This window comes from Bos indicus, chromosome 18 (genome assembly GCF_029378745.1).
Source record: "Bos indicus isolate NIAB-ARS_2022 breed Sahiwal x Tharparkar chromosome 18, NIAB-ARS_B.indTharparkar_mat_pri_1.0, whole genome shotgun sequence".
Taxonomy (NCBI): domain Eukaryota; kingdom Metazoa; phylum Chordata; class Mammalia; order Artiodactyla; family Bovidae; genus Bos; species Bos indicus.
Window position 1 is genome coordinate 60632474 of NC_091777.1, and position 71356 is coordinate 60703829.

A 71356-nucleotide genomic window follows, 5' to 3' on the forward strand; every position below is an offset into this window, starting at 1 on the left:
TAAAGAACATGAAAAATAAAGGGAAAATATGTTAGGGCTCGAGCATGTCAATAGTTTGTTCTTTATCCTGAGAGTATAATATTAAAAGATACATGCTTAATAAACTTAACTGCAGTAATTATTTCAGTCTGTGTAAGAATACCATGCTGTACAACTTAAACTCACAGTCATGTAAGTCGGATATATATCAATAAAACCAGGGGTGAGAGGTGGGAAGTGTAATGTGCTTTTAAAAGGCAAACACTAGGAAGAATGCAATTCATAAGAACTTATTTTTAGTGATATTCATTTTTAAAAGCAATGGTTAGTGACAGAAATTATCACATGATTTAGTGCTCCAGTCTCATGCTAGGTTCTGTACTGAGGCTCTGGAACCAGGAGAGTGTTGAATTTGTCCTCCTGGCTGAAATAAGAATGGAAAAGAAAAGCTATTCTGTAAGGTATCAGTGAGAAATGACCCACTTTATAGTAGGGAAATTTTTCATTACTCATTCTAGTGTGTAAAACAGAGCATGTCCGGCTCTTGTTTCCTTAAACTAGAAACTACTGAAATGATTTCTAACTGCCAGACTGGAGACCCACTTTTCCAACCACTAAATTGCTTGAGCCTTGGGAGCAAACCTATTGCCAGTAGGTTTTATTGAAGCCATTTTCAACTTGTTAGGGAGATACATATTAGCTTCCCACCTAAGTAATCCACACAACGGTAAGCTCTTACTCCAAAAGGTTCAAGACAGTAAGTTAACAGAGCACTTTGAGGATATGAGGAATCATCATCTCCTCTCCACTGCCTCTTTGGGGGCTACATAAAACTACCGCCATTTTCGTCACGCCCCTCACCGGTAGCGCACTGCCAAGGTCCCGCCTCCGGAAGCCGGGCTTGTGAATTTGCGCTTGCGCAGTTTCTTACGGAAACGGAAGAGCGGAGCCCATCGTGAATGTCGGGCGTTGCTGGGTAAGCGTTTCCTTTCTTGAGTAGATTTGCGCTGCGAGGCCCCCCGACTTTAGTCAAACCTCAGTATCTTCGGAGTGACTAGGGATCTGAAATTTCAGCACCAGGTCCTCCGCCCCAAGTAAAACGAGTAGTCCCCTTACTGGTCGGGCATTTTGGGTTTAAATTCGTTTCGAGGTTTGTCCCTAACCTTGCCTTTCTGCCTTCGGTGCACGTGAATGCCTCCCTTCGCTACATTATCCTGCTTAAAACTCTTTACTACCTCAACCCTTATGTAAAGTCCTCTTTTGCGAGGTCCTTTTACACCTCTCACCTCCTAGCTTAGCCCTCTCGCCCCTGGACGGCAGCGCTGGCCACCCCACCCGGGGAGAGGCCAGCTCCTCAACCTCAACCTGGACTTGGTGAAACCGTTTGTGTCTTTTCCCGCGAAGGGGTGCTGAAGAGCTCCGTGCCAGAGTCCTTTATATCTCATCTTTTTCGACAGGCAAAGTGGTAGATAAGTGATACTAGAATAGGACCCCTTGTGAGGCTAACAAGTGGGCGGGCAAGAGGGTGCCATGGCCTGAGGACTTACTGGGCTACAGTTTGAAAAGGGAAAAGTGGGGACGAGAAGACCTTTCTTGTCTTTCTTGAGTAGACCTTTTGCTTCCGTCTTCAGCCCGTCCTCCAGGTTAGGCAATGGAGTTTTCTTGTTCCTGCAAGATCAAGTTAGATCCACAAATTACTGCTTTTTATGTGTGCGAAGAGAGTGTCCTAACGTAATGAGCTCACTGGGCACAATGTGGGTTTCATGCCACCATTGTTTTATTGTTTTGTGGCTCATCTTGTGCTCTGTTGTTTGGGTTTATTGCTATGTAACCCTGCTAGGTTTTGTGGTTAAGCAAATCTGATGTCTTGTGTAATCATTGACTTACAGGCATCTCCCTTAATTTTTTCTACTAGCAATGCCCTTAGTAGGATAAACTTTTCTTTTCTAAGTTTATTTATTTGGCTGTGGTGGGTCTTATTTGTGGCATATGGTATCTAGCTCTCTGCTGCTGCTGCTGCTAAGTCGCTTCAGTCGTGTCCGACTCTGCGACCCCACAGATGGCAGCCCACCAGGCTCCCCCGTCCCTGGGATTCTCCAGGCAAGAACACTGGAGTGGGTTGCCATTTTCTTCTCCAATGCACGAAAGTGAAAAGTGAAAGTGAAGTCGCTCAGTCGTGTCGTACTCTTAGCGACCCCATGGACTACAGCCTACCAGGCTCCTCCGTCCATAGGATTTTCCAGGCAAGAGTACTGGAGTGGGGTGCCATCGCCTTCTCCGCGACCAGGAATCAAATCCAGGTTCCCTACATTGGGAGTGCAGAGCGCTAGCCACTGGAACACCATGGAAGTCCCAGGATTAACCTGCTTTATCCCTTTACTCTGTCTCTATCTCTGGCCTTCTGGAGACCCCACCCCTCTCCTGAGAGCTCCCTCTCTCCCAGCCCCTCTGTCCTCCCTTCTCAGGTTGGTCTGTCAGCCACTCAGGCCTCCCCTTCATTGGGAGCCTTTCCCCACCCAGGCAGAGGTGACCTGGGGCAGCCATGTGACACATAGTGTTCTTCTATGTGTCACAAATTCCACCCAGTGGAAAGCCTTTTCCTGTAGGCCGGCATCCTGTTCTATTGCCATCCCTCTAAATATGTAGGGGACCAGGAAAAGCAGAGAAATGAGCAACTGAGGGAACTAGAAAAACTAGGAACAAGAAAGAATGAGGGAGAATAGCTAGGAATAGAAAGGGTGGCTGAGGGACTTGTTAAAAGAGTAAAAGCGGTTAAGCATTGAAAATACCAAGTGAATAAAATAAGTAAAATTTTAAAAAGATGATTCTCGACTGATAGGATCTGTCAATAAAAAAACAAAAAAGCACAATGTGAGGTTTGCAAGTAAACTTTTATTTGGAGCAAAATGAGGACTGCAGTCCAGGAGACAGCACTTCACACAGCTCTGAGAAACTGCTACAAAGAAGCAGGGGGAAAGGTCAGTATATATGTGATTTTGGTGAAGGGTGAATACATGTAATCAAGCACATATTTTTTCCAGAAGATTTCTGCTTTTGTGAAGCTTTGGTAATCACAAGCAACAGTCATCACCATGAAGGATTTTAGTGCTTTTCTAGATATGGGGAGATATAAGAATTGGGCTCATAAAATTGGCTCCTAAAAATATCTATCTGAAGACCTGGGCTTTCAGTTTTTCCTGAGCACAGAGTGCCTCATTTCTGTTCTCCACCCTAAAGTCCTTTCAGAGGGTACTGAAGATCAACACCTGCAAAAGCACATGATTTAATCCTTGTAGAAGTAGATAGGTAGATTGTTGTTCTTCAGTCCCTAAGTTGTGTATGACTTTTTGAGTCCATGGACTGCAGCACATCAGGCTCCCTGTTGTCCACCATCTTGCCAAACTCATGTCCATTGAGTCAGTGACGCTGTCTAATTGTCTCATCCTCTGCCACCTCCTTATCCTCTTACCTTCAATCTTTCCCAGCATCACAGTCTTTTCCAGTGAGTTGGCTTTCGCATTAGCTGGCCAAAGTAGTGGAGCTTCAGTATCAGTCCTACCAGTGAATATTTAGGGTTGATTTCCCTTTGGATTGACTGATTTGATCTCCTTGCAATTCAGGGGACTGTCAAGAGTCTTCTCCAACATCACAGTTTGGCCCTCAGCCTTCTTTATGATCCAGCTCACACTTCTGTACATGACTACTGGCATGTAGGTAGATGGCAAGTGCCAGTTTGTAGCTGACAGAGAGTAACATAGAGGGGCTTGGATCAGCGGTGGGGCAAGGGCACCAAAGGAGAGGCACTTCACGTAGAGTGGGGTGAGAGGATGAAAGAGCTGGACACTTGGGCTGCAGAGCTGCATGGCGCTGGAGAGAAGGAGGATCAAGTGTGACCACAAGAGAAAGCGAGAGCAGGAAGGATGCATGACCACCTGGGGTGTCAGAGAAGGGGGAAAAGGGGAGTGGAAGAGGGAGAGAAGGGGTGTAACTGGAGGGCAGAGAGGGAGCAGGGAGGGGCAAGAAAGAGGCAGAAACACAGATGGAGGACCATCAGAAAGGATGCAGAGACCAAGCATCTCGAGGGAAACAGTTTACAGAGTGGGCAGGACAGGTGTGAGGGAAGAAACATGAACAGCACAGAGAGCTGAGGGGAAGAAAAGAGACAGATAAACCGACTAAAATGAAAACAGTAGAGCAGGTGGGTAGTGGGAACTGGATGCAGATGGATGGTGAGTTGTTTGGTTGTGGATAAGTTGTGATATATGATTTCTTATTTTAAGAATGTAATAAAATGTCTCTGTACAGATGAGGATGAGAATAGCAGAACTTGTGTCTTGTGCATTCTGTAATTCTTTGTACCAGACGATAACTTCCATTTGCAAATGCTGTTTCTCCAGGACAGTGATTTGACTCACTCAGTTGTGAGTCATCCCCTTCCCTTTTCCTGACATGGGGCAGAGGAGCAGGGAGAGGATAAAGGGGGAAGAAGTGATTGAATCTGTCACTGCATCGTGTCTTAAAAGGAACATTGAGAGTTCTTTTTTGTGATGGGCTTACTTTTTTCTTTTTATATCTTTACATATTATTTGTTTTGTAGCATGGAAAAACAGTTTAGTTCGTTCACTTTCTACTTCCCTAGAAGAGGAACATTAACTTCTGTAACAAGCTTTGGTGATCTTATATAATCAAGTAATTCTTTTCTAAATGTTAATACACTGTGAAATTTGTAAAATGTTGACCCACAATTATTAGGTGATAAAAATTCACAAATTGTTTCTTTTTAAAATATGTTTCAGATATCTTGGAGGCCTGCCTGCTTTCTCCTCTTTGTCTTTTGTATTGGAAAAGCTCTTTGGTATGTAATAAATAATTTTAGACAGTTTTGCTGGGTACTTGGTCAAGTTATCAGTGGTCTTTTATATTAACAGACAAATCCTAGTTTTACCAGTTAGTCTAATATTTTGTTTTCTGCCTTTTTGTGTGTCCTGCTAAGAGGAAGAGGAGGAAACAAAAGGAAGAGAAGTCAGAAATGGCTTTTTCTCAGGTAAGTCATATTCTTAGTTGTTTTTCAGTCTGTCCTTCTTGAAATGACCTTCTTTGGACATGCTGATCTTTGAAGAATCTGAAGTATCCTGCCTGATAACCTGTGTGTTCATCTTCTTTTTCAAGAGTTTTTTGGCTGTTTGCTGGCTCTTGAGATTCCCTATGAATTTATGAATGATTGTTTTTCTATAGGTGCAAAAATTGCCTTTGAAATTTTGATAAGGATTCTTTATATCTGTAGACCACACCCCCTGCAGGGGAAGCGTGGAGTCCTAACCACTGGACCCTAATTTGGGAAGTCCCTAATTTGGTCATTTTTTTATAAAGAAAATTTTGCAATGAAACTTTATTGACTTGATTTTTATAGTTTGCTACTTTTAAGCAAAGGAAGTGTTACCTGTTTTTAATCAGTTTGACTGGCCTCTTAATTTCCATTGAAAAATTTGGGGGGTATTCTAGGTCTTATCTGCTGGGTTGCAAGTGAAGGAATTTCTTTTTTTTTTTCTATTATTTAAATTTTATTTTTAATTGGAGGATATTTGCTTTACAATGTTGTGTTGGTTTTTGCCATACAACAACATGAATCAGCCATGGATATACATATATCCACTACTTCTTGAGCTTCCCTTCCACCCAAATTTGGTCATTTTAAAAACGTAAAGTTCCCACTGCATGATTAGAGGGTGTGTTTCTTTCATATATATCTCCAGGGACTTCTTAAAGAGTTTCCTATTCTTCAGTTTAGAGGTCTTGCACCTAGTTGGCTGATATTTTCCCTAAGGATTCTATGGGATTGGTCTCTGATTTTTTGTTGACATTGTTCATTGTGTATCGAAGTGCAGCTGATTTTGGTGTGCAGATATTTTATGGTGCAACTCTTCTAAGGTTTTTCTAAATTTTTGTTTATGTATTTATTTTGGGCTGTGTTAGTTCTTTGTTGCTGCGAGTGGGCTTTGTCTAGTTGTGACAGTTGGAGGCTACTTGCTAGTTGTGGTACATGCGCTTTTCATTGCAGTTGCTTCTCTTGTTGCAGAGCACAGGCTCTAGGTGGGCAGGTTTCACTAGTTAGTTGCCCCACTGCATATGGGATCTTGCTGGACCGGGGACTAGCAGGCGGATTCTTTACCACTGGACCACTGGGAAAGTCCTTAGTGTTTTTAGAGAAGTCAGTTTTCTTCTACAATCTCTTCTGGGTTCTAAATATAAAATCTTGTCACCTACAAAATAAAAGGTAATTTTGCTTTCTTTTCAGTTTAGATAACTTAGTTTTTTTTTTTTTTTTTTTTTCCTTTTCCAGTTGCTCTGGCTAGGTTGTTCAGTAGTTTCTTGAAGAGTAATGCATAGTGTGCATCTTTCTCTTTGTGGTTGTAAGGATTTAGCAGTGTGGACTTCCCTACTACTGCATCTTTGACTACCTGTTAATAAATTTGATATGCTCTGTTTTTATTTTCATTCACATGCTTTACAATTTTTCCTGTGATTTCTTCTTTGACTCATCCCTTCTTAAACAATAAACTGCTTACTTTCCACTTTTGGAAGCTTTTCCTGTTTTTCTTCTGCTGTTTATTTCTAGTATCATTTTACTGTGGTTAAAGGAGATACTCTTCTCTTTTTTAGAAGATACTTTTTATGATCTCAGCCTTCATATATTGAGCTTTGTTTTATGGTCTAGCATGTGGTCTGTGAAATGGAGAAGGTTTTAAGACATGTGCTGGAGAAAGGTGATTTTTTCTGTTGTTGAGTGGAATGTTCTGTACACGTTTGTTGCTGCTGCTGCTAAGTCGCTTCAGTCGTGTCCAACTCTGTGCAACCCCGTAGACGGCAGCCCACCAGGCTCCTCTGTCCGTGGGATTTGCCAGGCAAGAGTACTGGAGTGGGTTGCCATTGGCTTCTCCGACATGTTTGTTAGGTACAGTAATTCTACAGTGTTGTACAAGTGCTCAGTTTCCTTGTTGATCTTTTGGTTTCCATGTGCTGGTAAAACTCAGGTAGTGAAGTCTGATACTAATGTTGTGCTATTATCTATTTCCGTTTTTACTTCTGTTAAGATCGTCTTCATTTTCTGGGGAACTCTGATGTTAGATATATACATATTTGTAATTGTTATATTTTCTTCGTAAATATACCTTTTCCCATTTCATAATATATTTTGTGTCTTTTGTTAGGTTTTTCCTTAGACTGTTTTGTCTTTTGTCTGATGTTGTGCAGTAACCCCTGCTCTCTTAAGGACTGAATATCTTTTTCCATCCTTTCACTTTTCACCTTAGACTTGTGAATGTTCACCGTTCCAGCTCTGACGTGCTCTCTGTGTGTCTTGCTCCCACTGTTTTCCTCCTGTCACTTTCTCCAGTGGTCCCTGCTCGGGCACACTGTACCATGGTGAAAGGCAGGCAGGATCTCTGGCCAGCCCCCTTCACTCCACTGTCACTTCAGCGAGAATTCATTAAGTATTTCCTTCTGATCATGATGTTTGGTGAAATATTCTTGGTTGATAACAATATATTTTTTTCCATGTTGTTTTTGTTTTCTTTTTGTCATGGTTTTAAATTGTCCAACAAGTTTTTTATTTTACTATGGTGCTAATTTTGTTATTAATCTACAAATAATGTGTAATAATAATAACTTTTCCAAATTTGAATCAAAGTTAATTACTGCCCAAAACAAACTCGTTGGCCTTTATTAATGTCTTTTGGTTAAGACGACTGTGGGATAACATGGCCACAGCCATGGGCTTCACAAAGATCACCCCAGAGACAGAGGCTGGAGCAGCATAGTGACCAGCGCCCCCATTTCCAAGCATGGAACCTGCAGTGGCAGCAGATTGGCCCTAGGTCCACCAGCGGCAGCAGAAAAGCCTGGGTATGGTCGACTCGCGTGCAGCTGATCAGCTCCACTGGCAGACAGTGGAGGGCAGCAGATCGTCTCTACAGTGGACAGTGACTCCCAGTCTGTGGTGGACCCCAAGGAGGCCAGCCACTCCTGGGCAGTGGATGGCTCCGGGATAGCCAATGGCAGCAGTGAGGCCAGGGTTCCCTGAACTTCTGGGCGTCATCCAATGTCAGCTGCAGCCCTTCCTAGACCCCCTTCCCCGCCACTCCAGCAGGGCCTTTGCCTCAACCCCTGGTCGCACGTTGAGAGACTCCACAGCCAATGAATGTTTAAATGGTCAATGGGGACCAGCATTGGGACTGCCAGGGCACCAGCCATGTCATCCAGCTACACTGAGCGGCTAAAGGGCATGTCCTTGCTAGTTAGGGCCTGACAAAACATCCACTGGAGAAAGGAATGGCAAACCACTTCAGTATTCTTGCCTTGAGAACTTCGTGAATAGTATGAAAAGGCAATAAGATATGACACTGAAAGATGAACCCTCCAGGTTGGTAGGTGCCCATATTCTCCTGGGGGTAAAGTAGAGAAATAGCAAAAGAAAGAAGAGGCTGAGCTGAACAACACCACAAGAGATGATTCTACACATGAACATCACCAGATGGCCAATACTGAAATCAGATTGATTATGTTCTTTGCAGCCAAAGATGGAGAAGCTCTATACAGTCAGCAGTAAAAAGACCTGAAGCTGACTGTGGTCAGATCATGAGCTCCTTATTGCAAAATTCAGACTTAAATTGAAGAGAGTAGGGAAAACCTGTAGGCCATTCAAGTATGACCTAAGTCAAGTTCCATATTATACCCCATATAAGTGGGGGTGATGAATAGATTCAAGTGATTAGATTTGGTAGACAGATTGCCTGAAGAACTGTGGTTGGAGGTACATAATATTGTACAGGAGGTGATGACCAAAACCATCCCCAAGAAAAAGAAATGCAAGAAGGCAAATTGGTTGCCTGAGGAGGCCTTACAAAGAGCTGAGAAAAGAAGAGAAGCGAGAAAGGGAAAGATATACTCACTTGAATGCAGAGTTCTAGAGAATAGCAAGGAGAATAAAGAAAGCCTTCTTCAGTGACAAATGCAAAAAAATAAAGGAAAACAATAGAATGGAAAGACTAGTGATTTTTTTTAAGAAAATTGGAGTTACCAAGGGAACATTTCATATAAGCTGGATTGAGAAAAGGCAGTGGACCCAGAGATCAAATTGCCAATGTATGCTGGGTCATAGAAAAGCATGGAAATTCCAAGAAAACATCTACTTCTGCTTCACTGACTATATTAAAGCCTTTGTGTAGATCACAACAAACTGGAATACTCCTAAAGAGATAGGAGTACCAGACCACCTTACCTGCCTCCTGAGAAACCTGTATGCAGGACAAGAAGCAGCACTTAGAATGAGACATGGAACAATGGACTGGTTCAAATTGGGAAAGAAGTATGTCAAGACTGTATATTGTCACCCTGCTTATTTAACTTATATGCCGTGTACATCATGAGAAATGCCAGGCTAGATGAATCACAAACTGGAATCAAGATTGCTGGGAGAAATATCAATAATCTCAGATATGCAGATGACACCACCCTTATGGCAGAAAGTGAAGAGGAACTCAAAAGCCTCTTGAGGAAAGTGAAAGTGGAGAGTGAAAAAGTTGACTTAATGCTCAACATTCGGAAAACGAAGATCGTGGCATCTGGTCCCATCACTTCATGGGAAATAGATGGGGAAACAGTGGAAACAATGTCAGACTATATTTCTTTGGGCTCCAAAATCACTGCAGATGGTGACTGCAGCCATGAAATTAAAAGAGGCTTACTCCTTGGAAGGAAAGTTATGACCAACCTAGATAGCATATTGAAAAGCAGAGACATTACTTTGCCAACAGAAGTCCAAGATGGTCAACATAGTCAAGGCTATGGATTTTCCCAGTGGTCATGTATGGATGTCAGAGTTGGACTGTGAAGAAAGCTGAGCGATGCTTTTGAACTGTGGTGTTGGAGAAGACTCTTGAGAGTCCCTTGGACTGCAAGGAGATCCATCCAGTCCATTCTGAAGGAGATCAGCCCTGGGATTTCTTTGGAAGGAATGATGCTAAAGCTGAAACTCCAGTACTCTGGCCACCTCATGCAAAGAGTTGACTCATTGGAAAAGACTCTGATGCTGGAAGGGATTAGGGGCAGGAGGAGAAGGGGACGACAGAGGATGAGATGGCTGGATGGCATCTGACTGGATGGACGTGAGTCTGAGTGAACTCCGGGAGTTGGTGATGGACAGGGAGGCCTGGCGTGCTGCGATTCATGGGGTTGCAAAGAGTCGGACACGACTGAGCAGCTGAACTAAACTGAACTGAATGGGTCCAGATACCATGATCCTAGTTTTTTGAATGTTGAATTTTAAGTATTTTAAGTACATTCATTTTAGTACATGAATTCATGGATATGCAGTTCCATGCTTTATATAAAAGTCATGATTTTAAAACTATATACCTTTTTGTTATAGCAATTATATTTCTAACATGTTCTAATTACTAGCATTTCTTGTGCATGTGTATGCACACACATGTATAAAGACCTTTTAGGCCAATCTGTGTTGTGCACCTTGAACTTCTTTCATGTGTTCTCCATGAAACATTCTGGCAGTGTACTTTTAATGTTCTCTGTGTTACTTAACTCTTTCATTTTAAACTTCAGTTCTAAAGTCCAGCCTTAGGAGTTCAGTTGCTTGCTCTGTGATTCCTTAACTTCTAGACCTGATTGGAGTTTCTCCTTGTGTCTTTGACACAGGTCTCATCTGCAAGATCAGAATAGGTCTTTCTCTAATGAGCTGTGATGCTGACAACAAGTTAATACATGTAAAACAGTTAGAGTAATGCATTTCAGACAGGAAGTTCAAACAGTGTTCATCTTTGCTGCTCCTGTCATCATCACGATTAAAAATTCTGAGTTTTCCTTAAACACTCTATAGACTTTGTCATCACTGAAGATCACTCAGCTCCTCCACATCCAGCTTTGATCATCCCTCAGTGATGAAACATACTAAGACTTTCATATAGACAGCCCAGCTTTGAATTTTTATTTGTATCTATTTCATGTATTTCATAAGAAAATGAAAAACCTGTATCTCTTCGGAGGATATTATAATCTTTATGATAAAGCATAAGAAATTAAATTAGACAGAAGCAGCGTCTCTGTCACAATACCTACTTCAACTTGATCTTTCCACCTCTACTCATTTTATATGCAAGTAAGAACTCTACTCATGTTCCCCTGGTTAAGTGTTTTTTGTTTCAAACTTAAGGCACAATTGACCTTCAAGGATGTGGCCATTGAATTCTCTCCAGAAGAGTGGGAATGTCTGGACCCTGCTCAGAGGACCTTGTACAGGGACGTGATGGTGGAGACCCTCAGGAATCTGCTCTCTGTGGGTGAGGATAATTTCCTTCCAAAAGTTGGGAGGGTATTTTTGCATTTACTGCTCTTGGCCTTCTGGAACTCCCTATCTTGCTTAATGGAGCTCAAAGCTGTGTTGACTCAGGCATGAAAACCTTCATGATGTAGGTTCAGGGGTTTCAACATGTCCTTCCTTTACATGATCTGGCCACTTCATGTTAGGAGTTTTTCCTGCGCTCAATGTCTAACCCCTATCTGGAAACTTTTTAAAATATTTTAATTCTCTGTATTCTACTGTGATTTTGACTCAGTACTTATTTGAAGAGTGTTGGATGATACCTGCATATTACATAGTTCCCCTCTGAATCAAAAACACGGCAGGCAGTTGATTTTGTGAAACATTTTTCCAGAGCCACCTGTAATGTCCTCACTCTCATGTGAACACAGAGTTGAAATTCTGGAAAAACCACAGCAGTTGACTTTCTGTGCCTCATTTTTTCTTTTAAAAATTAATTAATTTATTTATTTTTTATTTTGTTGGATCTTCATTGCTGTGTGGGCTTTTCTCTGGATGCAGCAAGTGGGGGCTACTCCAGTTGTGATGTGCAATCTTCTCTTGTTACAGAGCTCGGGCTTTAAACTGTCAGGGCTTCATGGTTTTGGCTCCTGGACTTGAGAGCACAGGCTCCATAGTTGTGGCTCAGGGCCTTATTTTCTCCCTGTCATGTGAGATCTTCTTGGATCAGAGTTTGAACCTGTATCTCCTGCTTTGGCAGGTGGATTCTTTGCCACTGAGCCACCAGGGAAGCCCCTAGTGACCACCTGCTTTGATCCTCAAGAAATGGTTTGAGAATTTTTTCTAGAGTTAACATCGTCCAAGTCCACATCCTCATGCAAGGGTATTGACTAAACTGTTGATGCCATAGTTTTGATGCCTAGATGCACCATTCTACGTCCACACTTAAGCTTGAAGCATCTTAATGAGAGAGCTTGAGAATTCCCTCTCGGTCCAGTGGTTAGGTGCAGGTTCCATCCCTGGTCAGCGAACTAAGATCCCACAAACCATGGTGTGGAACCCTCCTCTTCTCCAAACACTGAGACAGCTAATGAGGTGGAGCGATACCTTCAGTGATGACCATCATTTGTTTTTGGCACTGCTGCTTTCATTTTGTACTTTTCTATGCATAATAAATGGTCTCGATTTTATTTCTTTAACCATCAGGTTTATGTATTTCATGTTACTTATAGTGCTTGTTTTCTGTTTTCAGTGTGTGGGTTGGTTGATGGGAGGTGAGCCAGCCCCGTCCAGGTAGAGTTGGTAATTAGTTCTTTTTTAATTTTTATTTATTTTTAACATTTTTATCTTATTGGTTTATTTTTTGGCCTACCATGTGGCATGCGGGATGGTAGTTCCCTGACCAGGGACTGAACCCATGCCCACCATACTGGAAGTGTGGAATCTTAACCATTGGATCACCAGGAAATTCCAGTGATTAGTTGTTTTTAGAGCTGTTTACATATTCTTGATATTTTATTATGACATAAATCATTTGTAAATATTTTCTGCCATAGCATAGATTATTTTTCACTCTACTAGGTGTGCTCTAATGCACAGTAGTTTATAATTTCCAGGGAGTTCGTATTTCTGTTTTAGGTTTGTCACTGGTGCTTTTCATGTTATGCATAATAAATCATTGGTGACTGCTGTGTCATAAAGCTTTTCCTGCATGTTTATTTCTAGCAGTTTTATGCATTTGGGGCTTGGTTAGGTCTTTTATTGGTTTTGTATATTATGTCAGTCAATGGTCCAGTTAATTGTTGTGTATTTGGAGAACTGGTTTTCTCCACATTTTCTTTTTTTTAATAGACTGCCCTTCCTCCATTGAGTTGTCTTGACCCCCTTCTAGAACATTTGACCATATATGAGACATTTTTTTTTTTAATGTCCCTGTACTGTTCCACCAGTTGGTCTATCTTTATCTTTGTATCACATCATTTTATTAGTACAGGTTTGGAGTAAGTTTTGAAATAAAGACCTGCGAAACCTCTGGCTTTGTTCTTTTTAAGCATACTTTGCTCTTCAGCATCTTTTGAGATTCCAAATGAATTTGTAGGATGTGTTTATCATTTCTTCAAGAAGTACTATTGATTTTACTAAGCAGTGGGTTGAATCTGTTGATTGCTTTGGTTAATACTGACATCTTGACAATATTGACTTCAAATCCTTGAGTTTAGAATGTCTTTGTGTCAGTTGTGTCTTTTCTAATGTTTTTTAGCCATGTTTTTAGTTTGCAGTGTACACATCTTTCTGTCCTTGTATAAGATTTGTCCTTTAACGTGTTGCCATAGCTTTTTAAATTCCTTGTTTATCAAGTGTTTTATTATGAAAAGCTGTTGACTTGTGTCAAATGCTTTTTACTGCATTAGTTCAGATAATTATTTTATTTTTTGTTTCATTCCATTAATATACTTTACTTTGCATATTTTGAACCATTCTTAGATTTCAAGAATATATCACCTTATGGTTGCATATAATCCTTTTAGCGTGGTGTTAATTTTAGTTTACATTTATTGTGATTTTGCTTCATTTTAGAAATTTTGATCTGTGGTTTTCTTGTGTCTTTGACTGGCATCGGTATTAGAGGAATTCCTGCTTCATAGAGTTTGGAACTTTTCCTTTTTCTTCTGTGTTTTCCAAAAAAGTTTAAGGAAGATTGACCTTAACTGTTTTGAAGTGTTGTCTGCAATTGTGCAGTGAATGTATGTGACTTGCCTCACAATGGTTTTTGATTAACAGTTCCATCTCCTTTCCATGACTAGTTTGCACAGATATTAATTTCTTCCTGGTTCTAATAAAATATATTGGTAGGTTGTTATTCTCTAGAAATTTATTCATTTGTTTGTTCTACTTTATCCATTACCTACACATAGAATTTTCTTGTTTCCTTCTAATTTTCTTGATTTCAGTTGAATCATTTGTAATGTCTTTCTCATTTCTAATTTCAGTAATTCGAGTCTTCATTCCTTTTGTAAGGTATTCTACATAAGGGTTTGTCAGTTTTATTCTTTTCAAAGAACCAACTTGTGGTGTTACAATTTTATGTAGTTACTATTCGCTATTTCATTGATCTCTAATCCAGTTTTTTCTTCTACCTTCTGCTAGATTAGGTGTATTGTGTATGCCTAACAGTTTTTATTTGGGTTGAATTTTTATTATCATTTTTTTCCTTAAATTTATTTCTGTTCAGTTGATAAACCAGGACTGTTTTGTCTATGTGCTCATTTTTTCTCTTTCTCTGGTTTATTGAAATTTAATTAATGTTTATCATTGTGTTAGTTTAAGATCTATAGTGTACTGTGGCAGATTCATTTTTATATTTGGCAAAACTAATACAATTTGTAAAGTTTAAAAATAAAATAAAAAAAAAAGATCTATAGTGTAATGATTTGATAGTTCTATTGTAATTACCTTAGTAGGTTACTTAATGTATTCATCTGTGACATAATTCCACTTTTTTCTGAGTAGTGGTGAGCTGTTTAAGGTCTAGTGTCTTATTAACTTTTAAGCATGTAATGTAGTAGTGATAGCTATCGTTATCATGCTGTACATTAGATTTGTAGAAGTCTTTAACTAAGAACTGTAAATTTATTCCTTTTAGTAATATCCCCCGTTCTACTAACCCCCTGAGTTTGTTAACAACTATTCTATGTCGCTCTTAGTTTGCCTCCTGTTTTTTTGTGTGTTTTTCCTAAATTAACTTTATTTTATACATACGTGGAATAATTCTGTACTGTTTTCCCTCTGAATTATTTTTACTCAGCATACACCTTCATGGTCCATCTGTGTTGTTGAAAACACCCAGGATATTTTTATTCTTTATGGGTACATACTGTGTATCTCTTCCAGATTTTTTCCCCATTCATTTGTTGGATTATACAGTTGTTCTGATGTTGTGGCATTTGTGGTTATTGCTTTAATGAGCATGGCAGTGCAGATATTCTTTTAACACAGTGATTTAATTTTGTTTGATATAGTCCCAAAATCTTAACATGCTCCATTATATGATAGTTTTGTTCTTTTTGCAAGATTTTGGGGAACTTTTATACTTTTTGACTTCTTTCTATCTGTATGTTTGTGTACAGAAAAAAACACATCCATTTCCTTTTGATGGTCTTTTTCTAGTGTTTCCTTCAGGTTTCAACAAAGATCATTCTTACACATCTCACAACATAATATCTGTTCTTAGTGAAAATATGCATGGAAATGGGGCTTGTGAAATATTGAATTTGATAACCTACCTAGCAAATAATGTAACAGATGTACACCTGCTTTATATCTGAAATATCCCATTCTCTTCTCTTTTTAAATCTCTTTCATTTTGGCTACATACCCATAGTATAATTTCCATAGTTAAAAATGGAATAGCTAAACCAATTCTTTTTTCCTTTTAACGTCAGTATTTTTAGTTGCCTGTACGTAGTTTTATTCACACATATGTGCAGTCATAAGCCATGATATCCTCTGTTTATTATTCCCTGAGATCTACTCAGACCCTTTATCTGTCTTACTCTTTTTTTCATGTTCCCTTGATGCAGATAGAAACACTAACCTTTACTCACATATTTTAATAGTTCTACTGATCTCCCCAGTTTCCAAGTATTCCTTCACCCATCACTCCCCCTTTCTTATTACTCGCACTGTAAAAATGATTTCGTTTCATCCCTTGGACAACTTTCTCAGGATACAACTTACTGTGTGCAGCTCTGATGACTCAGAAACCATTTTGAAGAGGGATCCCTGAATAACAATGTTAGTTACCCAACTCATTTCTTCTTGCATCACCTATGATTTCCTTTCTAAACTCCCTAGTGTTTGTATGTTTAGTCTTTAATTTCTTTGGGTTTTGTGGTTATGTTGGAAAAGTACCTTTATTTTTGAGGGCTAATATAAGTTTTTCCAATTTGAATGTTGTGTCATTGTGTGTTTGAAAATAGACTACCCTAAGCTTGATTTGAATTATGGGTAACCACTGTTTCTATAGTGAAGAATCTTATTCTATAGTTTTCCTAAAAATTTTTAACATTGTGGTTGAAAAAATATTTATTCATACACTGTAGTAATATATATGTGATTCTTTATATTTTGTAGCTATCTCTCATATACACATGATCAAGAAATCACAACTAAAATCAAACATTGGTATAGGAGAAAGATTCCAAACAGTGATGTTGGGAAACCATGAAAGCCATGAAGTCAAGCATTTTTACCATCAAGAATTACAGGAAAATATGTGTGACCTCAGGTGTCAGTGGAGAGATGATGAAAGAAATTATAAAAATATCCCTACATCCCATAAGGAAGGTGTCACTTATGGAAGAGTTCAACCCAGTGGAAAGGATACAGAAAAGAAGCTGATTGCAAATATACTTGCATTAAGCTCTTGGGATGCACTGTGCATGTTTCAGAGTAGACAAACAATTGATGAATTTCATCAAGCTGATGGCAACTTGAACAGTAGTATGTCATTTTCACCATCTCAGGAAGTTTCTCCTTCTGGCCAATCCAAAATTTCTAGTATATATGGGAGTGATTTTATGCATCCTTCAATATTGACACAAGACCAGAAAGCACACAGGGAAAGACCTTACAAATGTAATGAGGGTGGCAAAATCTTTCTTAAGTGCTCAGACTTCAGTAGACATCAGATAATCCATACAGGAAAAGAATTGCGTAAATGTGACTTTTGTGGAAAGATCTTTAGTCGAAATTCACACCTTGAAGTTCATTGGAGAACTCATACTGGAGAGAAACCTTATAAATGTAATGTGTGTGGCAAGAGTTTTAATCATAATTCATATCTCACATGTCATAAGAGAATTCATACTGGAGAGACACCTTACAAATGCAATGTCTGTGGGAAAACTTTTCGGTATCCCTCAGGCCTCTGGAGACATATGATAAAACATACTGGAAGAAAACCATTTAAATGTGATGTGTGTGGCAGAGTCTTTAATCAAAATAAAGACCTTGCAGTTCATCACAGAATTCATACTGGAGAGAAACCTTACAAATGTAATGAATGTGGCAAAGTCTTTGGTCAAAAAGCACATCTTAAAACTCATCTGAGTACTCATACTGGAGTGAAACCTCACAAATTTAATGAATGTGTCAAGGTCTTTTGTGATAACGAAACTGTTACAAGGCATCAACAAATTCAAACTGCAGTAACAGCGTACAGATGTAATGCATGTGGCAAGTACTTTCATCATCGGACTACCCTTATACGGCATCAACATGTCCATACTGGACAGAAACCTTACAAGTGTAATGAGTGTGGCAAATTCTTTCGTCAGAAGGTAACCCTTATACGGCATCAACATGTCCATACTGGAAACAAACCATACAAATGTAATGAGTGTGGCAAGTTCTTTAATCAGAAATCCAATCTGGTGCGTCATCAAACGATTCATAATGGTGACAGACCTTACAAATGTCATCATTGTGGCCAGCTGTTTAGTCTGAAAGGAAGCCTTGCAGCTCATCAGAGGATTCATACTGGAGAGAAACCTTACAAATGTAGTGAGTGTGGCAAAGTCTTTAATAGAAATTCAAACCTCGTAGTTCATCAGAGAATTCATACTGGAGAGAAACCTTACAAATGTAATGAGTGTGGTAAGATGTTCAGCAGTAGACCAACCCTCATCAGTCATCAGTTCATTCATACTGGAGAGAAACCTTACAAATGTAATCAGTGTGGCAAAGGCTTTGGTTACAAACAATGTCTTCGAATTCATCACAGATTGCACAATGAATAAGTGGAAGTGAAAGTGATAGTCGCTACAGTCATGTAGCCTGTCAGCCTTCTTTGTCCATGGGATCTCCAGGCAAGAATACTGGAATGGGTAGACATTTCCGTCTCCAGGGGATCTTACTTTACCTAATGAGCCACCAGGGAAGTCCACATAATGAATAGAAACATTGCAGATTTGTTGTGTGGAAAAGCCTTTACCCAGATCTCAACCCTACCACACATTAGAAAATCCAGCTTGAGAAACACCATGTAAAAAAAAAAAAAGGAAAAAAGAAACACCATATAATTGTGTTATATGTGGGAAGGTCTTCAAAATTCAAACTTCAAAAAAAATTCAAATCTGAAAATTCACAGCTTACAATTTGTTGGAGAATTCATAGTGGGAAGAAACTGTACAAATATGAGTGTTGTAAAGTTTTTTTGCACTCACCACCAGATAATCTGTAATGGGAAGAAACCTTACAAGTTTAATGACCGTCTCTATGTTTAGTCAAAATTCGTACCTTATATATAGTATGCCAGATAATTCATACCGTAGAGAAACCTTTCAAACGTGATGAGTGGCAATTTCTTCAGTGTGCCTTTAAGCCTAAAACGTCCCTACAGGTGTTCCATGATCTTGAACATTGAACAGTGTGGTGAAGTGTCAAGGCTTTTACAGGTGTCCACATCTTCAGCTTTATTAGCGTACCTTGTAGAACTGCAACATCACATAAACTGTAGTGCAAGGACCATAGACACTTGATGAGATGAGAATGTTTCTGGAAAACTGTTTCGCTTTTCTACGTACCCCATACTAAATTTTTCATTTCTGCTGTACCAATTACTACAAACTGAGTGCCTTAAATAAATAGATTTATTCTCTTCTGTTTCCATTCAAGAATTGTAAATGGATCCAAAGTTCTGTGCTCTTTTGGGTACTCCAGGTCATAGTTTGTTTTCTTGCTTTTATGAATTTCCAACATCATTTTCATCCTTTTTCTCATGGTCTCCATGTGGTTTTGCATCACATGCTCTTTACAATGATTTTGTTCAGACATCCTCTTATCATATGAGCACTTCCTCAACACATTGTTTAAATTAGGTCAGCCTCTCTTTCTGTCATTGTATTAATTCATTACTAGGGTCATATCTTACTTAATGATTGCTGACATTCCCTAATAGAATATAACCTTTTGAAGGCAGGGTATTTTATTTCTTGCTACACCATCAGTGATTTGGACCCAGTGCAGGAAATGAATTGGTTGATAAATTTGAAAAATTGTTTTAGACATTTCTATTGCATACTTTATAGTCCAAAGAAGAACTTTTATATGTAGTGTGAATATAAAAAATTTGAGTGACCTACTTTATTGTGTGATTCACTTTATTGTCATTCTCTGGAACTGCATTTGCAGTATTTCCAAAGTATGCTTGTACCTTTATCTCATAGGTCAATATTAGCAAAGAATGAATATTTAAATTCATTAGATGCAGGTTCACTGATTACCACATAATTCTGCAAGAAAGATTATTCAAGATGAAGTTGTGTTTACTGAAAAAAATAGGTCACGATTACGATAGATAAAAAACATTTCCCTTTAGGCAGGAAGAAATGTAGAGCAATACCAGTTTCTGAAATTATTGCGCAGTACTGTGACTAGCAGGACTTCCCTGGCAATCTAGTGGTTAAGACTCCGCATGTCCAGTGCAGGCAGTGCAGGTTCAGTCCCTGGTCTGGGAAGGGGAACTAAGGTCCCACGAGCCATGCTGCCTGGTGGGTAGTCAAAAAAAGGAAATATTCTTCAGATAGAATGGTGGCAACCAAAGTTGTAAAACCTCAAAAGTCAAATTGAAAACTTAGCTTTTGTACCCAGGGATATAAATTAGTTAGGTATAACAAGTTAGGCAAAGTCCCATATGAATTACAAGCTCCAAAGTGGTCCAAGAATTAGCATACTTGGGAGAGGAGAAAAGCTTAAGTAAATTTTGATGAAATCATGTTAACAAGCTTTTCATCCACAGACCTAAAAGAGAAACAGTAATTATTCATAAGGTAATGGAGGGGGAGTTGGAAGATTTCTTTCTTGCTGTTTCTGAAGTAAACAAATGGGCTGTCCTGAGTCTTACTGAAATTAAAGAGGAAGCGTAGTTCTTAGCAAGTAAGGGGTCTCCTTCCAGAGAAAAGAAAAGGAGTTCTTTTATGTTGGCTGTTTTCCAGAGTTACGGGGTTGGAGTAAAGTCTCACATTGTCAGGATGTCATGTGACATCAAGTGAAATTCAAAGACTAAAATGTACACATATATATGAATAATGGAGTAATAAAAAAAATATAATAATGATAACAAATATGCCCAAGAACCTCAGCGTTTAAGCTGTTTAATGGTATCAAAGGACCCTGCGGGGGACCCTGCTTGTTGACATGATTTAAGGTGAGGGTGGGATGATTTGAGAGAATAGCATTGAAACATATATATTATCATATGTGAAATAGATCACCAGTCCAGGTTCGATGCATTAAACAGGGTGCTCAGGGCTGGTGCACTGGGATGACCCTGAGGGATGGGATGGGGAGGGATGTAGGAGGAGGTTCAGGATGGGGAACACATGTACACCGATGGCTGATTCATGTCAATGTATGACAAAAACCACTACAGTATTGTAATTAGCCTCCAATTAAAAAAAAAGATTTTCTCCTCTCCCAAGTATGTTAATTCTCAAACCACTTTGGAGCTTTGTAATTCATATGAGATTCCTCAGATTGCTTTTGACCTACACTCCCTGGACTACAGTTGATCTCTGTCTCCCAGATTTTAGTGTACTCTAAATGGAAATGATGTTCTTGATACCATTGGAATGAAAATGCACAATCAGCATGAACAGAATTTTGCATTTTACTTGTTAATTTCCATTGCCTACAAAGACAGTCCTGTCTTTGCTTAACTAAATGACCAGTTCTGGGGGTAGTCAACACCTCCATTGACCCTTCACAGAGCACCCTGGACTCCATCCAATGGCTAAGTTGCCCATCTTTCACTACCAGTGTACCTGTCTCCACCCACTCATGCCCAGGTGTCTTACTTAATTTATCATGTCATTGTAGGAAATAAATTTTTCCTTCTTTTCACTGCCACAGGGCTTATGGATCTTAATTCCCCAACCAGGAATTGAACTTGGTCCCCTAGAGTGGAACTATGGAGTCCTAACCACTGGACCACTGGAAAATTCCCTAAGTAGCACAGTTTTGAAGTCATTAAGATTAGGTGAATGTGCATATTCATCTTACTGTGAGAATTTCATTTTGAATTTTAAGTGCCTTCATATTTTCATCTTTTTCATGGCATATATATTTTATATCCATTTCTGTAGCCGGCCAGAATCAGGCTTGAATCAGGCTTCCCAGGTAGTTAAGTGGTTAAAAAAAAAAAAAAGTCTTCCAATGCAGGTTGATTCAGGAAGACCCCCTGGAGAAGGAAATGGTAACCCACTCCAACATCGTTGCCTGGAAAATCCCATGAACAGTGGAACCTGGATGGCTACAGTCCATGGGGTTGCAAAGAGTCAGTCAGGATTGAGTGACTGAGCATGCAGGAGCACATTCATTATCTACTGCTATGTAGCCAATCAGTACAAAGCTTAGAGGCTTCACGGTGAGCATTTGATGATAGTCCACAGTTTCTGTGCATGTGGGAGCATCTTAGTGGCGTGGGTGTGGCTCAGGGCCTCTTGAGGTTGAAGCCACAGGAAGGCTCCTTCAGGGCTGCATTAGCAGGCTTTCAAACTCCCTCTCCTAGCTGGTGGCGAGGGCCTAGGTCCTTGCCCTCTGGCCCTCTTCATGGGTTCGCTTTCCTCAGAACTCCCTCTGAGACAGAGAGGGAGAGAGTGGAGTGGAGCCTGGGGCCTTTCATACCTTTATTGTAATTATCCTTGTGTAATATTTTAATGATGAACCACAACAGAGAAAAGGATTTTACTGTGTGTCTAAAGTCATCATGACAGGACGCATTACAGATTGCAACCTAGCTCTCCAGATACCATTTTGAAAGAAGGATACCTAAGTTCAAGCAGTTGTTGTATTTTAATGACTGACCTTAACTATACTTTTACTAGCAAGAAATGCTTTACTCTGCAGCATGAAGAGATTAGAAATACCAAGTGTTAAATATCAGCTTCTAATCAAATTTGGACTGAAAGAATGATTAAAAGTCTATGAAAATCTCTTGGACCTGGTCAACTCTTGCATAGCCTAGTCTCTGTGGACCCAGATACCTCTTGGGTGAGAGACAAGCCAGGAGCTGGGGAAGAGAAACTCAGTTGGATGGGACCTATGCACCCACAGCCCACCTCGCTCCCATCTTTCCCATCCTCTTCCTGAAGCAAGGTCAAGGGCACCAACTCATATAGGAACCATCACTGAGCATGGCACCCCCTGCAGAGACACTCACACATGTGGAAGATGAAGACAGGAAGTCCTGACAATAATGTGCAACTCTAATAAGGACCTCCTTTTTCCTCTTCCTCATTTTACATTTGCTTGCAAACATGTTTAATGAATGGACCTTAGATATTTTTTAGATTTTCACCATACAGCCATTTTAGATTAGGTAGCAAATGTAACTTTTACTTGCTAGATGACATATGAAGAAGCTAGCAAGAGATGTGTTCAGATCTTGTTGCATTATTATGCAGATGATACATAGGTAGACAGAATCGGCTTATCTTTACATTTGGGTTCACAGTTAATTTAATCTTTTGTGAACTTCCAGATTGTCCTGGTATGTGAGCAGGTTGGAAAAGCATTTCCAGACATGAGGTGGAATGAAAGGAGAATAGAGTGGGAGACTGTTAGAATAGCAGGATGGCTCAAGGGAGAGCTGACCTCTTTGTTGGGCTAGTGGCCAATTTTTATAGCCTCCAGACAGAAAATTCTTACTGGAAGGGGTGGCATTAGGTGATTGATTAGGATTCTATAGGATGAGTAATATGGTAGGTGTTTTACTTAATATGGGGGTCACAGAACTGGCTGGATTAGACCTGGAGATTCATGACAACACTTGCTATGGGACTTAGTTCCAGAGATTTTTGTCCTGTGACCTTGGTATAGGGCTCCATGCTGATTATGTAACAAAGTATATACAGTCTACTCAGGAACTATTTTTATCATAGTATTATTTATTGCTTAGTTTCAATGAAGTACTGAAGCAAAATTTTCCACTGCCTATAAAGGGTACCAAGGGTAAGCTGGACTCATACTGAGAATTGACCACACATGTTAATTAGAGCCAGTATTGTCATATGGAAATTCTGTTATAGAAATCAAGAGAGAATAAAAGACTAGAAGATGGACATAAAGGAGCTCCTCCAAAGGATAAACAGGTGTTCGTGCCTACGGTTTTGGAAACCAGACTCCATCTCTTCAGCACCTATGGGGAATAGGACCCTGGAAGCCTCTGCTGCGGGAGGCACCGGCCACAGGCCTATTATGGCAAGCAAAGTCGAGCTGTAAAGGCTCGCCTGCGGAGTTCAGGGAGGGGGCGCCCCAGGGCAATCCTGACCCGGACCCGAATGATGAGACCAAGGAGTGTACGTGTGCACGCATGTGTGTGGGTGCTTTAAAAATGTTTGTTTTTGTCAACAATTTTTATTATTCACATGTTCCATAGAAACAAGAACCTGGGGGGGGGGGGGGTCACGGAAGTAGGAAAAAAGATTTTTAATGCAGATTCGCAGTAGCTCTGTATACAACTTGAAGCAGCCAACTCCTCCGTTCTCCCAGTCCCTCCAGTTTACAGGGCACAGGGCTAGGCTTTTTCCTCGCTCCGCCCCTTGCCGGTAGGCCCCGCCTCGGAAACCCGGCCTCTAACCCGAGGAGCCCAGCCTAATGACCCGGAAGGTGGAGGGCTCGCAGCCAAGGTCATGGTCCTGAGGTAAGTTTCTTCTTTCTACCGTGAACTTGTGCTGTGCGGTACCCCTAGTCCTCAAGGTGTGGGAGTCGCTAGGGATCTAACATGCCAGGACCCGGCCCTCCGCCCCAGAAAATCTGGACTTCGCCGTTTCGGGTCCGGTATGTTTTCTTTTTGGTTTGAAGTCGCTCTGGGCCGGTCCTTGCCCTGACTTTTCTGCTTTCGTCCCACGTAGACACTGCCTTTCAAGACTCTTTCCTTCATAAAATCCTCTACTGACCCCCCCGCCCCACCCTCACCCCATGTAAAATACTCGTCCGCGGGGTGGATTTGCGCCCCCCAACCTTGAACTCGGTCTCTGGAGGCAGCGCCCGCCGCTCTGCTGCCGCAGAGGCCGCGTCTTCTGCCTTCGCCTGGGGGAAGGTGAGCTGGGCGGGTCGTGTGATACCCATGCTCTTCGGTCCCCAGGATCTCTCCATCCCCCGTTAGAAAGTGGTCCTTTCCGGAAGGCGGGCATTTTGTACTTGGGTGAGGGAGTATCTGGAAAAGGAGAGACCGAGGGAGAAGTAGAAAACCTGAAGGGAAAAGAGTGAGGGAAAACGAGTGGGAACGTAGAGGGTCGCTGAGAGACACGCGAAGAAGCAGTAACCTGAAAGTGGGACGTCGCATCTGCAAGATTGCAGGGCAGCATAAGGAAGGGAACCCGGATCAGCGTGAGAAGGCGGGATCCCAGAGGACGGTCATTTCATGAAAAGAGTAATAGGAAATGTTACAAGAGTTGGAACCTTGGCCTTCAGAGCCATGTGGTGCTGGGAGAAAAAGTGGACAGAGGGTGACAAGAAGAGCAAAGGGAAAGAAGGAGCTGGAAGGAAGCATCGCCACCTGGGGTCTCTGAGGAGGAAGGCAGTGTATCCGGAGGGCTGAGAAGGAGCGGAGATGGGGGAATAAAGAGGCAGAAACACACAGAAATTTTATGACAGTCAGAAAGGGTGGGAGAAAGCCTCAAGAGGCAGAACAGCTTGCACAGAGGGGCAGGACAGGTGTGAGGGAAAAAACAAAGAGGAGGCCAGAAACAGCAGGAGAGCAGAGGAGAGCAAAAAATACACGCGACCAATGAAACAGGGAGGCAGGTAAACAGAGTAAAATGGAAACACCTAGTAGTGCAGGTGGGGGAAAACTGGATCCAAATGGGTGATAGGTTGTTTTGATATGGATCATTGAGTTGTAACATTGATATGTGTCCAGTTATGGCTTTTAAAATTTGTTTCAGATTTTTTTCCTGGCATGAATGGCTTCTTCTCTTCTTATGTATGTAGTTTCTTTGGTAAGTAGTACATAATTTTAGGAGGAGGGACTGGCAACCCACTCCAGTATTCTTGCCTGGAGAAATCCCATGCACAAAAGAGCCTGGGAGGCTACAGTCTATAGGGTCTCAAAGAGTTGGACACAACCAAAGCTATTTAGGATGCAGGCAGGCACCTAATTTTAGAATATGTTGATGAGTAGTTGGCAGAAATGTCAATGATCTTCTGTACTAACAGTCAAAATTTAGTTTTACGGGTTAGCCTTGTATTGTTTTCTTCCTCTTCCTGTGAGCTAGTAAAATTGTGAACTCTGAGGTGATATGAAGGTGTTTCCCTCAGGTCCCTCTTGGCTATTTTCTGCAAGTTCTCTGAAACATGGGCTTGATTAACTTGGAGAATTTTTGCAACAGAGCCCATCCATAATGAAGAAATTTGCTCACAACTGATTTCTTTCTTTTCCTATTTGAGTATAGTTGATTTACAAGGTTTTGTTAGTTTTAGGTGTACAGCAAAGTGATTTAGTTGTACATATACATGTTGATTGTTTTTCAGATTCTTTTCCCACATAGATTATCACAGAGTATTGAGTTAGTTCCCTGTACTATACAGTATGTCTATATTAGTTATCTGCGTTATATATAGTAGTGTTTATATATTAATCCCAACCTTCTATTTTATTCCCCCCTGCATTCCCCTTTGGTAACCATAATTTTGTTTCTAAGTCTGTGAGTCTTATTTCTGTTTTGTAAGTCAGTTCACTTGTTTCATTTTTTTAAGATTTTAGAAATGAATGATAATCATATATTTGCCTCTCTCTGACTTCTTTCACTTTATAATAATCTCTAGGTCCGTCTATATTGTGGCAGATGGCATTCTTTCATTCTTTATATGGCTGAGTAATATTTCATTGTATATATGTACCATATCTTCTTTATTTACACATCTGTTGGTGGACGTTTAGTTTTTCCTTGTCTTGGGTATTATAAATATTGCTGCTATAAACATAGGGGTGCATGAATCTTTTTGAGGTATAATTTGGTGCGGTTTATATGCCTTGGAGTGGGATTGCTAAATTGTATGGTAATTCTGTTTTCAGTTTTCTGAGGAACTTTCCACAGTGGCTGCACCAGCTTGAATTCTCATCAACAGTGTGTTTCTATATACTTGAAATTTTCCTAGAAAGAATTACATGCTCTCACTACATAGTCTCACAGAATGGTAATTTTGGGTTGATGGAAGTATGGATTACTTGATTGTGATAATTATTCCCAGTGTATATGTTTGTCAGAGAATCACTTGTTCCATTTTCATTCATCTTTTATATCTCAATAAAGCTGGAGAAGAAAAAGAAAAAGTGGGAGATGTGTTGGGCTTAATCTTCTGTTAGTGGTACTCAATCCAGGCTTCATAGTAGATCAATGAGTCATTTGTATAGACATATTTTATACACTTTGACCACAAATTCTTAAGACCGTGGGTATGTGGCGAGATTTCAATACTATTTAATTGCCCCTGTGATTCCAGTCTGGACTTGTCACTGAACATCAGGACTGTGAGTCCTCCTGTTTCTGAGGACTGAGATCTAGCCTGAGGAGGAGGTGCTCTGTTCTGCGTGGGGATGGACCAGGGCCTGGTCTGTGACCTGAAGGGGGTTGTCAGGTCAGCTCAGGTGCCCACTGCTACTGTGTGGCATAGCAGCCTCAGGAGGGTGGGGAGATCTGATGAAAAGTGTGGGAAAAGTGACTGGTTGGTCTCTGTGGGGGAGTTTACTGTCCTGAGTCCCTCCTGTGACAGTGGGGAGCACAGGACTCTTAATCCACATGGTGAGATCTTCCCTGTGTGTGTGGTTGCAGCAGAGGAAGAGGGAGTATGTTTATTCTAACCATTAAACAGCCTGTTTTCAGCTTTGAAGCTTGACCTCTAAAGATGCAAGTTGTCTGAGTAAGAAGCCCATAAGAAGAGGAGGAAGAGGACAGTAAAGGATGGCTGTTTCTCAGGTGAAGTCATAGTCTTAGTTGATGCTTCAGTCTGTCCTTCTTGAAATGCCTCTCTTTGGATTTCTTTCTGATTCTGAGGTGTTCTTTCTTGACACCTGTACGTTCATCCTTACCTAGTGCCTTCCCTCAGTACATATTTATTAATTGTTGCATCTTCTTGTGGAATCGACCCTTTTATGATTATGTGATGTCCTTTGTCTCTTGTGTCAGTTTTTCTGTTTATTTTTCTGATACTGTGCAGTCACTCCTGCTCTCTATAGGATAGAATATCTTTTTCCTTCTTTTCACTTTTTGCCTTTCTTGTCTTTAGATTACTCTGTCGCTCTAGCTGTCTGTTTTCTTCTGGTCACTTCCTCTCATGGTCTCCTCTCAGGCACCCTGTACAGTGGTGAAAGGCAGGAGCTCTGGCCAACCCACTTCGCTCTACTGGAACTTCAAAGGAATGCATTTGGAGTTTCCTTTTAATCATGACATTTGGTAAAATGTTCTTTTTTAATAATAATATATTTTTCAATATTATTTGTCTTTTTTTAATGCTTCAAGAATCTCAAGTTTATTATTGTGATTTTATCTGTTATCTTAAAATAATGTATAACAGTAATAACTTTAAAATTTTTGAATCAGTGTTATGTCTGTACTAGTTTTTTTTAGTATCCTAGTGTAGAATCTTTTTGGGAAACTCAATTGAGTACAATTTGTACATTTTCATTGTCTGAAGGATCTTAGAATGCATGTAAATAAAACCAATACTGAAAAAATAGACTGAAAAACTGTCAGGAGACTACTCAGTTATTTTAGTGTTGACCTGTATGCATAGGTGTATGGATGTGCATGTCCATGGTTTAGATAAACGATGTCATGATTTGGGGCTTCCCTGGTGGCTCAGATGGTGAAGAATCCACCTGCAATGTGGGATACCTGGGCTCGATCCTTAGGTTCGGAAGATCCCCTGGAGAAGGGAACAGCTACCCACTCCAGTATTCTGACCTGGAGAATTCCATGGACAGAGGAGCCTGGCAGGCTACAGTCCATGGGGTCACAAAGAGTAGGACATGACTGAGTGACTTTCACTTTTCATGATTAAAAAAAAAAAGAGATCATGATTTTAAAACTATCATATCGTTTTGCGGTTGATAGTGTGTTTTTAATATGTTCATCGTTTTGCAGTCAATAGTGTATTTTTAGTATGTTCATCGTTTTGCAGTCAACAGTGTATTTTTAGTATGTTCATCCTTTTGCAGTTGACAGTGTATTTTTAGTATGTTCATCGTTTTGCAGTCGACAGTGTATTTTTATTATGTTCTTAGTATGTTCATCGTTTTGCAGTCGACAGTGTATTTTTAGTATGTTCTTAGTATGTTCATCGTTTTGCAGTCGACAGTGTATTTTTAGTATGTTCATCGTTTTGCAGTCGACAGTGTATTTTTAACATGTTCATCGTTTTGCAGTCGACAGTGTATTTTTAACATGTTCATCGTTTTGCAGTCGACAGTGTATTTTTAACATGTTCATCGTTTTGCAGTCGACAGTGTATTTTTAACATGTTCATCGTTTTGCAGTCGACAGTGTATTTTTAACATGTTCTCTGGCCTTGATTTTTTTTCCTATACTACCATGTTCACAGTTTAAATAATAATAAGATTGCTAACATTTTGTGTATGTGTGCGTGTGTGCACACTTGTATAATGACCTCTTAGGCTGATCCATGTTGTTCATCTTGAACTTCTTTCAAATTTTCTCAGGGAGTCATCTGTCAATGAATTTTTAATGCTCATTACTTTTGATTTTTCAGCTTCAGTTCTAGAACCCAAACATGGTAGTTCAGGTGCTTACTAGATGATTCATTAGGTTCTTGACCTGAGTCAAGTTTTTCAGTGTCTCTGACAGTTTTCTCCTCTGTAAGATGGTAAAAAATTCTTTAATGAGCTGTGATGTTGCTAACAAGTTAAAAATGTTAAACATTTAGAGTAACGCATAGTATATACGAAGTATTCAAATGTTGTTTGTCTTTGCTGCTGTCATCATCAGCATCATCTTTGGAGGTTTTGAACTTTCTTTAAAACTACTGTGGACTTTGTCATCTCTGAAAACACCACTCATATTCCTTTATATCCAAGTTTGATAATTCTCAGTGTGTCCAACATATCTAGCCCTTCCACATAGACAACCTGGTGTTGAATTATTATTTGTATATATTTCATGTATTGCCCACAAAAATGAGAAATCTACTTCTATTTGGAAGCTATCATAATCTCAATGACAAAGCACAGGAAATTAAAATTAGACATACAAGTAGCTCTAAGTGCCTTTCCATGGCTCTGTCAGAATACATTCTTCAACTTAATTGATCTTTTACCTCTATTCATTTTGTATGGAAATAGGAACTCTCCTCATGGCCTTGGTGAAAATTTTTTTTTTTTTAACTTTAAGTCACAGTTGACATTGAATGATGTGGCCATCCACTTCTCTCCAGAAGAGTGGGAATGCCTAGACCCTGCTCAGAAGGCCTTATATGTGGATGTGATGTTGGACACCTTCAGGAACCTGCTCTCTGTGGGTAAGGGTAACTTGCCTCTAAAAGTTGGGAAGGTATCTTTGGATTTACCCTTGTTTGCCTTTTGAAATCCCCTACCTTGCTTAACTGAGCTCAAAGTCATGTTGACTCAGGCATGAAAAGCTTCATAATGTAGCCTCAGGAATTTAAACATGCCCTTTCTTCAGATGATTTGGCCTGGCCACTTCATAATACACCAGAAGTGTAGTGGAGAATCCTATTTATTGTTCCTCAAAAATTTAACATGGTTGAGAAGTTTCATAACTGTTTGAAGTATTACTTTTATTTAATATCTTATATTCAACCTGAAACTTATATTCATGCAGTGTAATGAATAGGATATCTATGGTTCTTTATATCTTACAGATATTTCTCATCTATACATCTGGAAATTACAACTAAAATCACACACTGATAGAGGAGGAGTATGCCGAACAGTGATTTGGGGAAGAAATGAAATCCCGGAAACCAAACATTTTAACGTCCCAGAAATTCAGGAGAACATGAATGACTTCAGGTTTCAGTGGAGAGATGATGAAAGAAATTACAAAAATATCCGTACATCCCTTAACCAAGATGTCACTGATAGTAGAAGTCAGCATGGTAGAAGGGATGCAGTAAACAACCGTACTGGAAATAGACTTGTGTTAAGCCTTCAGGATGAACTACGTATGTTTAAACATCAACAGAAAATTGCATTTGATCAAGCTGATAAGTATGTCAACAGTAGCTCCTCATTTTCACCTCTTCAAATAGTTTCTCCTACTCTCCAAACCAATATTTATAATATATATGGGAGTGACTTTATGGATCCTTCCATACTGATGCAAAACCAGATCCCACACAGGGTAAGGCCTTACAAATTGTATGAGTGTGGCAAAAAGCTTCATCAGGGCTCAAATTTCAGGAGTCATCCGAGAATCCATATAGGAAAGAAATTACACATATGTGATGTATGTGGCAAGGTCTTTAGCCGAAATTCAGATCTTGTCATTCATCAAAGAATTCATACTGGAGAGAAACCTTACAAATGTAATGAGTGTGGCAAGTTCTTTAGTACAAAAGGAAAGCTTTCAGTTCATCAAAGAATTCACACTGGAGAGAAACCTTACAAATGTAATGAGTGTGGTAAAACCTTTAATCAGAGCTCAATCCTCAGTCGACATAGGATAGTCCATACAGGAAAGAAATTGCATCAATGTGATGTATGTGGCAAGGTCTTTAGCCAAAATTCTGACCTTGTAATTCATCAAAGAATTCATACCGGAGAGAAACCTTACAAATGCAATGAGTGTGACAAGGTCTTTAGTCAAAAAAGAAAGCTTTCAATTCATCATAGAATTCATACTGGAGAGAAACCTTACAGATGTAATGACTGTGGTAAAACATTTAGTCAGAGCTCAACCCTCAGTCGACATCAAATAATCCATACAGGAGAGAAATTACAGAAATGTGACATGTATGCTAAGATGTTTAGCTGAAATCCAGACCTTGTAATTCATGGGAGCATTCATACTGGAGAGAACCCTTAAAAATGTAGTGTCTGTGGGAAAGCCTTTCATTCTTCCTCAGGTATCAGCAGACATGAGATAATCCATGCAGGAGGCAGAGCCATATAAATATCATGTATGTGGCAGAGTCTTTCACTGAAGCCCTTGGACTTCATCAGGAAATTCATACTAGAGAGAAACCTTACAAATGTAATAAGTATCTTTTGTCAAAACAAACCTTGTGAGTCACCCAAGAATTCATAATAGAAACCTTACAAACGTAATATGGGTGTGACAGGGTCTTTCTTGAGAAGACAACCCTTTTTTACTAGTTTTACTATCCACAAATTCATATGGCAGAAAAGCCTTCCAAATGCAGTGAGTGTGGCAAGGTCTTTAATCACAAGGGAAACCTTACAGTTTACCAGAGAATTCATACTGGAGAAAAACTTTACAAATGTATTGAGTTATGCAAAATCTTTTATGAGTTGCCAGCCCTTGCAAAGCATCAACTGAATTCATACTAGAGAGAAACCTGATAAGTGAGTGTGGCACCATCTTTAGTCAAAGTTCCACTCTTTTAAGTCTTTGGATAATTCGTAATGGTGAATTTGTCAGAAGGAGACAATCTCCATTGACAAATGCCTGGGAGTCATCCTGCCATTTCCCAGTGATGTACTGACATACAGAGGCACGGCATGTTACAGAGAAAAGAAGACTTGTTTTCCTTTGGATTTAAATTCATCCTGGGGCTGGTCCCTGCCCTTGGCTTTTCTTCCACATAGGTCAAACATTTTGCTTCTTCAAACTGTACTACCTCTGCTCCTGCTGTAGCAGAAACTAAATGAGGCACCCCATTATGTTAGCCCACATACAGTCCTTTTTCTCTTCATCCCATAAGAGAGGGAGATGTTTGTTCTCCCTCTCTTTCTTGCTTATTTGCAATCTGAAAATGATGCCCTCTAGCTACACTTGGCATTTATCCTTCCAAGAAAACATTACTTCCCTCTCGGAGCATTCTTCATTCCAAAAAGAATGTCATGGGACGATGACCTCAGAGACCACCAGAACCTGTTCTTGAATCGCCTCATGCCAGCTGTGATGATCTCAATTCACCCAGGAAGGGGAGAAGAATGCAAGACCACACCAGCCCTCATTCTTTTTTTCAGCCCCATTTTCCACCTGGGGGAAAAAAAAAAAAAAAAAACCCTGAAAACCTTAAGACCTCTTCCAACTTCCCAGGAAGCAGGGGCACAGTTTTTGACACATTGGCCTACTGTGTTCCCCCTTTACCTGGCAAAGTAATAAAGCTACTTTTTTCTACTCCAAAACTCTGTCACCGTATTTCTATTCAGCATTGGAGAACTTTTGGGAACAATCCCCCAGCCTCGCCCTATCCACCCTTGGAGGGTGGCAGGACATGCCACGTTCTCTCCCTGATCCTGGAGAGCCTGCCCCTGAGGCCCCCCTCTTTCCCAGCCCCTCTTCTTGCGTCTCCTCAGAGCAGTCCTTCCTCTTAGGCCTCCCCGTTTGGTCAGACCTTCCTTTCATCCCCCTGTGGAGGTGCCCCAGGCCAGCCATGTGACAGTCATTGTTTTTCTGTGTCCAATTCAACTCAATAGGAAAATGTTCTTGAAGGCAGGCATGTTATTCAGTCACATCCCTGGAAATATGTAGGCAAGAGGGTGTAGAAGAAGCAGAGACAGAAGGACACAGAAAAACAGCTGAAAAGAATGAAGGGAACCAATGAGAATACAGACGGTGATGGCTGGGGATCTTGCAAAGAGACAGTAACATAAAAGAAATTGAGCCTTGAAAGTCAGTTTTATAAAAGTAGTAATGGAAACAGGATCTGCAGGGGTAGAAGAGCAATGTAGGGAGAGGAGTCCTGAATCAGTGATAGGAGGGAGAGCAACAGTGGTGAGGATTAAGGAGTTGGAAACTTGGCATTCAGAGCACTGGGACCCCAGGAGAGAAAATTAGCAATTGGAGGAGCAGAGGAAGAAAGAAAGCAGGAAATTTGATGCATAGTCACCTGGGGGTGCCAGAGAATGAGGTGGAAGTGAGCATAACATGGATAGGTGAGGTGTACCTCCAAAAGCAGAGAGGGAGCAGAGATGGGAAAGAAAGGCAAAAACAAGATGGGGCAGTCAAAGGTTGAGGGGAAAATGCAGTAAGAGGGGAAATGAGTAGAGTAAGTAGGACCCGTGTGAGGTTTGAAATAGGGCAGGAACACCAGTAGAGGGGAACAAAAAGAGAAAGAGGGACTTCCTGATGGACCAGTGGTTAAGAATCTGCCTTCCACCACCATATGACCCAGCAATCCCACTGCTAGGCATATACCCTGAGGAAACCAAAATTGAAAAAGATATACCCCAATATTCATTGCAGCACTATTTACAATAGCTAGAACATGGAAGCAACCTAGATGTCCATCAATGGATGAATGGATAAAGAAGTTGTACATACACAAATTGGAATATTACTCAACCATAAAGAAACTAAAGTCATTCAGTCGTGTCCGACTCTTTGCAATTCTATGGACTGGAGCCCACCAGGCTCCTCTGTCCATGGAGTTTTCCAGGCAAGAATACTGGAGTGGGTTGCCATTTTCTTCTTCAGGAGATCTTTCTGAGCCAGGGATCAAACTCTGGTCTCCCACTTTGCAGGCAGACTTTACCATCTGAGCCACCAGAGAATTCCAGCCATAAAAAGGAATGCAATTTGAGTCAGTTCTAATGAGGTGGATGAACCTAGAGCCTATTATACAGAGTGATGTAAGTCAGAAAGAGAGAGATAAATAGCATATACTAACGCATATATGCTCAAACTACCACACAATTGCACTCATCTCACACGCTAGTAAAGTAATGCTCAAAATTCTCCAAGCCAGGCTTCAGCAATATGTGAACCGTGAATTTCCAGATGTTCAAGCTGGTTTTAGAAAAGGCAGAGGAACCAGAGATCAAATTGCCAACATCCGCTGGATCATCGAAAAACCAAGAGAGTTCCAGAAAAACATCTATTTCTGCTTTATGACAAAGCCTTTGACTGTGTGGATCACAATAAACTGGAAAATTCTGAGAGATGGGAATACCAGACCACCTGACCTGCCTCTTGAGAAACCTGTATGCAGGTCAGGAATCAACAGTTAGAACTGAACATGGAACAACAGACTGGTTCCAAATTGGGAAAGGAGTCCATCAAGGCTGTAAATTGTCACCCTGCTTATTTAACTTATATGCAGAGTACATCATGAGAAACGCTGGGCTGGAAGAAGCACAAGCTGGAATCAAGATTGCCGGGAGAAATACCAATAACCTCAGATATGCAGATGATCACCCTAATGGCAGAAAATGAAGAACTAAAGAGCCTCTTGATGAAAGTGAAAGAGGAGAGTGAAAAAGTTGGCTTAAAGTTCAACATTCAGAAAACTAAGATCATGGCATCCGGTTCCATCACTTTATGGCAAATAGATGGGGAAACAGTGGTTGACTTTATTTTGGGGGGTTCCAAGATCACTGCAGATGGTGATTGCAGCCATGAAATTAAAAGACGCTTACTCCTTGGGAGGACAGTTATGACCAACCTAGACAGCATATTAAAAAGCAGAGACATTACTTTGTCAGCAAAGGTCCGTCTAGTCAAGGGTATGGTTTTTCTGGTAGTCATGTATGGATGTGAGAGTTGGACTCTGAAGAAAGCTGAGCACCAAAGAATTGATGCTTTTGAACTGTGGTGTTGGAGAAGACTCTTGAGTCCCTTGGACTTGCAGGGAAATCCAACCAGTCCATCCTAAAGGAGATCAGTCCTGCGTGTTCATTGGAAGGACTGATGTTGAAGCTGAAACTCCAATACTTTGGCCACCTGATGCGAAGAACTGACTCATTTGAAAAGACCCTGATGCTGGGAGGGATTGGGAGCAGGAGGAGAAGGGGACGACAGAGGATGAGATAGTTGGATGGCATCACCGACTCAATGGACATAAGTTTGGGTAAACTCTGGGAGTTGGTGATCGACAGGGAGGCCTGATGTGCTGTGGTTCATGGGGTTACAAACAGCTGGACACGACTGAGCAACTGAACTGAATGCATATATATGGGATCTAGGAAGATGGTATTGATGAATTTATTTGCAAGGCAGCAATGGGGAAACAGACATAGAGAACAAACGTAGGGACACAGGGAGAGGTGAGCAGAGGGTGAGATGGAGAGAGTAACATGGAAACTTACATTACCATATGTAAGGGAAAATGGGAATTTGCTGTGTGTCTCAGGGAACTCAAACAGGCTCTGTATCAACCCAGAGGGGAGAGAGAGGAGGGAGATTCAAGAGGGCGGGGACATGTACAACTGTGCCTGATTCATGTTGATATTTGGCAGAAAACAACAAAATTCTGTAAAGCAATTATCCTTCACTTTAAAAAATAAGTTTAAAATCTGCCTTCTAGTGCAAGGGATGCAGGTCCCTTGTTGGGGGACTAACATCGCATAAGTCGCAGGATGCAACCAAAATTTTTAAGGAGTAGAGCAGGCATTTTAATGAATAATGTAATTCTCCTAAAAAGAAATGTTATGTATGAGATGATGGATACTAAAGTTGTGGTAATTATTTCAATATACATAAATTAGCACATTATGCTGAACAACTTACACTTATACAGAGACGTAAAGTATATAAAACTGGGTGGGACAAGTTGGTTTAAAAAGACAAAACACTCTAGCCCAAAGAAAGAACAACGCAATTTATAACAACAACAAAATGTTGTTAATGAGGGACATTATAACATGCCGTAGTTCTCCAGTCTCAGACACCAGGTTTTGTCCCTGAGTCTCTGGAACTGAGCAGAGTGTTGAGTTTGGTCTGCTGGCTAACTGGGGAATAGAAACGCAAGAGCTGTTCTGCAGGATGTCAGTACGAAATGCCTAGGGAGAATTTTGTATTTCTCATTCTAGTTTGTACTAGGGAAGCCCAGATCTTGTTTCCTCAAACTGTTTAAATTGATTCTAACTGCAGTTAATGTTCCCGATCCAACCACTGCCACGCAGCAAATGCTTGGAAACCCACGTTTCAACCTCTTAATTGCTTGAGCCTCAGGAGGAACCCTGGAGAAGGGCATGGCAACTCACTCTAGTATTCTTGGTGGAGAATCCCATGGACAGAGGAGCCTGGAGGGCTACAGTCCACGGGGTCGCAAAGAGTCCCACAACGACTGAAACGCAGTAGCACACACGCAGGAGGGGCACGGGGGAAAACTGCTGTAAAAAAAATAGCTTTTTACTGAAACCGTTTTCAACTTGTTAGCAGAAAAGATCATTTCCGACGTTAGGGGCCCACACATCTCCAAGCTTTTACCACAAAACTGTTCTAGATAGTAACTTAATATCAGCAGTTTCAAAGCGCCCGGAGTTCACTTACCTCCTCCCCAATCCATACACCTCATCCCGGCGAACTCTGCGAGGAGGAGAGCTCACTCGCCCCGCCCATCCCCGATAGCCCTCCGCCCTGGTCCCGCCCCCGGAAACACGGTCTCTAACTTCGCGCCTGCGCAGTTTATTCAAGAATCTAAAGTGAAGAACTCGGCGTAGAGTTTGAGTTGCCTGGGGCGTGTTTTTCCTTTGTACTGTAAATTTGAAGTTCTTTGTCCACCTTACACTACCTTCGACTTCTTGAGAATATCGACGGACCTAAAACACCCCGAGTATATCCAGAGGTTGCTTTCAAAGGTGTGGTGTTGTCCTTCGGGGTTGAAATCGCCGTGAGGAGGGTTCCCGAGCCCTCGGCTTTTCTGCCTTTGGTCCACGTAGACACCGCCTTTGCCTCTTTTCCTTCACTTTTAAAATCCCCTTCACTCTTTCCCTTTACTCTCTCCGTCCCCTACCCGCCCCCCCACCCCCCTGTAAAGTCCTCTTCTGCGAGGTGGTTTCCCGCCTCCGCAGCCTTGCCCTCTCGGCCCCCTGGAGAGGCCGCGTCTTCCTCCCAGCTGTGGGTCACTCCCTTTCCTTTTCTGGCTTGAGACACAGGACAGGGAAGAGAAGTGGGGCAAGAAATGATTGACTCTGTCACTGCATGGTGCCTCTTTGAAGGAAAATTAAAAGTGTTTTTTTTTTTTTTTCCTAATCGATTCACTTTGCTCTCTCCTTTTTTTTTTTTTTTTTTTTTGCATTTAATTCTTTTTGAAGCTTGGAATAAATCTTGGTGCATTCAATTTCGACTTCCCTAGAATCGCCACCAGCCTCTGTTGGTGGGAATGTAATTGATTCAGCTCTTAGCAAAATGATATGGAGTCTACTCTATAAATTAAATAAAGAACGGGCCCACAATCTATGAAACCCATCCGAGACTAGATATCCAAAGGAAACAGTCATTCTAGTGAGGGAAATATTTGCACTCCAGTGAACATTATTGCGGAGAAGGCAATGGCACCCCACTCCAGTACTCTTGCCTGGAAAATCCCATGGATGGACGAGCCTGGTAGGCTGTAGTCCATGGGGTCGCTAAGAGTCGGACACGACTGAGCGACTTCCCTTTCACTTTTCACTTTTCATGCACTGGAGAAGGAAATGGCAACCCACTCCATTGTTCTTGCTTGGAGAATCCCAGGGACAGGGGAGCCTGGTGGGTTTCCGTCTATGGGGTCGCACAGAGTCGGACACGACTGAAGCGACTTAGCAGCAGCAGCAGAACATTACTGCATTGTTTTCAACAACCCAGATGTAGAAACAACCAGAATGTCTGTTGACAATGTATATAGAGATTTATGTCAGCCGTAAATTATTATTATAGCATTCTGGCATTGCTGTTGGAAGGAAAGGAGCAGGTTGCCCTGACTGGACTGACTCCATTTTTAAAGGAAAAAGAACTCCATCTTACACTCTTGGTGAACTTCGGACTGCACACCTGGAAGGCCATAGAGAAAAAATAGCAACAGCTGAGCAGGCCTCCCGGGTGGATAAAAACCAGACCGGGCAGACCCCGTACCTAGACCTCCCAGAGCCAGAAGGAATGCAGTGTCCACAATGTAATCTTAATAATGCTAACTGATGTACACTAAATTGTATGTTCAGGTAGCTTTAGAATGTAAATTTATGGCTGTAACCTGATTGCATCTCTTACTAACATTGTCCAGAGTGGACTTTAGAGAATTTGGGCATGTGGGCTTGGACATGTATACTTTGGGTATAAAGGGTTGTCCCAAAAATCGGTCGGGGTCCTTGGCTAAGGAGGAAACTCTGCCTCGGCCCCACCGATGTAATCAGCTGCACTCCACTATTCCTGCTGTCCTTTTGAGTGAGTTTGCTTACTGAGTGGCTATAACACTGTTACTATTTCTGACATAACTGTGGTTGAAAAAGACACACATATATGGAAGGTTGAAATGTCAAACTCATAGAGCTACAGAATATAAAGGTTTTTGAGGACGTGGGTGGTGAGGTAGTTGGAGAGATACTGGCCAAAAGTTACAAACAGTTCAGTTGTTAAATGAATAAGTACAACATGTACATCTAAGGTACAGTATGCTGACTGTAGTTAATACTGTATATTTGGGATTTGCTGAGAAAGTAAAACTTAAATGTTCTTACAACACAGACACACACTGGTAATTGTGAGTTGATGGAAGTGTAAATTATTGTGATAATTAGTACAAAGTGTATACATCTGTCAGATAATCATATTGTATGCCTCATATGTACATCATTGCTACTTATCAAATATACGTCAGTGAAGCTAGAAAAGAAAAGTGGGAGGTGTGCTGGGCTTGTCTTCTCTGAGTGGGGCTCAACCCAGGCTTCACATTAAGGTGTTGAGGCATTTTGCATATACGTGTTTTGTACTCTCTCACCAGAGATTTCCCTTCATATGGTTGGTATGACAAGAAATAGTCTTATTTGTCACACCTGGCTCAGATGGTAAAGAATCTACCTGCAGTGCAAGAGACCCGGCTTCAATCCCTGGGTCTGGAAAATCCTCTGGAGAAGGGAATGGCAAGCCACTCCAGTATTCTTGGCCTGAAGAATTCCATGGATAAAGGAGCCTGGAGGACACTCCAGGCTCAAAGAGTAGATGCGATTGAGCAACTAACACTTTCACTTCAGTAGCCAGATAAGGGCTTCCCAGGTAGCTCAATGGTAAAGAATCCACCTGACAATGCAGGAGACTGGTGTTGGATCCCTGGGTTGGGAAGATCCCCTGGAGAAGGAAATGGCAATGCATACCAGTACACTTGCCTGGAAAATCCCATGGATAGAGGAGCGTGGCAGGCTACAGTCAGTGAGGTCACAAAGAATCAGACATGACTGAGCATGTGCACACACACAGCCAGATAAAGGTCAAAGGGTAAAAGATAGTTCAGTTCAGTCACTCAGTCGTGTCTAACTCTTTGCGACCCCATGTACTGCAGCACACCAAGCCTCCCTGTCCATCACCAACTCTGGGAGCTTACTCAAACTTATATCCATAGAGTCAGTGATGCCATCCAACCATCTCATCCTTTGTCATCCCCTTCTCCTCCTGCCTTCAATCTTTCCCAGCATCAGGATCTTTTCCAATGAGTCAGTTCCTTGAATCAGGTGGCCAAAGTATTAGAGTTTCAACTTCAGCATTAGTCCTTCCAATGAGTGTTTAGGACTGATTTCCTTTAGGATTGACTGGTGGATCTCCTTGCAGTCCAAGGAACTCTCAAGAGTCTTCTCCAACACCACAATTCAAAAGCATCAATTCTTCAGTGCTCAGCTTTCTTTATAATCCAACTCTCATATCCATACATGACTACTGGAAAAACCATAGCCTTGACTAGATGGACCTTTGTTGGCAAAGTTGTGTCTCTGCTTTTTAATATGCTGTCCAAACCAGGCTTCAGCAATACGTGAACATGAACTTCCAGATGTTCAAGCTGGTTTTAGAAAAGGCAGAGAAACCAGAGATCAAATTGCCAACATCTGCAAATCATCAAAAAAAAAAAAAAAAAGAGAGTTCCAGAAAAACATCTATTTCTGCTTTATTGACTATGCCAAAGACTTTGACTGTGTGGATCACAATAAACTGTGGAAAATTCTGAAAGAGATGGGAATACCAGACCAGCTGACCTGCTCTTGAGAAAACTGTATGCAGGTCAGGAAGCAACAGTTAGAACTGGACATGGAACAACAGACTGGTCCCAAATAGGAAAAGGAGTACGTCAAGGCTGTATATTGTCACCCTGCTTATTTAACTTATGTGCAGAGTACATCATGAGAAACGCTGGGCTGGAAGAAACACAAGCTGGAATCAAGATTGCCAGGAGAAATATCAATAACCTCAGATATGTAGATGACACCACCCTTATGACAGAAAGTGAAGAGGAACTAAAAAGCCTCTTGATGAAAGTGAAAGAGGAGAATAAAATGTTGCTTAAAGCTCAATATTCCGAAAACTAAGATCATGGCATCTGGTCCGATCACTTCATGGGAAATAGATGGGGAAACAGTGGAAACAGTGTCAGACTTTATTTTGGGGGGCTCCAAAATCACTGCAGATGGTGATTGCAGCCATGAAATTAAAAGACGCTTACTCCTTGGAAAGAAAGTTATGACCGACCTAGACAGCATATTTTTAAAAGCAGAGAGACATTACTTTGCTAACAAAGGTCCATCTAGCCAAGGCTATGGTTTTTCCAATAGTCATGTATCGATGTGAGAGTTGGACTGTGAAGAAAGCTGAGCATCGAAGAATTGATGCTTTTGAACTGTGGTGTTGGAGAAGACTCTTGAGAGTCCCTTGGACTGCAAGGAGATCCAACCAGTCCATCCTGAAGGATGCCGGGAGCCGGTGAGGTATTCCACTCGTGACAAAGGTCATGAGGAAGGAGGCTCGGCATACGCAAAGGCGGGATCGAGCCTCAGGAGTCCCCCTGGATATTCTCGAGCATCTACCCCCAAAAAACCAGAGTCTGCCTACTTTATTGCTTTGTGCTCTCACCTCTGACTTTACTGGGGGCTGTCCCCCCCCACCACCTCCCTCTCTCTGTCAAAGAGTTAACTTACAGCTCCAATTAATAAAGTTCCTGGGCAATTAGGAGTGTTTAAATCCAAACCCCTCAGATGGCTCTCTAACTCGCCTGACAAGTTTACCCGGACTCCTACAGCTATGCATACGATTGTTTACAGTCTCCCAGCCTCGAGAGGCACGGGAAGCTTAAGATATTCAAATAGCTTAGAGCCTCTCAGAGAGTTAGAAACTGTCAGAATAAACTAATAAAAGATTTCATTGATGAGCCAATGCTTGCTGCCAAGTTTCCACATCCCCGGTATTATATCCTTGAATATGTATTAATTAATATAGTTGGTATGTAGAAAAAATAAGTAGTGGCCTTAGTAACTTTAGACCCTTAAGGTAATAAATTCTTTCCTTTGTTGTAAACCCATTACACATCCACCCTATAGGAATGCAATTTTATCTTCGGAAGATGGCGCCAAACCTTAAAATAATTACTCTTAGAGAAAATAAGTCTTTGTTGATAAGTCCTTGTCAAGAGTCATAAAATGTTAATAGGCCTTCTGGCCAGAAGATGATGTAAATCACCTAAACCATTTGTATACAATAAATTTGCAGGAAAGAAACCCTGGTTTTTGATAAGGGTCAAAGACTGCTGACTTTGCATCCCCTATTATCCTCTATGTGTAACTTAGGGTATATAAACCCCTGTTAAAAATAAAGCTACGGGCCTTGCTCACCAGAACTTGGTCTCCCCATGTCATTCTTTCTTTTCACATTCTGGCTGAAGTCTCCATCTGGAGTGTGGATATCCTCTGCAACCATTTATTTGCCTGAGCTTCTAAGACCCACTCGAGAAAGTGTCTAAGGTGGGGCACCTTCTGCTATTTGAGAGGGCGCCTGCGGCCTCCGTGGTCAGAGCTAACCTGGTGTCACAGGTTATATTGGTTTTCCGCATAAACCAAGCTACTCAGCCTCTTTTCTCCACTGAATTTTCCTACTGAGCTATCCTCATTCTATTACTCTCTATATCTTTGATAAATATGTAAATAGTCGCCAACTCCGTCTCCCCTTCGAATACCCTGGATCAGCCGGGGCTGGACCCCGGCAGAAGGAGATCAGTCCTTCGTGTTCATTGGAAGGACTGATGTTGAAGCTGAAACTCCAATACTTTGGCCACCTGATGCTTCATTTGAAAAGACCCTGATGCTGGGAAAGATTGAGGGCAGGAGGAGAAGGGGACGACAGAGGATGAGATAGTTGGATGGCATCACCGACTCAGTGGACATGGGTTTGGGTAGACTCTGGAAGTTGGTAATGGACAGGGAGGCCTGGCGTGCTGTGGTTCATGGGATCGCAAAGAGTCGGACATGACTGAGTGACTGAATTGAACTAAACTGAACTGAGGTTGGTCATAGCTTTTCTTCCAAGGAACAAGTGTCTTCTAATTTCATGGCTGCAGTCACCATCTGCAGTGATTTTGGAGCCCCCCCAAAATAGTCTGACACTGTTTCCACTATTTCCCCATCTGTTTGCCATGAAGTGATGGGACTGAATGCCATGTTCTTAGTTATCTGAATGTCGAGTTTTATGCCAACTTTTTCACTCACTTTCGCTTTCATCAAGAGGCTCTTTAGTTCTTCTTTGCTTTCTGCCATAAGGGTGGCAGAAAAGGGTGGTCATCTGCATATCTGAGGTTATTGGTATTTCTCCTGGCAATCTTGATTCCAGCTTGTGTTTCATCCAGCCTGGCATTTCGCATGATGTACTCTGCATTTAAGTTAAATAAGCAGGGTGACAGTATACAGCCTTGACGACAGTATACAGCCTTGATGTACTCCTTCCCCAATTTATAACCAGTCTGTTGTTCCGTGTCCAGTTCTAACTGTTGCTTCTTGACCTCCATACAGATTTCTCAGGAGGCAGGTCAGATAGTCTGATATTCCCATCTCTTGAAGAATTTTCCAGTTTGTTGTGATCCACACAGTCAAAGGTTTTGGCATAGTCAATAAAGCAGAAGTAGATGTTTCTCTGGAATTCTCTTGCTTTTTCAGTGATCCAACAGATGTTGGCAATTTGATCTCTGGTTCCTCTGCCGTTTCTAAAACCAGCTTGAGCATCTGGAAGTTCATGGTTCACGAATTGCTGAAGCCTGGCTTGCAGAATTTTGAGCATTACTTTGCTAGCGTGTGAGATGGGTGCAATTGTGCAGTAGTTTGTGCATTCTTGAAAAGATAATTAAAATATGGTTGAATTATTTCCTAAGGCTTTGTTCTCAAGTACCTGACTGTAGCCAATTACTTGCTCACAGTCTCCAAAGGAGTCCCTCAGCCAGACATGTTTGGGGTGGAAATTTTTCCTCTTTTTTTTTTTGTCGCCTGGATTGTGGGATCTGTTCACGGAAAGCATTGAAAACCTGGAACCCTAACCTATAGATCACCAGGAACTGCACCCTCCCCCCACCCGCCTCAAATTCTTACTATTTTTGATGGCTCCAAGTGAATGGGAAACAAAAGAAAAAGTAACGCTACGAGGGGAAGTGAGTATAAAATTTCACATTCCACATAGGCACAATTTTGCATTTCCAGTTACTCCTAGTTTCCATCACTCGCTCTAAAACTCCTGCGGTCGCTTAAGTAAAGACGCTGTAACTGCCTGGGGTCTCAGAAGGGCCAAAATCCAAGCTCCGCCCACAGTTCCAAGCCCCGCCCCCACGTCCCAGCGATAGGGCGCTTGGATGGTCAGAGGGTCTGTGTCCATCCGCTCGTGTTTTCACATAAACCCTTGTCAACCGGAAGTGCCGTGGCTCTCTAATTCCGCACAGAGCCTGGCTCCAAAGGACACCGAACACGTTCAAAGGATCCAAAGTAGAAACGCAGAACCCGTTCGGAGAGGAAGAGACAAGAATCTCCCAGGACGAGACCACGTCTGCAGGCTCCGCCCCTCCAGGGACACAGCCTCCTTCCATCCTGACGCGTCTCAGCGGTCCTGCCCCCGGCTCAACGGTGCGCATGCGGAATCCCCTCCAGACACGGAAGCGGATCCCGAGGAAAGACTGACGCGCTCGGGTGAGTGACTTGATTGCTTAGATCGTTACTGCGCTCTGTGGAGTTCAGGCCCCCTCCTCCACAGCTGGGTTTCGGGCGTTTCCCAGTAAAGTAAACCTCTGAACCCGGTTGTCGCTCTCGCTCTGAGACCACCCCTACCGCCTGTGGTGGCGTCGCCACAAGCCTCGGTTCGGTCCCGGGAGTCCGGGCCCGGTTCCGGTTAAAGTCGCTCCGACTCAGGTACCGGCCCAAGCTTTCTGCGTTCGGTCCATATAGACGCTAAACGCCTGCAGCTCTTTACCTCTTTCAACCCTTTGGCGGACTCCCGACTCCTTCCCCTCTACCCCCGCCCTCCTCCGCCCTATTCCGTTATAGCAAGTCCTCACTCTGGAGGTTGAGCGCCCTTGACCGCCCTCCTTGGAGAGCAGAGAGGGAATATTGAAGCAGAAGTATATGCAGTTAGCGAGGCATCAGAACGTTTGAGGAGAAAGAATTACAGGGATGAACAGAGATTGCAACAGAGTGAGGCCTAACAGTCTGTGGGAGGAGGAACAGAGAGGGTGGGAAACAAAATGATGCCTATGATCAGACGAGGAAACACAGAAAAGGACACAAAAGGAGAGAAGTAGAAGGACCCAGGGAGACACATAGAGAACAAAGCACACAGTGGTGGCGAAAGCGGAAAACCCAAACCCAGCTGAATATTGAGTTGATTAAATGTGGAATATTAAGTTATGAAGTACTAAGTAGTGTCTCTAATAAGCTATATTTGTTTAAAGTTTGTTGACATGTTTAAATTATGCAGAGGAGAGTGATAGTTGCAAAAGCAGGTGTTTGAGGCATCTGCATTTTCTAATTTTTGCTTCAGATGACTCCATTTGCAATCCCAGGCCTTCCAGAGGGCAGAGACTTAGTTCCAGGTTGTTCTCTTCCCTTCTAAGAAATGGGGACAGAATCTGTGTTACCACAGAGTTCTTTTGAAAATGGCCAGTATTACCAGTACTGTTGCAATCACCCCCTTTGTTCTATGGCTCATGTCAATCTTTTCTAAGTTTGATGTATCCTCACACTTGTTTTAGCTTTAATCTCAGGAACCATTGGATATGTTATAATATTTTTACTGTAAATTTTATTGCTCAGATTACCAGGTTAATATACTTTCTACTGTATTCTGTATTGGAACTATTCTGAATAGACATCAACTCTGTTGTCTGGTAGATAACTTTACTGTGTATGTGGAAAGGATGTTGATCACCTTTTAACACTCAAAACCTAGTTTAACCAGTTTAATATTCAGTAGCTTCTTTCTTGGTTTAACTTATCAGCTCAATTGGTGAGCTCTGAACTGAAGTGTCCAAATAAAACGATTGTTTCCTCTCCGCAGATGTTAAAGGATGGGCTGGATTTGTTACCGATCTGAGTTCTTGGGCTCTACTCAATAGGAACTGATAACAGGCCAGGTGAGGAATTCAGGCAAAGCTTTACTGGGACTTGTCCTGCAAGACAAGTGAACAAGAATAAGAAACATTTGCCCTTGCTTGTTCCCTGATGGGAGGCGGGGTGGTTCCTTAAATGGGGTGGGAGTGGGGGCGGATAAGTAGATCTGACTGGAAGTGTGGCTTAGGTGGTCTGCCCACCTGTTTGGTGATGCTGTGTGCAGAGATCCCATGCAGTATACTGCTTTTGTTCTCAGCACCTCAGAAGTGGCATTTGGGTTTTGGCCTTTTTGTGTCTTCAGTTCAGTCGCTCAGTTGACTCTTTGCAACCCAAGGACTGCAGCACGCCAGGCTCCCTGTCCATCACTAACTCTCGGAGCTTGCCCAAACCCATGTCCATCAAGTCAGTGATGCCATCCAACCATCTCGTTCTCTGTCATCCCCTTCTTCTCCTGCCCTCAGTCTTTCCCAGCGTCAAGGTCTTTTCAAATGAGTCAGTTCTTTGCATCAGGTGGCCAAAATATTGGCGTTTCAGCTTCAGCATCAGTCCTTCCAATGAGTGTTTAGGACTGATTTCCTTTAGGATTGACTCAATGGATCGCCTTGCAGTCCAAGGGACTCTCAAGAGTCTTCTCCAGCACCGCAGTTCAAAAGCGTAAATTCCTCGGCACTCAGCTTTCCTTATAGTCCAAATCTCACATCCATACATGACTACTGGAAAAAACATTGTTTTGATTAGACGGACCTTTGTTGGCAAAGTAGTGTCTCTGCTTTATAATATGCAGTCTAGGTTGGTCATAGTTTTTCTTCCAAGGAACAAGTGTCTTTTAATTTCATGGCTGCAGTTACCATCTACAGTGATTTTGGAGCCCCCTTCACTGTTTCCACTGTTTCCCCATCTATTTGTCATGAAGTGATGGGACCGGATGCCATGATCTTAGTTTTTTGAATGTTGAGTTTTAACCCAACTTTTTCACTCTCCTCTTTAACTTTTATCAAGAGACTCTTTAGTTCTTCTTCGCTTTCTGCCATAAGGGTGGTATCATCTGTATATCTGAGGTTATTGATATTTCTCCTGGCAATCTTGATTCCAGTTTGTGTTTCATCCAGCCCGGCATTTTGCATAATGTACTCTGCATTTAAGTTAAATAAGCAGGGTGACAATATACAGCCTTGACGTACTCCTTTCCTGATTTGGAACCAGTCTGTTGTTCCATGTCCAGTTCTAACTGTTGCTTTTTGACCTGCGTACAGATTTCTCAGGAGATAGGTCAGGTGGTCTGGTATTCCCATCTCTTTAAGGATTTCTCACAGTTTGTTGTGATCCACACAGTCAAAGGCTTTGGTGTAGTCAATAAAGCAGAAGTAGATGTTTTTCTGGAACTCTCTTGCTTTTTCTATGATCCAGCAGATGTTGGCAATTTGATCTCTCATTTCTCTGCCTTTTCACAATGCAGCTTGAACATCTGGAAGTTCGCAGTTCATGTACTGTGAAGCCCAGCTTGAAGAATTTTGAGCATCATTTTGCTAGCGTGTGAGATGAATGCAGTTGTGGAGTAGTTTGAACATTCTTTGGCACTGCCTTTCTTTGGGATTGGAGTGAAAACTGATTTTTTGCAGTCCTGTGGCCACTGCTGAGTTTTCCAAATTTTCTGGCATATTGAGTGAAGCACTTTCACAGCATCATCTTTTAGGATTTGAAATAGCTCAACTGGAATACCACCACCTCCACTAGCTTTGTTCCTAGTGATGCTTCCTAAGTCCCACTTCACTTCACATTCCAGGATGTCTGGCTCTAGGTGAGTGGTCACACCATGGTGGTTATCTGGGTCATGAAGATATTTTTTTGTACAGTTCTTAGGTGTATTCTTGCCACCACTTCTTAATATCTTCTGCTTCTGTTAGGTCCATACCATTTCTGTCCTTTATTGTGCCCATCTTTGCATGAAAAGTTCCATTGATATCTCTAATTTTCTTGAAGAGATCTCTAATCTTTCTCGTTCTATTGTTTTCCTCTATTTCTTTGCGTTGATCACTGAGGAAAGCTTTATTTCTCCGTTCTAGTCTTTAAAACTCTGCATTCAAATGGGTATGTCTTTCCTCTTCTCCTTTGCCTTTCACTTCTTTTCTTTTCTCAGCTATTTTTAAGGGCTCCTCAGACAACCATTTTGTGTTTTTGCATTTCTTTTTCTTGGGGATGATCTTGATCACTGCTTCCTGTATAGTGTCATGAACCTCCATCCATAGTTCTTCAGGCACTCTGTTTATCAGATCTAATCCCTTGAATCTATTTGTCACTTTTTTGGGGGGGGGCGGTGTCTTACTGTTGATAATTTTCCCCAGCTGTGCATGTATGCAGTTATTTTTAGTTCTTTATTGTTTTTTTTGTATTCTGTGCTCAGTATGCATTTGTTCAGGTACAGAGCAGTGCTATAGGGGGGGTCCCAGGTTCCAGCCTTTCTTAGATTGATGTGAAACTTTGTTCCAATAGAGCCCAGTTCATGATGAAGAAATTGTTCAGAGCACATCTCTGTGGGTGACCTTCTTTCTTGTGTTTCTGGAGTAATAACTATTTTTCATTTTATATTTTTTGATTATAATGTTTTTTGGAAAACAGGAATTAAATGTTTGAAATAGCTCAGATGGTAAAACGTCTGCCTACAATGCAGGAGACCTGACTTCGATCCCTGGGTTGGGAAGATCCCCTGGAGAAGGAAATGGCAACCCACTTCAGTATTCTTGCCTGGAGAATTCCATGGACCAAGGAGCCTGGTAGGCTACAGTCCACGGGGTCTCAAAGAGTCAGACACGACTGAGCGACTTCACTCACTCAAACCCATGAAAAAGAAATTTCTCTTGCTCAGGAACATGAAAGTTAATCTGGAATTAGGACAAACCCTTTCTACTTAAGTCTGTCCAGACTGCCACTTCAACCCAGTTCTGCTTACTCAACTCAGACTTTTTCAGGGTAACTTTGTAAAATTATTCCTGCTCTGAGCCTCAGTATACTCACCTGTAACCCACAGTAGACCAATTTGCCTGTATAGTTAAAACTTCAAATGTGTTCCAGTCCTGCAACAGTTACAAAAAACACTTAAGAAAGAAACAGAGGCATAGGCCCAGAGATAGAGGCGTATCTTTTTCTCAGCTTGTCTTTCTCCATCTCTGAATCAGAGGTAAATCATAAATTTGATTGTGTCATCCTTGGCATTAAATCCTTTTACGGTTTCCCATAACCATCAGGACAAAAATCTCAGTTGTTCATTATAGCTCACAGGGAGCTCTAGAACTGGGGTGACCCTCCAGAGTTGCTTCCAATTAACATAAGGGGCAGCTTCCATATCCTGCATCTACCAGTCATTGGATGCTGGCCACCTGCGAGAGAGAACTTGGAGGAGGCAGTTTCCTTGGGCTGAGTGCCAAATGGACGAAGGGTGAGGTAATTGGAGCAGAGTGTGGGTTTCGGCAGCAGGGAGGGGCTTCCTGAAGTGGGTGAAAAACTTACTAATTGGTCTTCCTGTAGAAATTTATTGCCCCTGGATCCTTCCTTTTAAAATTGGCAGCAAAGGACCATCTTTCCCCACATTAAGGTTCACCTTCTGGTATCTTTGTGGCAGAGCAGGGGGGTATGTTGATTGTAAGCATTAAACAACGTATTTTCCTCATACAGAATAATCTTACCTGAAGAATCTAAGAAGAAAAAGAGGAAAGAAGGAAGAATGGAGCTTTCCCAGGTAAAAATCATAGTCTTTGTTGATCTGTTAACTCTTTCCTAAAAAGACAAGATTTGGACTTGTTAAACTTCTCTATCCATGAAGTTTCCTGCCTAAAATATTTAATCACACACAGGGCCTTCCCTGAATCTCCTCTCATCTCCCTGCAGATTGATCTTCACTGTGACCCAGTGACCTAGAACTTAAGGAAGAGTGTCCTTTTAGGTGATCCTCCTGTGAAAGTTTTGTTCTCAGGCGTGGATTGGAGGTGAGAGTAGGCTCTGTGGTGTCAGTGAGGTACGGTAGTAAGGATTGTTCAGAAAACCCTTCTGCATGCCCTTTCAGCTCCATGTAAACCAAAGAGGCTACATATAAGCAATGTACTGGTTGGCCAAAAAGTTCGTTCAGATTAGAAAAACTCAAATGAACTTTTTGGCCAATGGAATACTAATGTAGGTAAATACCCGAGGAGGTGTAGAATGAAAGACTGATGGGGAAACATGCTTTTCGAGATTTTAAAAGTTAAAAAAGTGAATCAGTATGTTTCTGGCTCTAAAATATTTCTGTACACTAGCAATAAACAACTTGAAAGTAAGTAAAAATGCAAACTAGTACAGCCACTATGGAGAACAGTGTGGAGATTCCTTAAAAAACTGGAAATAGAACTGCCTTATGATCCAGCAATCCCACTGCTGGGCATACACACTGAGGAAACCAGAAGGGAAAGAGACACGTGTACCCCAATGTTCATTGCAGCGCTGTTTATAATAGCCAGGACATGGAAGCAACCTAGATGTCCATCAGCAGATGAATGGATAAGAAAGCTGTGGTACATATACACAATGGAGTATTACTCAGCCATTAAAAAGAATACATTTGAATCAGTTCTAATGAGGTGGATGAAACTGGAGCCTATTATACAGAGTGAAGTAAGCCATAAAGAAAAGCACCAATACAGTATACTAACACATATATATGGAATTTAGAAAGATGGTAACAATAACCCTGTGTACGAAACAGCAAAAGAGACACTGATGTATAGAACAGTCTTATGGACTCTGTGGGAGAGGGAGAGGGTGGGAAGATCTGGGAGAATGGCATTGAAACATGTATAATATCATGTATGAAACGAGTCGCCAGTCCAGGTTCGATGCATGATACTGGATGCTTGGGGCTGGTGCACTGGGACGACCCAGAGGGATGGTATGGGGAGGGAGGATGGAGGAGGGTTCAGGATGGGGAACACATGTATACCTTTGGCGGATGCATTTCGATATTTGGCAAAATAATACAGTATTGTAAAGTTTAAAAATTAAATAAAATTAAAAAAAAAAAAGAAAGGAAGTAAAACAGTTGCCTTCACAAGACCATCAGAAAGAGTGAGAATTAATTTAAGGAACTGGAAGATTCATACAATGAAAACTACAAGTATTGATGCAAGAGTTGAAAGAAAAATAAATGTCAAGATATTCTGTGACTGCTGATTGGAAGACTTAGAGTAGTTAAGATGGCAGTACTTGCCAGAGTGTTAGAAAGATTCAGAACAATCCCTGTCAGAGTCCCACCAGTCAATTTTGTACAAATGTGACCCTGGTCCTAAAATTCATTTTGAATAAGTGTGGCTCCCAGACAGCCAAAATAAATGTGAAAAAGAACAGAGTTGGAGGGCAGCATCAAACCATACTACAAACCAGGGGTAAACAAATCTGTGTTTTTAGCATGAGAAGGGTAATATAGATCAAAGTGATAGACTGAGTCCATGAGCAAACCCATCCATATTTCTTTTTTCTTTTTTAATTAATTAATTATTTGGCTGTGTTGGGTCTTAGAGGTGGCACATAGGCTTCTCTCTAGTTTTGGTGCTCAGGCTCCAGAGTGAGTGGTCTTAGTTGCCCCACAACATGTGGGATTTTACTTCCCTTACCAGGGATTGAACCCCGGTCCCCTGCATTGGAAGGTGGATTCTTAGCCACTGGACTCCCAGGGAAGTCCCAGTCTATTCCTCTTTTTGAAAGAATGCCAGAAACATTCACAGAAAAAGAGTATCTGTTGTTTTTTTTTTTTCTTAAAAGAGTAGTCTCTTTAAAAAAATTGAAGTGTAGTAGACTTCACAAGTGTAGATTCACAATGATTTGTCAATGTCTGGTGTACATTAAAGTACATTAAAGTGTGTGTATATATATATATATATATACACACACACACACACACACACACACACAGATACACACACACATTATTTTTTATATTCTTTTCCATTATGGTTTATTATAAGATATTGATGATAGTTCTCTGTGCTGTACAGCATGACCTTGTTATTTATCCATTCTCTATAGAATGGTTTGCATCTGCTAATTCCAAACTTTCAATCCATTCTCCCCATCCCACCTCCCCCCTGGCAACCACAAGTCTGTTCTCTGTTGGCGAATTTGTATCAGTTTGATAGACAGGTTCATTTGTGTTATATTTTAGAATCCACATATAAGTGATATGGTATTTGTCTTTCTCTGAGTTATTTAGTATGATAATCTCTAGATGCATCCATGGTCTTGCAACTGAAATGGCTTCATTCTTTTTATGGCTGCATAGTATTCCATTGTATGTATGCATGACATCTTGTTTAGCCATTCATCTGTCAGTGGACATTTATGTTGTTTGCATGTCTTGGCTATTGTGAATAGTGCTGCTTTGAACATAGGGGTACATGTATCTTTTTGAATTATAGTTTTGGCCACATATATTTCCAGGGAGTGGGATTGCTGGATCATATGGCAACTCTATTTTTAATTTTTTGAAGAACCTTCATACTGTTTTTCCATAGTGGCTTTGTCAGCTTACATTCCTACCAACAGTGTAGGAGGGTTCCCTTTTCTCCACACTCTCTCCAGCATTTCTCATTTGTAGATTTTTTAACAATGACCATTCTGATCAGTGTGAAGTGAGGTACCTCATTTTTAGTTTTCATTTGTATTTTTTTTGATAATTAATGATGTTGAGTGTCTTTTCTGGAGAAGGCAATGGCACCCCACTCCAGCACTCCTGCCTGGAAAAATCCCATGGACAGAGGAGCCTCGTGGGCTGCCGTCTTCAGACACGACTGAAGTGACTTAGCAGTGTCTTTTCAAGTGCCTTTTGCCCATCTGTATGTCTTCTTTCACGAAATGTCTGTTTTGATCTTCTGCCCATTTTTCGATTGGGTTGTTTTGTTTGTTTTTGAATTGTGTGAGGTATCTGTATATTTTGGAAATTAAGTACTTGTTGGTTGCATCATTTGCAGGTATTTTCTCTTGGTCTGTAAGTTGTCTTTTTTCTTTTGTTGATGGTTCCCTTTGTTATACAAAACCTCATAAGTTTGATTGGTCCCATCTGTTGATGTTCACTTTTACTTCTATTGCTTTGGGAGGCAGACCTAAGAAAAATAATTTTTTGGTTCAGCCATGTTATAGTATGTATCAATACTGCATTCCTTGTCACATCTAAAGTGGGCCTCTTGTAGGCAGCATATGGTATGCTCAAGTTTTTCAAGCCAGTCTGTCACTCTGTGGCTTCTATTGGAGCATTCAAGTCCATTGACATTACAGGTAATTATTAATAGATAGGTATATACTGCCAATTTAAACCTGGTTTTCAGTTGATTCTGTATTTCTTTTTTTTTTTTTTCCTATTTCTCCTTTTGCAGTTTGATGATTTCCTATTATATTATGCTTGTGTTCTGTTCCTTTTGGTTTTTGTGAAATAGTTTTTGATTTATAGTTATCCTGTTTTTCAAGTATGTTAACCTCTTCCTGTATCTACTTTCTTTAGGCTGATAGTCATATAGGCTTAAACACACTTTTTGTTAAAAAAATTAACAAATCTACATTTTCTCCTGGATTGGAAGAATGAATATGGTTTAAATGGCCAAACTACTCAAATACATCTACACATTTAATATGATCCATATCAAATTATCCATGACATTTTTCACAAAAGTAGAACAAATAATCCTAAGAAATCAGACAAAAGGTTACATTTTATACTATTCTACTTATATGCAAATATCCCAAAGAGGTACATCTGTTGAGATAAAGCATTAGTGGTGTCCAGGGACTGATAGCAAATGGGGAAGAAAGAAACAACTGCTGAATGGGTAAAAGATTTCCTCTGGGGACGACTGAAATATTTTTGAACGAGAAAGAGGTGATGTTCAACATTGTAAATGTACTAAATGTCACTGAATGGTCCTTTCAGTTCAGTTGCTCAGTCGTGTCCGACTCTTTGCGACCCCATGAATTGCAGCATGCTAGGCCTCCCTGTCCATCACCAGCTCCTGGAGTTCACTCAAGCTCACGTCCATCGAGTCAGTGATGCCATCCAGCCATCTCATCCTCTGTCGTCCCCTTCTCCTCCTGCCCTCAATCCCTCCCAGCATCAGAGTCTTTTCCAATGAGTCAACTCTTCACATGAGGTGGCCAAAGTACTGGAGTTTCAGCTTTAGCATCATTCCTTCCAAAGAACACCCAGGACTGATCTCCTTTAGAATGGACTGGTTGGATGCCCTTGCAGTCCAAGGGACTCTCAAAGAGTCTTCTCCAACACCACAGTTCAAAAGCATCAATTCTTCTGTGCTCAGCTTTCTTCACAGTTCAACTCTCACATCCATACATGACTACTGGAAAAACCATAGCTTTGACTAGATGGACCTTTGTTGGCAAAGTAACATCTCTGCTTTTGAATAGCTATCTAGGTTGGTCATAACTTTCCTTCCAAGGAGTAAGCGTCTTTTAATTTCATGGCTACAGTCACCATCTGCAGTGATTTTGGAGCCCCAAAAAATAAAGTCTGACACTGTTTCCACTGTTTCCCCATCTATTTCCCATGAAGTGATGGGACCAGATGCCATGATCTTCGTTTTCTGAATGTTGAGCTTTAAGCCAGCTTTTTCACTCTCCTTTAAAAGTGGCTAACTTTGTTAATATGAATTTCACCTCAGTTAAAAAAAAATTGGAGGATTGTAACTTGCTCAGAATTATCTTATATAGATCACTCAGAACATTCATTCCAGCCAAGCCAGTCCTTACACGTCTGATTCTGTAAGACTGATTTTCAGAACTTTCTCCCTATTCATTTGGTGAAATGTTTCCTTTCAGGGACTGTTTACATTCAAGGATGTGGCTGTAGAATTCACTCAGGAAGAGTGGGAATGCCTGGATCCTATTCAGAGGGCCTTGTACAGGGATGTGATGCTGGAGACCTACAGGAACCTGCTCTCCCTGGGTGAGGAAAACGTCTCTGTTTGTAATTTTTTCCCATACAAATGTTCTCTCTGACCTTAGGTAACAAATTTCCAGAACATTTATTGTACACTATATATGTATATTTTTGCCATATAATTGTACTACATGAAATCCCATAGTTGAGATTTCAGACAGTTTTCCTTAATTCTTAAACTTTATACATGTGTGTGTTGATCTGAGCCTGATATTTCAAAAGTCAGTGCTTCTCAAGATACTTTTTACTTTGCCTATCATGTGTTCCTTCTGGAATGAAAAAAAATTTTTTTGTACTTACTCAAGAGTCTTTTAGAATTCCAGAGACTATTATTTTGTATAATTGTGGTTATTTATTAACTTACTTGCTAGATTTATCTTTATTTATGAAAATGTATCAATTATTGTGATGTATAGATTTGTAAAAATATTTTTTCTTGCATCATGTTCACATGTGATTACACAGTATTATAAAGATTAGGGATTAGGGAAGACAGTCTCGAATCTCAATTATGATTTCATGCCTCCAGTTCTGTAAGCCAGTACGTAGACAGACTTTCTACTTATGGAGTATCATTTAATTATCCAAGTTATATGGCAAAAAAGTGTGCGTTGTACATTGTATGTACTTGAAATTTTATTATCTGAGATAAGAGAAAACATTAATGCTGGAAAAAGTATAAAAAGAAAACTAAAAGAACTGTCATAGTGTTTGAAGACCATGATTGAAGAACTTTTGTGGTCGTTGTATTATTTTTGTGTAAGTGTCTAATTCAACATGAAATATTTTCCAACTCTGTGTAATAGGAAGCTATTCTGCCACATTTGCAGTCAAGGAATTATCATCCCCAAAAGAGGACATCAGTAAAGGAGAATTATGCCACCTAATGACATTAGAGAAAAATGAAACTTATGGCATCAAGGATTTTGACCTCAAGGAAATCTGTGAAAATATGCAGGAGAGTGAGAGTGAGTGGGGATATGATGCAAGAAACGACAAAGAAGTGCTTTTGACCCACAACAAAAATCTCAGTCAGAAGGAAGATCAGGATAATAAATCCTTAATTAATTTTCCTCAGAGTGTTTCTGTAAGAAGTAATACATATGAATATTTCACGCACGACAAGCCATTCATAAGAAATTTGTTAACAATGAAAGATAACATAATCATCGCTGGACACAATATAAAGTGTTTGGACAGTAGAACTGGAGCAAGACTGCAGGCACAGGTGGCTGAACTGCAGAGATTTACAACTGAGGAGAAAATGTATGGAGGCACTCAACTTGAGAAGTCAGTCAGCAATGGTTCCTCAGTTTCCTCACTTCATCTAATTCCTCCTAGTGTGGAAACCACTGTGTTATCTGCACAACACAGGAAAACACACACTGGAGAAAAATCTTACAACTGTAATGACTGTGGGAAGGCCTTTAGCAAAAAATCAAACCTCACAAATCACAAGAGAATTCACTCTGGACAGAAACCTTACAGATGTAGTGACTGTGGCAAAGCCTTTAACCACCAGTCCCACCTTATAGCACATCAGAGAGTGCATGCAGAAGAGAAAGCATATAAATGTGGTGTCTGTGGCAAGGTCTTTAGTCGAAATTCACATCTTGCAAATCATCAGAGGATGCACACTGGAGAGAAACCTTACAAATGCAATGAATGTGGCAAAGCTTTTACCCAATTTTCACACCTTAGCAGACATCAGAAGATGCATGCTGGAGAGAAACCACACAAATGTAATGAGTGTGGCAAGCATTTTACCCAGCGTTCAAACCTTATGGCACACCAGAGAATTCATACAGGAGAAAAACCTTTTAAATGTAATAAATGTGATAAGGCTTTTATTGAACGGTCACAGCTTTGGGGTCACGAGAGAACTCATACTGGAGAGAAACTTTACAAATGTGATGAGTGTGGAAAAGCCCTTACAAGACATTCATATCTTACGCAACATAAAACCATCCACACTGGAGAAAAACCTTACAAATGTAGTGAGTGTGGCAAAGCTTATACCCAGTTTGCAAGCCTCACGAGGCATCTGAAAATACACACTGAAAACAAACATATGCCTCACACATATGGAAACGCTTTTATTCAAAGCTCAAAGTTAAAACAATTCAGACAAAATTTCTGCATGTATTCCAGCCCTACTCAGCTAATGGGACTCTATCAGGGTGGAAAAACACATACAGATGCCCAGCAGACACATGAAAAGATGCTCAGCATCATTAATCATCAGGGAAATGCAAAACACAAAGTCAATGAGATCCCACACTATAGTTAGAAAGACAATAAATAACAAGCATTAGCAGTGCTGTAGAGAAAAGGGTACTCTTGGGCCTTGGTGCTGGTATTGTAAATTGGTGCATCATTTATGCAAAACAGTATGAAAGATTCTCAGAAATTAAAAAACAAAAAACCTATTATGTGAGCCAGGTTTCGCACTTCTGGCCATTTACTAGCAGAACAGAAAAACACTAATTTGAGAAGATATAGGCACTCTTAATATTCACTGTAGCATTATTTCCAATAGCCAAGATATGGAAGCAACCTAAATATCCATTAATAGATGAAAAATTAGAGGATATGTGTACAAGGCGCACACACACACACACACACATACACACAGGAATATTAGCCATAAATAAAGAAGTCTAGCCATTTGCAACAACATGGATGGATCTAGAGGATTATACTAAGTGAAAGAAGTCAGATGTAGAAAGACAAATACTGCATGATCTCCTTATATGTGGAATATAAGAAACAAAACACAGTGAAAACAGCTTCATAGATAATGAAGAACAAATGCCTGGTTGTTGCCAGAAGGAAGGGTGGTGTGGTTCCAGGTAAAAGAGATGAAGAGGACCAAGCCATACGAACTCCTAGGTATTTATATATGTCATGGGACTGTTACATCCTGTGTAAGGAAGATGTTTAAAAATATTGTGATGACATAGAGGATAGATGGCTACACACATCATTGTAATTGTTTTTATAAAGCAAATGTTGCCTCGTGTGTGTAGTACAGCTAAAATGAACAGTTACAATCAATTATATTTCAATAAAAGAGATTCAACCTTAGAGAGAAACCATACAAAACTAATGTATATGATTTTTAATATTTACTTGATTGAATTTTTGTTATTTATACTAAATCTGCAGACATCAAAAGGACAATAAGGGACTGTTAAAAATACTCTACATGTATATACTTGAAAACATATGTGAAATGGTAAAGGTAAAAAGAAAAGTGAAAGTGAAGTCACTCAGTCGTGTCCAACTCTTTGCGACCCCATGGACTGTAGCCTACCAGGCTTCTCCATCCATGGGATTTTTCCAGGCAAGAGTACTGGAATGGGCTGCCATTTCCTTCTCCAGTGGATCTTCCCAACTCAGGGATTGATCCCGGGTCTCCCACATTGTAGGCAGGTGCTTTACCGTCTGAGCCACCAGGGAAGAACCTACCCTAAATCACACATGTGAAACAGATCATTTGAATGAATACTTTGAATTACAGAATTAATGTGTAATTTTTATCTGTGGAGGGATTACATACTACAGTATGAAATACAAGACTATCCTTGATTATAACGAGCAATGTCATTCGGATACCTGCCAGAACAGCCTTTCTGTTTCTATTCATCACTGTTCATTCTGTTCATTATCAGTTTCAGAGACTCTTAAGGACAAGATTTGGGGTTTGAGGATTGGAGGACTATTGTATATGATGCTTTAGGTCACTAACCATTGCTCTAAAAAGAGCAGTGTTTAAAAAAATTTTTTTAATAGATGACATCATTATTTTTTGCTAAGGTGTTTATTTACCTTTTTAAAACCATCATTCCCTCATCCCAGTTTTATAATTGACATATATCAACTTTAAACTGTACAGCAGAATGGTCTGATTTACATGTATTACGAAATCATTGTTTACTTAGCATCCATCATCTCATATGGGTACAATAAAATGAGAAAAATAATTTTTTTTCCTTTTAATGAGAACTGTATTGTTTAAAATACTTTATTCCACACTCTTGATGAATTACCTTCAAATACCTTTGAGAAAAACTTTATATCATAAACTCAAATCAGTAATGTCTAAATGTAATTTCAGATTATCTATACATTCATTTTGAGGGTAGACAGTTTAACTTTAAAATTATAATATAGCTTAGCTCTTTTCTGTGTTCTTTATCTTGGAATGTTTTGTCAAATGTGGGTAACAAAGCCTGTAAGACATGAAGACATTGGGATTTAACTTTTACCTGAAGTATTACCATGTTTGCAGTATTTCTTAGGGCATTTTGTAGGATGTATATTCTGTTTAATATGAATTGTATATTAAGTAAAGCTAGATTATCAACTATCAAATAATGTCATTCCTACACTCACTAACTTTTGTGGCAATATCTGTTTCTTAACATCTACTGCAAGTATATGTTCTCACATTCTTACATGTGAAAGATATCATATGCAGGAATTGGTAATCATTTGAAATATGGTAATGTTTGGATAGGGTAATTAGTATATTCAAATATTTTCACATACAAATAAGCAAAATGTCTTAGCATGGCACACACGAATAGAAGATATATCCTTACATTTGTAAAAGATCTAGTGAGTAGGATAGATTTTGGGATCTTTATAAGGTAGTTTACTCTGTATTATGCAATATTGCTAGCTCGTCATGGTGACAAGAAAGATATTTCAGCATGGAGTTGATAGTGGAACTTTTCAGCAAACACAGATCAATAGGAGAAACTGACTATAGGTATTCATGAGTCCATTTTGTTCCTGATGAGTTTTGTTTTAATAATTTAAAGGCAGCAAAATGGGCATATTCACAAGAAAAGGATATTTCCTCAATGGCAATAGATTTTTAAACGTCTCCTGTAATATTAAGAAACAAATGTAAATTATTAGTGATCAAAAATGTGACAATACAGTGATGTCATTTGACCTGTGTATATATATTAAACCCTATAAGTTGACTGTCCCCTCAAGTCCTCTCTGCACAGTTGTTAAAGGATAGACTGTATTTGTTACCGACCTGGGTTCTTGGACTGTTTAATCAGTAGAAATTGGTAACAGGCCAGGCAAAGAATTCAGGCAGAGCTTTATTGGAACTCCCTTGGACTGCAAGGAGATCCAACCAGTCAATCCTAAAGGAAATCAGTCCTGAATATTCACTGGAAGGACTGATGCTGAGGCCAAAACTCCAATACTTTGGCTACCTGATGCGAAGAACTGACTCATTGGAAAAGACCCTGATGCTGGGAAAGATTGAAGGCAGGAGGAGAAGGGGATGACAGAGGATGACATGGTTGGATGGCATCACCAACTTGATGGACACAAGTTTGAGTAAATTCTGGGAGTTGGTGATGGACAGGGAAGCCTGGCGTGCTGCAGTCCATGGGTTCACAGAGTTGGACACGACTGAGCAACTGAACTGAACTGCAGCACAGGTGAGAACAAGAAACAGGTGACTTACTCGCTCCCTGAGGCTGGGTGAGCTGGTCTCTTAAACTGGGTGAAGATGGGGGCAGAGTAGGAGCAGATTGGGTGGGTCCCCCTAGCTGGTCTGCCCAACCCCTTGGTGGTGCTGTGGGCGGGGGACCATGTTCAGTACCCTGCTTTTGTTCTCCTCACCTCTGAAGTGGCAGTTGCAGTTGGGTTTTGGTCTTTTTGTATGTTATTCATAATTTGTCACAGCTGTGCACATAAGCAGTTATTTTTAATAGCTTATGGTTTCTTGGTACTTTAAAAAAACTTTTAAATATATTTTATTTAGTTATTTTTGGCTGCACCCTGGGTCTTCTTTACTGCTTGGCTTTTCTCTAGTTGCAGTGGGTGGTGGGAGCTACTCGCTAGTTGCAGTGCACAAGTGGAGAAAGAATCTCAGTGAAATAATTTAAAAATACAGAGTTGCACAAACATAGCTGCTGATGTGGAAAACACTGTAAAGGGGTCAACTTAGAAATAAGCTCAGTCATTTCTTGTTCCAGGTGCCCTCTTCTCTGACCTCTACTCCATGCCAGTAAAAGGAAAGGAAGGGGTAACCTGCAACTGAGTGAATCAAGTCACTGCCCCCACGGAATAAAAACTGCAAATGGAAGTTATCTTCTCAAATAATTACAAGATGCACAAGACCTATAGACACGTGTTTTGCAATTCTCACTCTCATCTGTATGATTTAAACAAATTTTAAATGTACTAGATTCTAAAAACACAACTCCTACATCACAACTTAATTATCCATATCCAAACAGCTGGAGCCAGTTACCCACTCCCTCTACCTGTACTACCAGGTTATTCCATTCCATTCACCTTACCTGTCTCCCTATTCTATCCCTGTGTCTCTTTTTGCTCCCATCTACCCTCCTGCTGTTTCTCCCCTCCTAGTTCTTCCCTCACACCTGTTCTGCCCCACTCTTCAACTTATTCCCCTCCCCTCTTGCACTCTTTTTCCCCAACCTGACTGCCCTCAATCTCCATTATTTCTGGTCATTTCTTCCCCTGACTCGCCTACACCTGACACAGGAGGGAAGGGAACAGGGCACAACCCTTAAAATAATGACTCAGTCATTAAACCTATGACAAAATCCAGTTACAACTAATTAGACCCAAGATGGCGGAAGATTTGACTGCCAACAAACCTTGAACTTCATTCTCTGCTCGTCGTGACATATTAGTTAAATGACATGCTCATAGGTGCTATGACAGTTCTGACGCCAACTGTCAGAAAGGCCAGAAAGTGGGGGGTGGCCCAATTCCCAAAAGTCTCCATCTCTCCCTGAAATAGCTTAAATAATTACTCCACTCTCTAGACTGTGAAATTACTCAGCCCCTAAAAACTAACCACCTTGTATTTCAGGGTCGCTTTCACTTTCTGAGACTGACTACATTCTGCCTATGGAACGTGCATTATCACAGGGCCTCTCACCTTCTGAGATGACCTACTTTCTAGCTATGGAATGTGTGCGGGCACGCGCATCGGCTCAGTACTGTCCGACTCTTTTGCGACCCCCATGGACTTGTAGGCAGCCAGGCTCTTTTGTCCATGGGACTATCCGGGCAAGAATACTGGAGTGGGTTGCCATGCCCTCCTCCAGGGGATCTTTCCGACCCAGGGACTGAATCCACGTCTTCTAAGTGCCTCCTAGGAGGCCCTGTGGAATGTGTATCTCTCTGAATAAATCTACTCCTTACCTATCACTTTGCCTCTTGCTGAATTACGTCTGCACTGCTATGTAAAGAACCTGAGCATCATTAAGTCCTGAGACCAGGTGTGCAGTATTAATTAAGACCCTGGATTCCAGTCCGAATTGGAGGAGTGTGGTTTCGCTTCTTTCTCCCTAACACTCCCTCCTCACTCTCTGGCACCCCAGGGTGATACGTCTTTCCTGCTCTTCCTCAGCGCTTCTTGCCACTAGTCCTCTTTCTCTCCCAGCACCAGAAGACTCTGAAGGCCACGGTTCCAACTCTTATCTTCTCTCCTGACTCCCTGTGTGAAGTTCCTCGTCACTGCTGCTCTCTAACCTCTGGAGATCGGGCTCTTTATTTCTGTTTGATATACCTGCTACATTCAATCAGGACTTAACTGCTTTCACTTTATCTTCTCTTTCTTTACAAGTCCCTGAGCCATCTTCTATGTTCTCATCGGTTCTCCCTCATGTTGTTCTCTTTCTCAGTCGCTCTGTATCTGCTTCTCTTGATTCCCTTTGCCCCCAAATTTTCAGGGGTGGCGACTGAATAAGATACCCTGGGACCCAAAGAGACCGTTTTCCAACTGAGTTGAATTTGACACGGAACACTGATGTCACACGGGCAGGTCATGGTAGCACCCTGCCGTAGGGTGATGGGACGGGCTGACAGGAAGGGGAGGCCTGTGGAGCCGAAGGACCGGCGAGGACAGAGGGGCTGGGAGGGAGGGGGTCTCAGGACTGGGGTGGTCTCTCCAGGATCCCAGACACCCGGAGAGGACACTGCCTCTCCAGGAACGGGGCGCCCCGGCTCTACCTCCAGGGCCTGACAGGGCGAGACGGGTGATGGCGTCATCGAATTCACTTTGTTCTCTTAGCAGAGGACGTTGGAGGCGGAAGTGGTAAAGGATTTAAAGCAGGAAAATGCCTTGAAAGGCGGTGTTTACGTGGGTCAAGGGCAAAAAAGCCAAGGGCTCAGGGACCCGCCTCAGGGTGATTTTAACCCAAAGGAAAACAGTCGACTTTGAAAGGCCGACGTCTGGATTTACTGGGGGCAGAGGGCCGGATGCTAGGATTTAAAGTCCTGAAAGTGAAGTCAGGGGTACCGCGCAGCACCGATTTACACAAGAAACGAGAGGCTTGGTACACCGTACCCGACTTCGCATTCTCCGGTTCCGCAAGGCGCTGCATGGGCGGTGTTTTAGTGGCTTCCGGGGCGGGGCCTGAGCGGAGTGCTACCGGCGAGGGGCGGGGCGAGGAGGGAACCCCGGGCGGCTGGGGACGGGAGGTGCCTCCCCGTACCTTGAAATTGCTGATTTTAACCGTCTGTCTGTAAAGAGGACTGTGAGGCGCAGGTCCAAGCTAGAAAAGTGTTAACTCTTGCTGCCCAGCGTGACTTGTGCTCTGCACTACCAGCTTCCCGGTCTTGAAGAAACGGCGCGTGCGCTTAAGGACTGTGGGCGGGGCCTGAGCAGAGCAGGACCAGCAAGGGGCGGGGCGTAAAGAACCCGGGCTTGCGCTACGACTGAGATGGAGGGAGGAGAGCCGGTAGAGGTGTGGTGTGTGCGTCCCTTGGATTCCCTCCCAAGTTTACCTTTTCTAGGTTTAGACATGCTTAAGGGTCTTTGTATCTTATGATAGGATGGCTTCCTGCTTAGCTTAAGTTACTGTCTCTAACAAGTTTTAAATTAAATGCTTACAGTTGTGTGGGCCACTTATTTTGGAAATTTCTTTTTAACAAGTTGAAAACAGTTTAAGTCAAAAGCTATTTTTGCCAGCGGTTGACCGTTGGTCCTGAACTGAGAAAACTGTGATCTCAGTGAGGAGTAGCTGTGGGGCGGTAGTTGGATCCAGAAACATTGCCTGCAATCAATTAATTTAAGCAATTTAAATTAAAAAGAACTGGAGTTATCTGTGTAGGGATTACAAGTTAAAATATGAAATACAAAATTCCCAATGGGTAGAACGGACGATAGAATATTAAACGCTACAGAACAGCATTTTGTTTCAGAATTTTTCGCCATGGAAGGGTCTAGGCAGCCAGGAGGCTTCGTCCTTCTCTCTCCTGATTTTAGGCTCTTTTTATTTCTGAAGTGGGTCTACTCAGCCTCAAGTAGCTACCCCTTGGATGAGCTCACTGCGGTCCCAGTTGAAGTTACACTCGCCCTTTGTGCTTGGTGAGGGTGAGGAGGACTGTCCGGGTGGAGGGTCCTGCTTCTGCCCTCCTCTGCTGTTCCTGGCCAGATAGATCCCTTTCCACTCTTCCAGGTCAAAGGACCCCTGCACACATCAACCCCCTAAAGTGAAGGCCATACCAGAGGGTGTACTAGTTTCATTTTGTGTTCTTCTCATTAATTTGCTGACCATGTGCAGAGTATGTAACTACAGTCCAGGCTTGTCTGCATCAAGAATAAAATGGTAAGCCAATGGAATACACTCTACCACCTCATCCAGGTTATTTTTAAATCATGGAGACAAACACCGTCCTCTATCACTTACAGTCATGCAAGTCAAATGCCCCAAAGCAAAGGCCTGGCATGTGGACACCCCCATCACACCAGCTCTACCTTGTCCCCGTGTGGCTCATCACAGCTGGAGAAAAACACAGGCCCGAACTGACTGTTCTTGATTCAGATTCCTGGCTGTTCCCTCACATTCCCTGTGTGTTTGCTCCATACCTTTCCTATGGAGCTCCTCAAAAGTCCACCTCTACCTCTCCCATCTTTTTTTTTTTTCAAAGACCCTGTTTATTCTCCATTGAGCTCCTGGAGCAAAGGAAGAGATCTCCTCTAACTGCCTCAACAGTCTGCCTCAGGGCCTGTGTTCTCTCCTCACTATTGACTGTGAATAGCCTGAACCCACCTCTGGCTGTTGGTGATCCTGAAATTGTGTCTTTATGCCAACTCCACTCTGTGTCAGGACAGCATGGCATTCTTCCTCCTCTGCTACACACACACACACACAGGCCTTCTAAACCTTTTTATGCACTCTACCATCTTTAAAAGGGCTTCCCTGGTGTCTCGGATGGTAAAGAATGGGCCTGCAATGCAGGAGACCTGGATTCAACCCCTAGGTTGGGAAGATCCCCTAGAGGAGTGTACGGCAACCTACTCCAGTATTCTTGCCTGGGGAATCCAAAAGAGCCTGGCGGTCTACAGTCCACGGGGCTGCAAATAGTTGGACACAACTGAGCGACTGAGCACAACCACAAAAGTATACATTTTTGACAAAGCTGATCACAGGCATCATATTTATAAGGTTTCTCTCTAGTAAGAATTTTGTTACATTCCAGAAGGCTTAAACTTTGGCTACCCTTTGCCAAAATTTTGTGTGGTTTCTCTTAAAGATGTACATTCTGCCACCAAATGTATGTTAGGCACAGTTACAGGCTTTGCCACATACGTATGTTTTAAATGATTTCTCTCCTTGAGGGGGTCTCTGATTTTAAGGTCTGACTACCTACATACATTTTATCTCAATCATTATATTTGTGAGATTTCTATTATTAATTTTTCGATGATGCCCAAAGCTTCAGCTTTTAATAAAAGCACTGCCACATAGACTAGGTTTATGTTTCCTTTCAGTATGTATTTTCTGATGCCTACCCAGGTTTGTAAACTGAGTAAAAGCTCTGCCACACTCATGACATTTGTAAGGTTTCTCGCCAGTATGAATGATCTTATGTCGATTGAGATGCGAACCATCTGTAAAGGCTTTGCCACACTCGTTACACTGATAAGGCTTCTCTCCAATATGAGTTCTCTCGTGACGCCAAAGTTGTGAATTTTGGGTAAAAGCCTTATCACATTTATTACATTTATAAGGTCTTTCTCCTGTATGAATTCTCTGATGTGCCACAAGGCTTGAATGCTGGATAAAAGCCTTGCCACATAAACTGCATTTGAGTTCTCCAGTGAGAGTTTTCTCATGACTGCAAAGTTGTGAATGCTGGACCAATGCCTTACAGCACACATCATATTTGTAAGGTTTCTCTCCAGTATGAGTTCTCTCAAGATCCCAAAGCTGCGAATGTTGGATCAAAGGCTTAACACACACATTGCATTTACTCGGTTTCTTTCCACTGTGCCTTCTCTGATGCCTACTAAGACTTGAAACTTGGGTAAAAGTTTTGTCACACTCATCACATTTGTAAGGTTTCTCTCCAGTGTGGGTGGTCTTATGTTGAGTAAGATTTGAATGTTTCGTAAAGGCTTTGCCACACTCAGTACATATATAAGGTTTCTCCCCAGTATGGATTCTCATATGTTGAGTAAGGATTGACCGCACGGGAAAGGCTTTGCCACATTCATTACATTTGTAAGGTTTCTCACCAGTATGGATTTTCTCATGAATCCAAAGGAGTGAACGTTGCATAAATGACTTACCACATTCTTTACACTTATAAGGTTTCTCTCCAGTGTGCAGCCTCTGATGACTTGCAAGGATTGAATTTCGACTGAAGACCTTGCCACAGACATCACATTTGTATGGTTTCTCTCCTGTATGGATTATCTGATGGTTCCTTAGGGCTGAATGCACACTAAATGCTTTGCCACACTCATTACATCTGTAAGGTTTCTCTCCAGTATGGACTACCTTATGTTGAGTAAGATTTGAATGCTTCCTAAAGGCCTTCCCACACTCATTACATCTGTAAGGTTTCTCTCCTGTATGGATTCTCTTATGCTGAGTAAGGCTTGAGCGCTTCCTAAAGGCTTTGCCACATTCATTACATTTGTAAGATTTCTCTCCAAAGTGCACTGTCTGATGACTTACAAGGACTGATTTTCGACTGAAGACCTTGCCACAGACATCACATTCATAGGCTTTCTTTCTTGTATGGGTCAACTGATGTCTAGTGAGGTTTGAGCACTGATTAAAGGTTTTGCCACACTCTTTACATTTGTAAGGTTTCTCTCCTGTATGAATTCTCTGATGACACGCGAGGTGTGAATTTCGACTAAACACCTTACCACATACATCACAATTATAAGGTTTTTCTCCCGTATGGATTAACTGATGTCTGCTGAGGTTTGAGCTGTAAGGAAAGGTTTTGTCACACTCATTACATTTATAAGGTTTTTCCTTGTATGCTTTCTGGTCTTGTGTCAGTACTGAAGGGTGAATAAAATCATTCCCATACGGATTAGAAATGTTGGTTTGGACAATAGGAGAAATTGTCTGCAATGGTAAAAATGAGGTGCTACTGTTGCTAGTCTTGTCAGCTTCATTAAATTCATCAATTTTCTCTTCTCTTTTAAATATACACCATTCATCCTGAAAGCTTAATGCAAGCTTATTTTCAATAGGTTTGTTTCCTGGATCCCTTCTACCATGTTGATTTTTTCCATCAGTGAGATTTTCATTATTGTTTACAGGCATTCCTTTGTCATTTCCTTCATCATCTGTCCACTGACACTCAAAGACATGCATGTTTTCCTGGATTTCTGTGAAGTAAAAATCTCTGACTTCCTGACTTTTGTATCTTCCCAACATCACTCTCTGGAATACTCCTGTATCACTGTTTGCTTTTGGTTTCAATTTCTTGATCACGTGTATATGACAGACAGCTACAAGATATAAAGAACCATAGGTATCCTATTAATTACAGATGGTAAATAAATGTTTCATGTTGAAAAGGTGATATTACACAAAAGGCATTACCAATCCTGGACAGTTATTCAACTTCCCAACCATGACCTTCAAGGTAGACACAACTAAAGAAATGGGATCTTTTATTAAAGAAAGAATAATCACATGTAATTCAAGTTAATTTTAGGGTAGCCTAGTCACTCAATGACAAAATCACTCACATTGTGCAAACTTACGTTAGCTCTCAAAGAAAGGGTATTTTCCACCGTGACCTCAAAGATCACATACCTTTTGGCAGTAAACATACTGCTGTCTCATAACTGAGGAGAAAAAACTATTACACATATTTTATGCATAATTACTATACAAATATAGGTACTAAAGAACAGTCAATGTATTGTAATGCTGCTGCTGCTGCTAAGTCACCTCAGTCGTGTCTGACTCTGTGCGACCCCATAGACGGCAGCCCACTAGGCTTCTCTGTCCCTGGGATTCTCCAGGCAAGAATACTGGAGTGGGCTGCCATTTCCTTCTCCAATGCATGAAAGTGAAAAGTGAAAGTGAAGTCGCTCAGTCGTGCCCGACTCTTAGCGAACCCATGGACTGCAGCCTACCAGGCTCCTCCGTCCATGGGATTTTCCAGGCAAGAGGACTGGAGTGGGTTGCTGTTGCCTTCTTTGATTGTAATGCTAAATAATCCGAAACAAGCTTATCTAATAAATAATCTAAATAACTTATAGTTTAGAATTACAAAACCATTGTAGAACTGAGAAAATAAAACAATTTATAAGAAAACAAAATATTTACCTTAATACACATTATATATCCACATGTACCCACTGAGAGAAAGCATTTTACAACATTAAGAGATGCTGTGTGTCAGATATATTGCATAATGCATGCTGAAAGATCATCTATAAATCACAATATAAATTTAAAATTATTCCAGTAAACCATGATAAAGTCAGCACAGATAATAAGTCACCATATTACAGAAAATTTTTACTCTGTAGAACTCTAGACATTCCCCCTTAAGAATAAAGAAAGAACTTATATTCTAGAAGGAGCACACAATATGAGAGCTGGGAGTTATATAGAAATCACTGACTTATGAACTATCACATCAGGAAAATACATAACATTATTAAAAAAAACTGGAAAAGGAAGTCAGAAGTCACAATTATGATTTCATGACTGCAGCTACATCACAGTCAACTAATAGAGAAATTCCCTGTCTATGCACTGCCCTTTAGTAATCCTGGTCACTGGCCCCAAATCATATGTGATACATCGCATATGCTTTGAGAATTTATTAACGAATATATTGGAAAATGAAACATACACAGGAGCTTCCCTGGCGGTCCAGTGGTTAAGAATCCACCTGCAATTCAAGGGACACCAGTTTGATCCCTGGGAAGATCCTACATGCCATGGAGCAACTAAGCCCGTGCACAACAAATACTGAACCCTAGCTCGAGAGTCCAGAAGCTATAACTTCTGAAGCCCAAGCACCCTACAACCACTATTTTAAAAATAAGGACAGCAGACTCACAGGATTTATGTACCTGACACCAATGTACATAGCAAGCGAGAGAAAGACAATCTGAACCTGTACCTACAGAATCAGAAAACATGTTCTTGAGCACAACTGGTTATTCAGGCAGCCCACATTATAAAATACTACAATGAATACCAGGAGCTGAGAAAGAAATAATTCATGGGAGATAATAAGAACTCTAACAGTCAGACTTGGCTATCCCTCCTGGAATTGGCTTTTGAGTCATCAGCCCTGTATATACTGATTTAGCTTCTGCCGGGAGAAAGTTGTTCAGTGGATGAACATGCATACATATGTGCTCAGTCACGTCCAACTCTTTGCAACCGCCATGGACTATAGCCCGCCAGTCTCCTCTGTCCATGGGACTTCCCAGAAAAAAACTGAAGTGGGTTACCATTTTCTTTTTCCAGGGAATCTTCCCAACCCAGGGATCGAACCCACATCTCTCCTGCATTGGCAGGCAGATTTTTTTTATCACTGTGCCACCTGGGCTTCCAAAGAATTGCACAAGGGTGACTAGAATACTGACCTTGGAAGAAAAGAACTGGCAGGCTCTGAGACTGAACTCAAACCCTCCCAAAACCCAGAGCTGCCCTTAGGAGGAAATGCAAAGCAAAACTACAGTGACATACCACCTCACACCTAGTAGAATGGCCATCATAAAAAAGTCAAGAGATAGAAAGTGGAGGTGAAGATATGGAGAAAAGGCAACTCATTGCAATACTGATGGAAATGTAAATTGGTGCAGCCACCATAGAAAAAGAGTATGTAGAATTCCTCAAAATATTAAAAAAAAAAAAAAAGAAGGACAAGCATAAGATATAGCAATCTCACTTCTGGGAATACACTGAAAGGAAATGGAACCACTCTCTTAGAGAGATATTTGCACTGCTCTGTTGTTGCAGCATTATTTACAATAGCGAAGACATGAAAAAAAGCTAAGTGTCCAACAGTGTGTAAAGAAATTTTAAAATGTTACACATACAATAGAACATTATTCAGCCAAAAAAAAAAAAAAGTAAATCCTGCTATCTGTACCAGTACAGACCTTCAGGGCATTATGCTAAGTGAAGTAAGTCAGGAGAGAAATACAAATAAAGTTATGACCTCACTTATATCACATATATATGGAATCTTAAAAACAAAAGCCAAATGATTAGAAAAAGAGAGTAGAAGAGTGATTGCAGGGGCAGGGGAATATGATTACATACAATGGAATATTATACATACAGGGGAATACTATTACATACAGGGAATATTATTACAGTTTCAGTTATATTGGCAGTTTCAGTTATAAGGTGAATATGTTCAGGAGATCTAATATACAGCATGGTGACTACTGTTAACAAAACTGTCTTATATAATCAAACTTGATTAGACAGTAGACATTAAATGTTCTCACCACACACACACACAAACACAAATTGTAATTATGTGACTTGATGGATGTGTTAAGTGTGTTCTGGTAATTATTTTAGTAATATATATATATCATCACTGTACAGTTTACATTTATACCATGTTATGTGGATTGAAGTGAAGTGAAAGTTACTCAGTCATGTCTGACTCTTTGCAAAACCATGAACTATAGTCCATGGAATCTCCAGGCCAGAATACTGGAGTGGGTAGCTTTTTCCTTCTCCAGGGGATCTTCCCAACCCAGGGATCAAAGCCAGGTCTCCTGCATTACAGGCACATTGTTTAGCAGCTGAGCCACAAGGGAAGCCCAAAAATACTGGAGTGGATAGCCTATCCCTTCTCCGGCAGATCTTTCCAACCCAGGAATCGAACTGGGGTCTCCTGCATTGCAGGTGGATTATTTACCAGCTGAGCTATCAGAACTCATGCTATGGTCTGTGTCCACATAACACATATGTGGATTACATGTCAATAAATCTGGGAAAAAAGAAAATACAAAGGAGTGCACAAAAGAAATCCTGGTTGACCATGAATAAAAATTAAAAAAAAAAGAGAGAGAGAGAAAGGAAGAAAAGATTGGGAAAAAAAGATCTCAGAAGAACAAAACAGAGCCAAAGCTAGAGAAGGAAGGAAGAAAAAGATTAAAGGAATTAGAGAATAAAAAAACTACAACCACAAAACTCAAAGTTGGTTCTTTGAAAATAAAGACAAAATTTACACTCAGCAAGATAAAGAAAAAAAATCAGAAGACTCAAATAGCTAAAGTTGGAAATGAAAGAGGGAACATTACAACTGATTCTACAGAAATCAAAAGGATTATAAGAGA

General features: G+C 41.1%; 3 protein-coding genes across 13 annotated transcripts in view; 2 read left to right on the forward strand and 1 right to left on the reverse strand.

Moving 5' to 3' along the window:
* Positions 1-961: 961 nt before the first annotated feature.
* On the forward strand, positions 962-34389 carry LOC109572022 (zinc finger protein 813-like). 7 transcript variants are annotated; one of them, XM_070771607.1, is made up of 7 exons: positions 962-2957; positions 4776-4834; positions 4975-5023; positions 11204-11330; positions 27199-27291; positions 27665-27768; positions 29722-29833. In XM_070771607.1, exons 1-5 carry the CDS (start codon positions 2886-2888, stop codon positions 27216-27218), a joined length of 327 nt encoding a protein of 108 aa, XP_070627708.1. In that variant the 5' UTR covers positions 962-2885; the 3' UTR covers positions 27219-27291; positions 27665-27768; positions 29722-29833. The 7 variants fall into 7 exon arrangements, with proteins under 7 accessions (XP_070627708.1, XP_070627707.1, XP_070627703.1 ...); XM_070771606.1 differs by having other exon boundaries at positions 27199-27768; XM_070771602.1 differs by lacking the exons at positions 27199-27291; positions 27665-27768; positions 29722-29833 and adding an exon at positions 16445-18971.
* Positions 34390-45101: 10712 nt separating this feature from the next.
* Positions 45102-71356, reverse strand: part of LOC109572011 (zinc finger protein 525-like) — a 31163-nt gene continuing 4908 nt past the window's right edge. The window contains exons 4-6 of one of the 4 annotated variants that reach the window (XM_070771600.1): positions 49472-49562; positions 48804-48862; positions 45102-45850 (exon numbers count right to left, since the gene is read on the reverse strand). In XM_070771600.1, coding sequence (XP_070627701.1) covers positions 49552-49562 — 11 coding nt within the window. In that variant the 3' untranslated portion in view covers positions 45102-45850; positions 48804-48862; positions 49472-49551. Of the gene's footprint in view, positions 45851-48803; positions 48863-49471; positions 49563-51552; positions 59650-65197; positions 67532-67679; positions 68935-71356 lie in introns of those variants that run through there. The other 3 variants (XM_070771601.1, XM_019978539.2, XM_070771599.1) reach the window with 3 other exon arrangements.
* Positions 45738-60972, forward strand: LOC109572013 (zinc finger protein 610-like). Of its 2 annotated transcripts, XR_011561685.1 has the most exons (6): positions 45738-45814; positions 47248-47589; positions 49461-49524; positions 54633-54759; positions 55560-60224; positions 60765-60972. XR_011561685.1 is itself a non-coding variant. In XM_070771610.1 (5 exons), exons 2-5 carry the CDS (start codon positions 47540-47542, stop codon positions 60827-60829), a joined length of 306 nt encoding a protein of 101 aa, XP_070627711.1. In that variant the 5' UTR covers positions 45738-45814; positions 47248-47539; the 3' UTR covers positions 60830-60972. The 2 variants fall into 2 exon arrangements, 1 of the variants encoding a protein (XP_070627711.1); XM_070771610.1 differs by lacking the exon at positions 55560-60224.

Excerpts from the sequence above, each read along its gene's own strand:
- LOC109572013 (XM_070771610.1), top strand. The coding sequence starts at position 47,540 with ATGCTTCCTAAGTCCCACTTCACTTCACATTCCAGGATGTCTGGCTCT. Across the intron at positions 47,590-49,460 it reads TCCAGGATGTCTGGCTCTAG|AATAATCTTACCTGAAGAAT; the intron begins GTGAGTGGTCAC and ends TTCCTCATACAG. Across the intron at positions 54,760-60,764 it reads CAGGAACCTGCTCTCCCTGG|GTGCCCTCTTCTCTGACCTC; the intron begins GTGAGGAAAACG and ends TTCTTGTTCCAG.
- LOC109572022 (XM_070771602.1), top strand. The coding sequence starts at position 2,886 with ATGAGGACTGCAGTCCAGGAGACAGCACTTCACACAGCTCTGAGAAAC. Across the intron at positions 4,835-4,974 it reads TGTATTGGAAAAGCTCTTTG|GAAGAGGAGGAAACAAAAGG; the intron begins GTATGTAATAAA and ends TCCTGCTAAGAG. Across the intron at positions 11,331-16,444 it reads CAGGAATCTGCTCTCTGTGG|CTATCTCTCATATACACATG; the intron begins GTGAGGATAATT and ends TATATTTTGTAG.